Here is a 72089-nt window from a genome sequence, read left to right on the forward strand (position 1 = left end):
TCTTTCAGCCGACGCCATGAGTAAAATAACAGCATCTAAGACTGCGGCGGCCATGCTGCGGGTCTCGCTAATGAAGCAGTCGTATGCCGACTCCCCCAACAAGGAGGCACCCTTGGTAAGCTTTGAAAACACTTCTCCTTTTAGTTGTCTTATGCATATACTAACTCTTTTTGTTTTCAGTCTGGCACTCCAAGGGCTTCTTCCTCGCAACAGCCGGACCCCAAGGCCCGGAGGACGACTGTTGCAAGCTCTCCTGGATCTTCCAGGAAAACAGTGGCGGCTGAGAAGCAGCCGGCCACTTCTTTAAAAACCCAGGCGGGGCCGCCTAGATGTATGGACACTTGCTTGTTAAAACTCACCCTTGCTTCCTTCTTGATTAGGTCTAACTTGTTTTTTCCTTTCGCTTAATGCAGCCGGCCCCCAGGGACTAGACTTGGTTGAGGTAGCCAAGTCTATGGTTAAAGTAGTTCCTCCATCTGACAGGGAGGCGGTCAAGGGTGCCGGCACCCTTGACCTTGATGGAATTTCAGGGGTCCTAGCTGAGGTATACTTAGCACCTTTTTGAGCTTTTGAGTTCCAGGACGCCTGTTAACTCTTTTGATTGGAAACTGACGCCTGTTTTTCTTTGTACTTAGGCCCTGCTCCGAGTCAACAGCCTTCGCAAGCCGATTGATCGGAAAAACAAAGAGGTAAAGGCCGCAAAGGCTATGGCCGCCTCCAGCTGTGATAAGGCAATGTTTCAAATTGCCCAAAATGAAGTACTGACCATTGATCTTCTTTATTATCAGGCGCAGGCGACCGCCGCTGTTCGGGCTCAGCTAGAGGCGGCCCAAAAGAAGGTTGACGAGCTGGAGGGGACCGTCACCAACCTTAAAGCCGAGCTAAAACCCCTTCGCCAAAAAATGCACTCTTACGAAGCCATGGAGAAATCTTTGGCTAACGTAAAAGAACGCCTGGTGAACCAGGAGAAGAGTCTTACCCAAGAGCTCTTGGATAAGGCCGAGCAAGAGAAACAAGAGCTCGTCCGGGAGATGGTGGAAGACTCCGCTCAAATCCAACGCATGACCTGGGAACGACTGTTCCCTAGTGCTGACTTTGCCTCGTGGGAAAGAACGTACCGCCAGTGTTCGGAAATATATAATCAACAGATCCTGGCGGCTGCTGAAGAAGAGGCGTTGGACGGTGCGTTGGAGGAGGAAGAGCCGGTTGTGGCGCTTGTGCCACTTGGGGGTAAGGCATCAAAAGATGGTGCAGCTAAGGCCGAGTCCAGCAAGAAGAGTGCTGACCAGGCGGCTGCTGCTGATACTGAACTGCCCCCTTCTTAAGCTTTAAGTATTTTTTCTTTTCACGGCCTGCGTGCGGTTTGCTTTGTAATTACCCGGCCAGGGGGCCGGGGTTTTGAATATTCTGCTGGTCTTTTGTGGCCGGCTCATTTTTAATCAAATTTTTTATTTTGGTTCAAATTTGTCTAAGTATTTGAAATTTGCTCACTAGACCGACTGTTGTGTATGGCCGAACGTTAAGACAGGTACAAATAGTAAGTATGCCGCCTATGCCCCTGGACGACTGGTTGTCTGTTTCCAGGATAGATGATCAGTCGGCCATTTAATCAATCGGTATTCGAACTCTTTATTCAATCGGTATTCCCTTTATTGCCAATGTTGGCTTTTAATTCGTTATTTGTTAACCTAGCAAGAGTATTGGTTGAGGGCCTTTGTTTATTAAAAACAAGTGAACGACTCATACCTTTTAGGCTCCATACTAAGTTTGAGTGACTATTAAGTTAACATAGGAGTTACTTAGTCTTTGTCACAATCTTGATTGAGTAGTAGAGGTATCAGGCGGCGTAGGCCGGCTAGACCCCTTGATTCACCAATGTTTGTTGGCTATTAACTCAATAGGTTATCCAGTAGGAATAGGGGTTCGAGTGCCCTTGTTTGTTTAAAACAGGCGGACGACTCAAACTTTTTAGATTCCATACCAAATTTGAAGGAGTGACTATGAGTTAACTTTGGAGTTACTCAGTCGCCATCACTTTTGTTTGAGAAGTAGAGGTATCAGGCGGCGTAGGCCGGCTAGACCCCTTGATTCGCCAATGTTTGTTGGCTATTAACTCAATAGGTACCCCCTGCATTTATCCCAAGTAATACAGGCGGTCATCTGACTCAGATGTCAACTGCTACCACTGGTTTGGTTAGTGATAGAGTTATCCTTGTCTCAAAAACGGCTACGTGGTTGCCCTTGGGGACAGTCGTATAGGTGCCGTGTAATTAGTTTATAGAACAATGTTCCACCCAAAAGGGAGCTGCTCTCTGCGACGAATTTCATCCGGAGGGATGCCGTCGGACGCCTGCTATGATGTTGGGACAGGTCGAATTAGTTTTGTAGTTTTGATCAGGTGGCTTGGCGCCTGGTCTGATCATTCGGCCGGTGGCCTTGGTAAGTTCTTGGTGAACGTAGGTGCTAAGTAAAAGAAGGGTAGCCGCCTGTTAGTTACAGGATCGGCTAGGCCCTAATCTTTTTAGCTAAGTATTGTGAGTAAAATACTCGATGGAGAGTAGCCGACTGTAAAGGAACAGACGGCATGCCCCTCTAAAGATAAAGAGTGAAACTCAATGGAGAGTAGCCGACTGTAAAGGTACAGACGGCATGCCCCTCTGGAGATAGAGTAAAATACTCAATGGAGAGTAGCCGACTGTAAAGGTACAGACGGCATGCCCCTCGTAATACAAAATTGAATAGTAAGTGCAAACTTTATTAAGTAGCTCTTTACTTTACATCATTCAGAAAAAATATTTTTTAAGGTTATCTACATTCCAGGTTCGAGGCAACGGTTGTCCATCTGGTGTTTCCAGACGGTAGGTACCGTCCCTGACTTCCGCATAGATTCGGTAGGGTCCTTCCCAGTTGGGAGTTAGTTTGCCAGACTCATTAGCCCTACCAACTGCTTCCATTTTTCTAAGTACAAAGTCCCCTACTTTGAGTGGACGCCTGTGTACTTTTTTATTGTATGATCTAGTCATTCTCAGGCGATAGATCTCATGGCGCAAAACAGCATTGCCCCTCTTTTCAGGAAGTGAGTCTAATGCCAGGCGCATAGCTTCCCAGTTTGCCCCTTCGTCATATAGCATTACTCGAAGAGTCGGCTCGTAGTGTTCTATTGGAAGAACAGCTTCTGCACCATAAGTTAGGAGGAAGGGAGTTTCTCCAGTCGCCCCTTTTTCAGTCGTCCTAATGGCCCAAAGAACATGTGGTAGTTCATCTGCCCATAGGCCGCCTGCTCGTTCAATCTTTTTCTTGAGACCGTCTGAGATGATTTTATTAAAGGCTTCTACCTGGCCGTTTGCTTGTGGACGGCCGACAGATGCAAAGTAATGTGAAATTCCTTGGTCTCCCAACCAGCTTTTGAGAACAGGCGTCTCAAATTGGGGACCATTATCAAAAACCATAGACATGGGAACCCCGAACCGAGTGATGACGTTTTTCCAAATGAATGAAATTACATCTTTCGTCTTGATTCCCTTTACAGCCTCCGCCTCTACCCATTTAGTGAAGTAGTCAACGGCAACAAGTATATACCTTCTGCCGCCTGTAGCAGGCGTATATGGACCCAGAATGTCCATGCCCCACTTAGCAAACGGTAGTGGGCTGTGAATGGTAGTGAGGTCAGTAGCCGGACAGTGAATTAATTTGCCAAACCTTTGGCACTTGTCACATTTTTTCACCATCTCCATTGCATCTGCTTCCAAAGTAGGCCAAAAGTAGCCCTGCCGCCTTGCCCTTTGAGCAAGCATCCTACCACCTATATGGGAAGCACAGTAACCAGAGTGAAGATCATCTAGTATCTCTCGTCCCTTTTCAGGAGTAACACACTTTAAGAAGGGTTGAAGGTGCCCCCTCTTGTGAAGTTCTCCCTGTATCATTTCAAAACAGGAGGCTCGTTTTTTCAGTGCTGCCGCCTGTTGAGGATCATCCGGCAGTGTACCGTTTGTCAGATATGCCCTGATTGAATCCATCCAGGTTGAGCTTCTGTCTAGAATTCCAATAGGATTTTCCTCGATGCTTCTCTTCTCCATTACTTCCCAAAACACAGTTCGAGGAGTATCGGAGGAGGCGGATGATGCTAATTTTGAAAGTGCATCTGCCTGGTTGTTTTCTGATCTCGGCACTTGGATCAGATGGAAATCCTCAAGGGAGCCGACTGCTTGTCGGACCGCCTGTAAATACTTGATCATGGCCGGATGTGTTGCTTCGTATTCGCCATTGTACTGACTCACTATCAGTTGTGAATCAGAACAGACGTCTATTTTCCTTGCCCCTGCCGCCTTACACATGCGGATCCCGGCTAGTAAAGCTTCATATTCTGCCTCATTGTTTGAAGCCTGGAAACTGAAGCGTAGAGCATACTCGAATCTGTCGCCCTCTGGAGATTGACATACGACGCCTGCTCCACAACCGTTTGAAGTAGAGCTTCCGTCCACATATACCTTCCAGACTTGGTCTGGAACTTGAGAGTCAGGAGGACGAGTCATCTCTACAATAAAGTCAGCAAAGGCTTGCCCCTTCACTGCTTTTCTAGGCTCGAAAGTAACTTCGAGACTGCATTTCTATGGCCCATTTGATCATTCGTCCGGAGGACTCCATGGTGGTAAGGGGCCGCTTGATCGGTTGGTCGGTATACACGACGACTGCATGTGCCAGAAAGTAGGGCTTCAATTTTTTAACAGCCATGAAGAGTGCAAGACCAAATTTCTCCACTAGGGGATACCTCAACTCGGCATTTTTCAGTACGTGACTGACAAAGTAGACCGGAAGTTGACAGCCGTCCCTTTCAGCAAGGAGCACCGCGCTTAACGCATGATCAGAGACGGCCAGGTACATGTAGAGATTTTCTTTGGGCAAAGGGCTGACCAGCCTCGGCAAGGAATGCAAGTGAACCTTTAATTTCTGGAAGGCGGCCTCAGCATCCGGCCCCCATTCAAACCTTGCCTTTTTCTTAATTGCCTGGAAAAAGTATAGGCATTTGTCGCCTGATCGGCTTAGGAATCTTCCCAAGGCCGCCAGACAACCTGTTAACTTCTGAACCTCTCGGACGGTACGAGGCGACTGCATGTCAATGACCGCCTGTACCTTCTCAGGGTTCGCCTCTATTCCTCTCTGGTTGATAAGGAATCCGAGAAATTTCCCAGACTCAACTCCAAATACACATTTCTTGGGATTGAGCATGACATGGTGCCGCCTGAGTGTGGCGAAAGTTTCTCGGAGGTCCGTCAGATGATCTTCCTGAAGTTTAGTCTTGACAATCATATCATCAATGTATGCCTCGACGTTTCTCCCAATCTGATCAAAGAACACTGTGTTTATCATTCGTTGGAAGGTAGCCGGGGCATTCTTAAGACCAAACGGCATGACCGTGTAACAGTATAATCCCTGATCAGTGACGAAGGCCGTCTTCTCCTGATCTTTCTTCCATAAAGGAATTTGATGAAAACCAGAATAGGCGTCCATAAAACTCATCAAGGCATGGCCGACTGTTGAGTCGACCAGGTTATCAATTTTAGGCAGAGGGTAACTGTCTTTGGGGCACGCCTTGTTCAAGTCTGTGTAGTCTACACACATTCGCCAGGTGCCATTCGGCTTTTTAACAAGCACCACATTTGCAACCCAATCTGGGAAGTAACATTGCCGAATGAACCCTGCATCAAGTAATTTTTTGACTTCGGCGGCTGCCGCCTGACCCCTTTCTTCACCATGGTTCCGCTTCTTTTGTCGTACCGGCTTCTTTTTCGGATCCACAGCGAGTTTGTGTACTGCCAGATCAGGACTAATGCCTGGCATTTCATGGACTTCAAATGCAAAGATGTCCTTGTATTCTTTCAACAGGTTGTGAAAGTCGTCACCAAGGTTTCTCAGAGCAGTCGTCCCTACTTTGACTGTTCGGTCAGGGTGGGAGTCGTCTAATATCAGGTCCGCATGCTCACCAGCCGGCTGAGGGCGGAACTCATCCGGCCGGTCCTCTGCCAATGATTGCTATTTTCTTGCCTTTCTTGCGGACTCTGTCTGGGACGCCTTTCTTTTTCTGTCGCCTGTTTCTTGAACAGGCGCACTTTCCTTGACATTGTCAAGGTCTGTTTTTACTCCACTTGACCCAGTGGCCATAACAGTGGGCTTGACATCCGAGAGATAGCACTCTCGGGCCATCCTCTGATCTCCCCTTAGGGAGCCGACTGTTCCATTATCCCTTTCAAACTTAAGCAGCATAAGTGACGGGATTATAACAGCTTTGGAATTATTCAGGGTTGGTCGACCCAGAATCATGTTGTAGGCCGAGAGTTCCTCTACCACTAGGAACCGGACTACCATGTGTCGTCCTTCCCCTTTTTCGCCCAGGCGAATGGGTAGATCCACTCGTCCCAGTGGGTGGACGACTCCTCCTCCAAAACCAATTAAAGGGTGGGAGGCCGGATGTATGCAGTCCGTCTGATATTTCAGTTTTGACAGACATTTGCTGCTGATGAGATCTGAAGAGCTCCCGGTATCTATGAGGATTCGGCCAACTCTCTGGTTGGCCACTTTACATTCAATAACGAGAGGGTCGTCATGCGGTCCCCTTATTCCTCCTAGATCCTCTTCAGTGATGACAATCTCAGGAAATGTATATTTGGACGGTCGTTCTTGGTGAACGGAATTTACATCTAACTGCCTTATATTATCTTTGTTGCCCCTAATAGTGGGGCCGCCTCCTGAGAAGCCGCCTGCAATGGTGTAGACGACTACATCATCTGTATCGGAACTGTCGGCCTGTTGATTCTTTTTGGCCGACTGCCTTTTTGAGGAAGTATTCCCCGTAGATTTCTTGACATAAGTGTCAAGATCACCTTGATCAGCCAAGCGGTCTAGGTACCGCATGAGACTGATGCAGTCATTGGTGTGATGACCAATGTCATCATGATAAGCACAGATTTTGTCTTGGTTCCGGTTGCTCGCAGAACCCTTCATGGGGAGCGGCTTCTCAATGGAGAGCCGTCCCTTTATTTCTTTTAGGATAAACTGGTTATCCTTGTTAAACACATACTTTGGGGAGTATGGTTTGAATTCTTTTTTCTTTTTCTGGGCCGGCTGTTTAGAGGAATCAGCCGCCCAGACCTCTTTTCTTTTTTCAGCTTTGTTGGACGACTGCTTCTGTTGTCCCTCTCTTTTGTCGAACCTCTTCCCGTCCGACTGTTTCATCGTACACAGATCAGTCGCCTGTATATAGGCTTCTGCTTCAATCAAGGCCTCTTGAAGAGTCGCCACCCTTTTTCGAACTAAATCAAATTTGAAGGTAGACCCGTCTTTGAGACCTCTAAAAAAGTCAGTATAAGCTACCTCATCCGGTAACCCCTGAATCTGTATTCTCATCAGGTTGAACCGCCTGATGTAGGAACGAAGCCCCTCTTTCTCGCCCTGCTGAATTGTTCCCAAATCAAGTGTCGTTTTCTTCGCAGGGATGTTCATTGCGAAGTTGGAGGCAAATAAGTAAGCAAGCGTCCTGAAGCTGTTTACACAACCAGTCGGCAGGTTGTCGAACCATTGCTGTGCAATTCCCTTGAGAGTCGCTGGGAAACACTTGCACCAAGTGGGATCATCCAACCCTTGAAGGTACATCAGATTGGTGAATGCCATCAGATGGTCTTCTGGGTTAGTAGTGCCGTCATAGGCGCCTACTAGAACATTTTTTACTTTGGCCGGCTGAGCGGCTTCAGTAATTTCCTTGGAGAAGGCCGACGGCTGTTCACCAAGTCTAAGCAGCCGTAGCTGCCAGTCCATAGGTTGGACGTTTTTTGCTGCAGGTCCACCAAATGGAGGCGGCTGCATAAAATACTGTTGTTGCGGCACAAATGGTAAGTTCGGTACCGCCTGGGCACTATGAAAGCCGGACTGACGGGAGGTGCCGCCTGACTGACTCTCATGGTACGACTGAGTATGCCTCATCGAGGCATTTCGCAAACTGTCCTGAAAATTTGAAGTAGAAGCCGACTCTGATAATCGATCACTCTTCTTCTGCTCTAGCAGGTGCCGAGCATCTGTGAACGTTTGCTTTGACCCGTCCGCCTGAATATGACGAACCGGTTTCCTATTTCCCGTAGGATAACGGAGTTTTGTGAAATCAAGAGCAGACGGCTCCCGCTTCTTGAATTTAGGATGGGGAGTCGCCTCTCGCCCTTGAACTGGCTTCCCCTTCAGTGAAGTGGAAGGTTTCTTGGCCGACTGCTCTTTGACTGAAGCAGGCGGTTTTTTGTTGATCAACTCTTGGATCTCTCCCTTGAAGTCCCTCATGAAGGTCATGAGTTCGTTCCTTGTGATGGGAGCAGACCCATCAGTCGGCTGTTGCCGAGCAAGCGATGCGCCTGCTGGCTCGCTTCCTGTTTGAGGACACTCCCGTTCCCTCATTTCGGTATGACGGGTACGTCGGGCCCTTAGGGTCCCGTCTGGAGCTGTATGAGTTTCAACTTCAAATTCACTTTCGGTATCATGGTCCGACTGAACTTGAGGGTCGTCTAGGGGACGCCTCTCTTCTGGAGTCGGTACAGACTTGGATGCCATCTCTGAAGTACTCTCCCCACAGACGGCGCCAAATGTTTCGGGGTTTTCTGATGTCCTGCGGGAGAGTTACAATTCCGAGACTGGAACCGGACGCCTGTACCTGCAAAATAACGGAGACTCCTGAGAGCTCCGCCTCCAACGGTCAAGTTAGTACCTGATTAAGGAGTAATCAATACAGAAATTAAAGTAATTAGATCTCTCTAGGTGAGAGTGCTTAGTGTTGGTAATCTGCGTTGTTAGCGAGATTAGCCGGTTGTTAATAACTCTGTTCTTCTCTACTTGATCTCTTAATTATTTGATGCCCTGATTAATGAGGATTAATCAAGTATTTATAGCCTTGGGAAGCGTGCAACTCTCTAGGTTTAAGGTAAACCTAGGGCTGACCGGGCCTCTAGACTGGACTGGGCCTTGATGGCCGGTTTTCCCATTTGGCATGGGCGGACACGTGGCGTGTCTTAAGTGGTCCGTGGAGGACGTATCTGTGATTGACACGTGGCAGGTTCCTGTTGGCCTTCGTGAAGAACACGTGGCGGAACCTGGTTGGTCCACTTGTCAGACGGTGATTGGTGGATAAAAATCCCCTAATCAGTACCTGGCGAATGTGTGTGGACTACACGGACTTAAACAAGGCGTGCCCCAAGGACAGTTACCCTCTGCCCAAAATTGATAATCTGGTCGACTCAACAGCCGGCCATGCTTTGATGAGCTTTATGGACGCCTACTCTGGCTTTCATCAAATCCCTTTGTGGAAGAAAGATCAGGAGAAGACGACCTTCGACACTGATCAAGGGTTATACTGCTACATGGTCATGTCGTTTGGTCTGAAGAATGCCCTGGCCACCTTCCAAAGAATGATAAATACTGTATTCTAAGCTTCAGATTGGGAGGAACGTCGAGGCATACATTAATGATATGATTGTTAAGTCTAAGCTTCAGATAGATCATCTGTCGGACCTCCGAGAAACTTTCTCCACACTCAGGCGGCACCATGTCATGCTCAATCCCAAGAAATGTGTATTTGGGGTTGAGTCTGGGAAATTTCTCGGATTCCTCATCAATCAGAGAGGAATAGAGGCGAACCCAGAGAAAGTGCAGGCGGTCATCGACATGCAGTCGCCTCGGACCGTCCGAGAGGTTCAGAAGCTAATAGGTTGTTTGGCGGCTTTGGGAAGATTTCTAAGTCGATCAGGCGACAAGTGTCTTTACTTTTTCCAGGCCATAAAGAAGAAGGCAAGGTTTGAATGGGGGCCGGATGCTGAGGTAGCCTTCCAAACATTGAAAGTTCACTTACATTCCTTTCCGAGGCTGGTCAGTCCTTTGCCCAAAGAAGTGCTTTACATGTACCTGGCCGTCTCTGATCATGCTTTAAGCGCTGTCCTTCTTGCCGAAAGAGACGGCTGCCAGCTCCCGGTCTACTTTGTCAGTCATGTACTGAAAAATGTCGAGTTGAGGTATCCCTTAGTGGAAAAGTTCGGCCTCGCTCTCTTCATGGCCGTCAAAAAATTGAAGCCCTATTTCTTGGCACATGCAGTCGTCGTGTATACAGATCAACCGATTAAACGGCCACTGACAACTATGGAGTCGTCAGGCCGGATGATCAAATGGGCAATAGAAATTCAGAGCCTTGAAGTCACATTCGAGCCCAGAAAAGCAGTGAAGGGGCAAGCCTTTGCTGATTTTATTATAGAGATGACTCGTCCCCCTGATTCTCAAGTTCCAGACCAAGTCTGGAAGGTATATGTAGACGGGAGCTCCACCTCAAATGGTTGCGGAGCAGGCGTCATATGTTAGTCGCCAGAGGGTGACAGGTACGAGTATGCTCTACGCTTCAATTTTCAGGCCTCGAACAACGAGGCATAATACGAAGCTTTACTAGCCGGAATCCGCATGTGCAAGGCGGCTGGGGCCAGAAAGATAGACGCCTGTTCTGATTCACAATTGATAGTGAGTCAGTACAATGGTGAATACGAAGCGACCCATCCGGCAATGATCAAGTATTTACAAGCGGTACGACAAGCAGTCGGATCCCTTGAAGACTTTCATCTGACTCAAGTACCAAGATCTGAAAACAACCAGGCGGATGCTCTTTCAAAGTTAGCATCCTCGGCCTCCTTTGATACTCCACGAACCGTTTTCTGGGAGGTGATGGAGAAAAGAAGCATCGAGGAAGACCCTATTGGAATCTTAGATAGAAGTTCAACCTGGATGGATTCAATCATGGCATATTTGACAGACGACACCTTGCCGGATGACCATCACCAGGCGGCCACACTGAAAAAACGAGCGTCCAACTTTGAAATGATAAGGGGAGAACTTCACAAAAGAGGGTACCTCCAACCCTTCTTGAAGTGTGTTACTCCAGAAAAAGGGCGAGAGATCCTAGAAAACCTTCACTCTGGTTACTGCGCTTCCCACGTAGGCGGCAGGTCGCTTGCTCAACGGGCAAGGCGGCAGGGTTACTTTTAGCCTACTTTAGAAGAAGATGCAATGGAGATGGTGAAAAAATATGACAAGTTTCAAAAGTTTGGCAAGCTAATTCACCGTCCGGCTACTGACCTCACTACCATCCATAGCCCACTACCGTTTGCTAAGTGGGGGATGGATATTCTTGGTCCCTATACGCCTGCTACAGGCGGTAGGAAGTACATACTTGTTGCTGCCGACTACTTTACTAAATGGGTAGAGGCAGAGGCTGTCAAGGGAATCAAGACGAAGGATGTGATTTCATTCATCTGGAAAAATATCATCACTCGGTTTAGGGTTCCCATGTCTATGGTTTTTGACAATGGTCCCCAATTTGAGACGCCTGTTCTCAAAAACTGGTTAGGAGACCAAGGTATCTCACATTACTTTGCATCAGTCGGCCGTCCACAAGCAAACGGCCAAGTAGAAGCCTTTAATAAGATCATCTCAGACGGTCTCAAGAAAAAGATTGAACGAGCAGGCGGCCTATGAGCAGATGAACTACCACATGTTCTCTAGGCCATTAGGACGACTGAAAAAGGGTCAACGGGAGAGACTCCATTTCTCCTAACCTATGGTGCGGAAGCTGTTCTCCCAATTGAACACTACGAGCCGACTCTTCGAGTAATGTTATATGACGAAGAGGCGAACTAGGAGTCCATGCGCCTGGCCCTGGACTCACTCCCGGAAAGGAGGGGCAATGCAGTCTTGCGCCATGAAATTTACCGCCTGAGATTGACTAGATCATAAAACAAGAAAGTACACAGGCGTCCACTCAAAGTGGGGGACTTTGTACTAAGAAAGATGGAAGCAGTCGGTAGGGCTAATGAGTCCGGCAAATTAACACCCAACTGGGAAGGACCCTACCGAATCTTTGAAGAAGTCCGGGATGGCACCTACCGCCTGGAAACACCAGACGACCAATCCTTGCCTCGAACCTGGAATGTAGATAATCTCAAAAAATATTATTTTTGAATGATGTAAATAGCCGAGAGCTACCTAATAAAAATTTGCTATTTCACTCCATTTAGTTTGTACTAAGAGGGGCATGCCTATTGGTAAACAGTCGGCTACTCTCCATGCTTTTTATTTACACGTTTAATTAAGAGGGGCATGCCGCTTGTTCTACACAACCGACTACTCTCCGATAACTAGTTCACCAAGAACTATCTAAGGCCTATGGCCGAAATAATCAGACCAGGCGCCATGCCAACTGATTCAACTTTTTAATTAATTCGCCCTGTCCCAACATCATAGCAGGCGTCCGGCGGCATCCATCCGGATGAAATTCGTCGCAGAGAGCAGCTCCCTTTTGGGTGGAACATTATTCTATAAATTAATTACACGGCACCTATACGACTGTCTAACTAAGACAACCACGTAGCCGTTTATAAGACAGGGATAACTCTCACTGGTCCAACAAGTGTGTGCAGTTAGCATCCCTGTCAGATAACCGACTGAACTACTTGGGATAAGTACAGCCGGTACCTTCTGAGTTAATAGCCAACAAACATTGGCAAATAAAGGGGAACAATCGGCTCCCGCCGCTTGATACCTCTACTACTCAAACAATAGTGGCGGCGACGAAGTAACGATCATGTTTATTTATAGTCACTCCTTAAAACTTGGTTTGAAACTAAAAAAGGTGTTCATATATCGCCTGTTCTTACTAAGTTATCACATCAGGGACTAGCCGGCCTATGCCGCTTAGTGCCTCTACTACTTAAAACCATGGCAAGTGGGTAATCACTTTCCTACTTGGCAAATTTCAAAAAATATGACAGAACCGCCTGCCTAAAGGGGAACCAGTCATCAAGATATGTTAGAGACCGGTTGGATAAATGGCCGACTGATCGCCTAGCCTGGAAACAGACAATCAGTCGTCCAGGGGCATAGGCAGTCCCTACATTATACCTGTCTGCAGCTATCGGCCAAACAAACCAGTCGGTATGGCATGCAAGTGGATATCAGAGTTTCGACACTTAGCAAAAATAAGAGCACAATTCGAAATTTGACAGATAAGGCGACCTAAAAAGATGAGGCCTAAATTCTATTAACAGCCGGCCATAAAGACCGGCACAAATATTCAAGACCCCGGCCCCTTGGCCGGGTAAAGATACAAAAATAAGCCAGCCATAAAGACCGGCAAAATATTCAGACCCCGACCCCTTGGCCGGGTAAAGCAGAAACAGACGGCAGGCAGGCCGAAGAAAAAAGAAGACAAAAGCTTAAGATGGGGGCAGATCTTCAACAATAGCAGCCGCCTGATTAGCATTCTTTTTGCTTGATTCGGCCTCAGCTGCACCCTTTTTGGACTCATCTCCCCAATCGGCACCAAGGCCACTATCGGATCCTCCGCCTCCTCCTCTAGCGCCTCATCCTCAGCAGCCTCTAGGACTTCTTGGTTATACCTTTTAGAGCATTGGCAAAATTGTTTTTCCCAAGAAGTAAAGTCGGCATTTGGAAAGAGGCGGCCCCAGGTCATGCGCTGGATTTGGGCCGAGTCCTCCATCATCTCTTGAACCAAATCCTTCTTCTCTTGCTCAGCCTTTGCCGAGAGCTCTTCAGTGAGACTCTTCTCCTGGGTTGCCAGGCAATCCTTGACATGCGCCAAGGATTTCTCCAAGGTGTCGTATGAGGACATCTTTTGACGAAGAGGCCTCAGCTCGGCTTTGAGGTTCTGGATGGTCGCCTCCAACTCATTATTTCTCTTCTGGTCCGCCTCCAACTGAGTCCTGATAGCAGAAGTGGCCTGCGCCTGATAATAAAGAATATCAGTTGTCAAAATTTCATTTTGGGTAATTTGAAACATTGCCTTATCACAGTCAGAGGCGGCCATAGCTTTAGCAGCCTTTACCTCTTTGTTCTTCGCATTAAGGGGCTTGCGAAGGCCGTTCACTCAGAGCAGAGACTGAGTAAAAGAAAACAGGCGTCAGATTTCAAATAAAAAACAGGCGTCCTGGAATTCAACAACAAAAATACGCTAAGTATACCTCAGCAAGGAGCCCTACAATTCCATCTAGGTCAAGGGTACCGACACCCCTGATCGCGTCTATCTCTGCTGGAGGGACGACTTTTATCATACACTTGGCCACTTCGACCAGGTCCGGTTCTTGAGAGCCGGCTGCATGAAGAGTGAACAAGAATGTTAGATAAAGCGAAAGAAAAGTAAGTCCAAATCTAGAAGGGCAGTTTCATACTTTTAGGCGGCCTGCTGGGAGTTTGAGACGGAGTGGCCGGCTGCTTCTTAGCAGCCGCGTGTTTCCTGGCAGAGCCAGGTGAACTCGCAACAGTCGTCTTCCGGGCTTTGGAGTCCGGCTGTTGGGAGGAGGAAGTTCTTGGTGTGCCCGTCTACAAAAAAAAAAAAAAAATCACAACTGGTTAGTATATGTATAAACCCAACCTTTTAACATAAAAAGGGGAAAGGCGAAAGCTGGGAACTCACTAAGGGCGTCTCCTTGTTGGGAGAGTCAGCCGAAGATTGTTGCTGCATGATGGATGCACGCAACATAGCAGCCGCCGTCTTGGAGGCGGTAATCTTGCTCATAGCTTCCACTACATAAATAAAAGCGAAAGTTAGGGAAGTTCATAAAATAATTTCCACAAAAGCACGTATTCGACAGGCCGGCTACCTCTTGAGCACCGACTGCTGAGGCCACAAGCGGCCAGGAAGTACTCGTCATAGAGCCATTTGTAGTTCGGGACGCAGTGCAGGGGTACTTGCTCTCGTACCCCTGTAGTAGAGTCGACCCTGGTCTCTACTTTAAAGAGCCCTCAGTCTAGGATCTCTTTTTTAGATTTTGGGGGAACAAGCGGCATGCTGCGACCGCCTGCAAGAAGAGGTGGGTCTCGGTTCCACCTGTTAAAGCGTTGGTTCAGCTCCTTGTTTGAACTCTCAATGACGAGGAAGGTGCTTCTACAATCCTTCCATTTGTTTTCTTTACCTCTTGTCATGAGGTAGCCTCTATGGCTCGTCAATTGGTACCAGCCGGTACCTTTTGCCTTAGGGGTCCGGCTGAGATAGTTCATATGGGCGAAAGCCTTGAAATTTGGCTCCACCCCATACATTTCGCACCCGGCTACATAGCCGAGAACGTTGAACCAGGAATTTGGGGCTAACTGCCATAACCCCAACTCGTATCCATCCAGGATCCGCTGAACAGCCGGATGTAAGGGGAAGCGCAACCCAGCTCTGATGGCCGCCTCATAGCAGCCAAAGCAGGCGCTATCATAACTAGTCCCAGCCGGCCAGACGACTGTGTCTTTCGGATCCGGCACAAAAACTAAAAAGCCAGGGCCCATTACATGGTTCGAAATAAAGCTCCCCACTTTCTCTTGCATGGCCTTGAACCGGCCTTTTGGAACCGTGCAGTAGTAGGGGGTGTTTTGCTCTCTATAGGTGGCGGATGGCTCCGCCCAATTGTCCCCTTTCTCTAATGCATGAGAAAGCCTCACCTCTTGAAGGCGGTTGTGTCTCTCCTCTGTGTCTAGAGAAGGGTGACCAGACGAACTAGAGTCGGACTCGTCCTCTGAAGAGTCCGAAGAGGACGACTCCTCCCCTCTCCTAGAGGGACCCGCCTCCTCTCCTTCAACAGGAGCGGGAGAATATGTAGACATGTCTACGGTAAAATGGGAAGTAACCACCTTGATCCCTCCCTCAGAGCTGTCGGCGGCCAAGCCGCCTTGGTTCACTTCAACATCTGACGCCTGGTTAGATGTCTCACTAATCGGCACCTAGTAGGAGGAGCCGTCCGAATTTGTGATCCTAGCAGTTCTTTTTGTTCTGGCCATTATGTTCTGCATAGACACAGAGACAGTCGAACTTTGTATAAAGGGCAAAGATTGGTTCAAAAAAGGGCAGGCGGCACTCCTAGTCCTAGACTCAGCCGTCCCCGGTGACCGGCTGATCACTAACCTAGGTCGTGTCGTGTGCTTCCGTGGTGCCATTTCAAAAAGAAAAAATAAAGAAAAAGAATGAGAGAACAGACGGTTACCTGAAAGAGAGAGAAGTTGACGAAGATCTGAAAAGTAATTTGAGTGTCAGCCGACTTGTCAAAGCAGGCGGTAGGCTGGAAATGTCCGAAATGTTAGAGCAGGTTCAGGGGTCCGAGTGTTCTCTTATAAAAGTTCTCAAGTGTGAAAATATCTGAAGTCAACATGCCCTTATATAGGCAAAATGAGAAGACGAAGGGTCACTTCCAAATTCAAAATTTGAGCGGGAAAAACTCTCGGCCTTTCATCAAGTGACACCTGTAGCAGGCCATCGCCTGTTACGATCCGACACCTGTCACAGGTGACATGTGACCAGTCACGTGCCACCTGTGAGGGGCAAATGATTAGGGGACTTTTCCCACCAATCACTATCTGACAGGTGGTCCAACCAGGTTCCGCCATGTGTCCTTCACATGGGCCAATAGGAGCCTGCCACGTGTCAATCAGTGATCCTTCCACCATGGACCAATTGCGACACGACACATGTCCACCCCATGACACATGGGATAACCGGCCAACAAGGCCCAATCCTTGTGGGAGGCCCAGTCAGCCCTAGGTTTAAATGGCAGCAAGGCTGTGGGAGATTGGAGGGATGGACTCCATGAGAGTAGTGGCCAAGCAAGCATTCTTCCTCAAAGCTAGTAGGCGGCAGGGGCAACTATACCCAGCCAAACGCATGTGTTACGTCAACATAGATGGTTGTGGATGGCTGCAAATTAAACGTCGCGGACACTAGCATACAGCCGACCTTCACCACGGTTGTGTTACTTGCAAATTCTACCTAGCTTGCATTAAGAAGACTAGGAAAGCCTAGAGGGCCGAGCAACTTACATGGCCATCACAAAAACATCCGGCACTCAGTAGTGCGGATGGTCGGAGCACTTTAAACAGGCGAGCCGTTGGAAATATTTGCGAATTACTAGAGAAACGAACAACACCTTGCTTTGTTCCTCCACAATAGCAGCCGGCCTAGAACCAGCCTTACAGGCGGCCATAATGGACAAACAGCCTAGGTCCTTGGCTATACCAGCTAGACAGCTGCCCGCATGCATATCTGTTGCCATAAAAGCAAACAATCATTATTATGATAAAAATATTGCCTAAGGTTATTAAACCTGGCAGCATAGTCGGCACCCTATTGAAGAGTAGCCGGCCCCCTATGCGAGGAAGTCTCGTAGCTATGAAAGCAGCCGACTCTCATTAATGACATCAGCCAGCAATTTTACCAAGGGGCCAAAGACCGGCGACAAATGTGTGGGTCGAGCCCTGAGATGTTTGGATACGTAGCGTATGTGCTACTCAACTTGGAAACCAAATAAATAGCAAGCGCCATAGAAAAGCATCACCTGGTTAGCTTGGCCTAGGTAGCTTGAGCATCAATTAAGATCTTCAATCATCATCATCATTGTTAGGGTTCAAGCGGCACCCTGATCTGGTTGGCCGAGTGTTAGTAGCATGAGTAAAAACAAAGTGGGGCTGGATGGAATTAGACAGCAAGGTCATAAACCGCATAAAAACAAGTTTAGCATGACCACCTGTCCCCATTCGAAGAAGTTAGAGCCATCAATCAAAGAAGGAGGCGCACCAACGTCATCCACCGTCCATGGAAGGAAGCTAAATTACCCATCTGCTCTAACACTTACAATTATTTCAATACTTGGTACTAATTCAGAGGGGCATGCCGCCTGTACCTTTACAGTCGGCTACTCTCAATTGAGTATTTCTCTATCATTAGAGGGGCATGCCGGCTGGGCCTACAGTTGGCTACTCTCCATAGAAAATGGCCGACTAAAATCAAAACAGACGCCCACCCTCCTATACTTTGTTAAAAAAAAAAAAAACCAAACAAATATGATCAGAGGGCCTGGCTGTCCCTGTGCCTAAACAGGCGGCCACCCTCCTCTTACTCAAGTTTAGGGCAACCTAGCACCTATGTTCACCAAGAACTAAGCAAAGCCAAGGGTCGGATGATCAGCCCAGGCACCAGGGCGACTGATCCCACCTAAAAATTAATTTAATACGACCTGTCCCAATATCATAGCAGGCGTTCGGCGACATCCTTCCGGATGAGATTCGTCGCAAAGAGCAGCTTCCTTTTGGGTGGAATAATGCTCTATAAACCAAACACACGGCCCCAAACGACTGTCCCCAAGGACAACCACGTAGCCGTTTACAACTGAGACAAGGATAACTCTACCACTAACCAAACCAGTGGTAGCCAATTGACATCTGAGTTAGAAGACCGCCTGTCATTACTTGGGATAAATGCAGGAGGTACCTCTTGAGTTAATAGCCAACAAACATTGGCAAATCAAGGGGACCAGCCGGCCTCCGCCGTTCGGTACCCCTACTACTCAAGCTGGAGTGACGGCGACTGAGTAACTCCAATGTTAACTCATAGTCACTCTCTAAAATCTAGCATGGATCCTAAACGGTATGAGTAGTCCGCCTGTTTTTTAGCAAACAGGGGCTCTCGACCACTATTCCTACTAGGTTGCCACTCCTTGAGTTGATAGCCAAGCAAAACTTGGCAAATCAAGGGGACCAGCCGGCCTTCGCCGTTTGGTACCCCTACTACTCAAGCTGGAGTGATGGCGATTGAGTAACTCCAATGTTAACTCATAGTCACTCTCTCAAATCTAGCATGGAACCTAAATGGTACGAGAAGTCTGCTTGTTTTTTGACAAACAGAGGCTCTCGACCACTATTCCTACTAGATTTGACAGAAGTTACCGCTTGCAACCAATACAGGCGTTGCTACTCCGGCCAGGCATCCTGTTCACTGAAACTGACGGCCTGTCCCCATCAAACTTGGTAAAATTTATCAATTCTTGTAAAACCATGCCGAAACAATTTGGCACACACTTGAGTTAATAGCCAAGCAAAACTTGGCAAATGAAGGGGGTCAGCCGGCCTAAGCTGCCTGATTCTTCTACTACTCAAACTCGAGTGACGGTGACAGGGGAACCCCAAGGTTACCTCAATAGTCACTCAACCAACCTAGTGCGGAACCTAAAAGGTATGAGGAGTCCGCCTGTTTTTTGGCAAACAGAGGTACTGGACCACTATTCTTACTAGGTTGACTATACTTAAAGCTGCCGCCTGTAACCCAACAGGCGTAGCTACTTTGGTTGGACGTCCCGTCTGACGCCTGCTTCTATGCAGCCACCATAGCAGACGACCAGCCATCACCCAACAAAATAAAAAGTACCAAACTTAGAATATGGCATTTCATATTAAGAACGAACCAAAAGAGGCTAACGACCAGATAATATTGAATGCTCACCCCCTATTCAATTGTTGATAGTCCACCTGATCGGGGGCTATCTGCATAGTGGGGCTAAGAATCGACATCTGTCTAGTTCAGCGGCAATCATTATTATGATTGATTAACTTTGAAAATGTCATACCGCCCAAGGTATCAAAATTTTCTAAGTTAATCAAGTTCATCTCCCATTAGAACTAGACAAGATGCCGACCTAGCAGGCTTCGAGGGTCTAACTTTCGAAAGGAACAATCCCTCCTAGAAAGAGAAATTACTCCTTCCAAGGGGCTAATGATTAGGGTAAAATTACCGATGACAAATGGACCTATCCGGACCTGCCACATGTCCGCCACGAGGACCAATCAGCGTCCGCCACTTGTCACTCTGAGGTCCAACATGGACAAATCAGGTCACGCCATGTGGCCCAAAACCAGCCAACCTGGAAAACGGCCAACAAGGCCGGAATCCCGAGGCAAGCCCAATAAGCCCTAGATTTTGCCAGAAAACCTAGTATTGGGCACATACTTCGAGGCTATAAATACAGGTAATTAGCCTTCATTAAACACATTCAGAATTAATTAATCACCTCATCAAGAGAAGCCTAAACACACGTGCATTCTGACTGCTAGACCAGACTTAGCAATTAATTGCACACCTTGATCACTCCTCCTCATAGAGGAACCAGATCACCTTTACTTTTCCGTACTTTTTACTCCACATACAAGTACTAACTTGATCGTCGGAGGCGGAGCTCCCACCACCCGGAGTCTCCTTTGCTTTGCAGGTATAGGCGCAAGGATCCCAGTCCCGAAATTGTAACTCTCCCGCAGGACATTAAAAAATCCCGAAACAATTTTCAAAATGCCATTTTGAGAAACAAAAGTGTTTCTTGTAATGAGGAAATGGAACTCCCTCTTTAAAAACGGAGTGAGTAAAAGCGAGGGGACTAGGGCCCGGGGGGAGTATTAAACTAAGCGAGGGGTACTGTGTACTGTGCACACGTCCAAACATTGACGAGAAATCAGCACCAACACCAACCCCGTGAACCTCGAGGGTCATTCATGAATCATTATAATATGATTTGATTATTTTATTCCCATTAACAAACCAGTGAGTAACAAATCTAAAAATGTAAGCATGTTTTCATCACTTTTCCAGTTTTCCCTCCTCTTTTGCCTTCCTTCCTTTCTTTCTTGTATTACAAAAATACCAAAAATTTATGATATGCTCAATGTAATATTGACATACAGTACATATAAATAAACTTAAAGTTCTAATTCCTTTAATTTCACTGTTTTTTGCTGCTGATTTTGTAGGGAAAACTTGGGAAATATGATGGGAAAATTTTGGAGTGATTTCCTCACTCTTTTATACAACCCAGTAATCATGTCTTCAGATTCTTGGCTCACAACTCTCAAATGTTCAGTTTCAAACAACAACATAATTCAACCTTCAGATACTTTCATGCAAGTTTTTCAATGGTTTAGATTCATTTTCTTCTCTCCATGTTCTCAAAGACTTGTTTTTTCATCCATTGATTTCTTCTTTTTATTAATCTTGATCTTGTTTGTTATTTATAGACTCATTTCAAAGTTTATTTCTATGAATAATAATAGTAATAATGCTACTTCTAGTTCTTCAATCAATAAACCCCTCTTAGAAAACAACCAAAATAGATTTAATGTTAAGATTAATTTATGGTTCAGATTTTCCTTGATTTCATCCGCTTCGCTTGCTGTTTTATATGTTGTTTTGAGCATATTGACATTTGTGGGGAGTGATAATGAAGGAATTACTAGGCCAATATCATGGAAACAGACTGAAATTCTGTTTAGGGTAGTTCAAGCCTTAACACAAGTAGCAATTTTTGTTCTTGTTGTTCATGAACAGAGATTTCATGCTACTTTTCATCCTATTTCGCTTAGGATTTATTGGGTTGTTCAGTTTGTGCTTGTATTAGTGTTTAGTATTTCGGGTTTGACTCGAATCGTGTCGGTTTTTGAGGAGTTGGATTCATATATAAAAATGGATGACGTGTTTTCTTTGATAAGCCTTCCATTTTCTTTTTATCTGCTAATAGCTGCCTCTCGAACATCTTCTGGGATTATAGTTATTAAAGAGGCCGAAAATGGTTTGGATGGAAGAGCAGAATTATATGAGCCTATTAAGGATGATACGAATGTAAGTGATTATTGGAAGGCAAATTTGTTTTCTAAGACTACTTGGCTTTGGATGAACCCTTTGATGGATAAAGGGTATAAGAACCCTTTAAAGGTTGAAGATGTTCCTTCACTTCCTCCTGATCATCTAGCTGAGAGGATGTCGGAGCTCTTTGAATCACAATGGCCTAACCCGAGTGAGCATACAAAGCACCCAGTAGCAATTACTTTGCTCAAGTGCTTTTGGAAGAGTGTTTTGTACACTGGTTTTCTTGCACTGATAAAGCTTTGTGTGATGTATATTGGTCCTGTACTTATCCAAAGCTTTGTCGATTTTACTTCTGGAGTCGAAAGCTCTCCTTATGAAGGATATTACCTAGTGATAACCCTTTTAGTTGCTAAAACAGTCGAAGTCTTGAGTTCCCATCACTTCAATTTCCATACTCAGAGAGTTGGGTTACTTATAAGGTCCACCCTTATAACTGCATTATATAAAAAGGGGTTGAAGCTATCTTGCTCTTCGAGGCAGGCTCACGGGGTTGGTCAAATAGTGAATTACATGGCGGTTGATGCTCAACAGCTAGGTGATCTGATGAATCAGTTGCATTCCATTTGGCTTATGCCCCTGCAACTTTTTGCTGCCTTGGCTTTGCTATATTTTAACATGGGTGTTTCAGCTATAGCAACATTAATCGGGGTTATTGTGATTCTAGCATACGTGATGGTACGTACAAAGAAGTGCAATGTCTTTCAGTACCAAGTCATGAAAAACCGAGACTCTAGGCTTAAAGCAACAAATGAAATGATAAACAATATGAGGGTCATAAAGTTTCAAGCATGGGAAGACTACTTTCAGAAAAGAATCCAATCCTACCGGGAGCTTGAATTTGGATGGTTGTCCAAGTTTTCATATACTATTTCTGGAAATATGAGTGTACTTTGGAGCACCCCTACTGCACTTTCTGTTCTTGCATTCGCAGTTGCAGTTTGGATGGGTGAGAATCTCAATGCTGGCACTGTATTTACAGTAACTACGATCATGAAGATCGTGCAGGAGCCAGTCAGGAACTTCCCTCAGTCTTTGATACAGATTTCTCAGGCAATGATTTCACTTGGAAGATTGGATGGTTACTTGATGAGCTTAGAACTAAATGAAGGGTCAGTGGAGAGAGACGAAGGGTTTCAAGGTGACATTGCTGTGGAGGTGAATCAAGGGAGTTTCTCTTGGAATGATGAAGCAACTGAAGAAACCTTGAAAGGATTGAATCTTCAGGTCAAGAAAGGTGAATTGGCCGCCATTGTTGGCACTGTAGGGTCTGGAAAATCTTCTGTATTAGCTGCAATTTTAGGTGAAATGCACAAAATCTCTGGAAAGGTATGTCCAATATAATGCTTTCATTGATATGCTTTTATACTCTACTGGAATTTCCTTTATCTGTGGTTATCTTATTTCTTAATTGTGTATAAGTGTCAAGCAACTGTACCCTCTAAGAAAGAGTCAGTAGCATTGTTAACAGGATATTTTTTTTAAGTTAATTCCGCTGTTTTATAAGCTAGTGATTTGCTCATATGCAGCTTCTTGTAGCTATCGGTTGTCTTACTGTATGCAAGCGATTCTTTAGATAACAGAGCATCAAGCAGTTTTAGCATTAATAAAAGCGTACCTTAATTGTCGTATCTTAATATTCATCTGTCACTGTGTCATTTCCCTCCCCTGCAGTGTCTGATTTACATAGTTATCCCTGTTCAATTCAAAATAAGCATCAAGCAATGTTGGCCTTGAGGATATAATCAAGTTACAATAACATCCTTTTAGTCTCTTAGACGATAATGAATCTTTTAAAAGGTTACATTCCAGGTGTTAAAGTATGATTTTCTTTCCTTTTTTCAATTTTCAGGTTAAAGTGTGTGGTACCACTGCATACGTAGCCCAAACATCATGGATACAGAATGCAACAATTCAAGAAAACATTCTATTTGGTCTACCAATGAACAAAGAGAAATATATGGAAGTTATTAGAGTATGTAGCTTGGAAAAAGACTTGGAAATTATGGAATTCGGTGACAAGACTGAGATTGGAGAGCGTGGTATCAACCTGAGTGGTGGCCAGAAGCAAAGGATCCAACTTGCCAGAGCAATCTATCAGGATGATGATGTATATCTTCTGGATGATATTTTCAGTGCTGTAGATGCACATACTGGTTCAGATATTTTCAAGGTCTGTCAAATAATTATATGAATGTACGTTATATCAAATGCAAGTCAAACACATTCAAACAAAGCTAATTGAATTTATTAATGCTCGCAGGAATGCGTTAGGGGAGCTCTCAAAGACAAAACTGTTCTGCTAGTAACCCATCAAGTTGACTTCTTGCACAATGCGGATCATATATTTGTAAGCTTTGTGTACGGTTGTATTGCTTTCAAATAAGTTCTTAAGAATTGTTGTGTTGTATTTATAAGATGTATGCAATGCAATATCTAGGTGATGCGAGATGGAACAATTGTACAATCTGGAAAATACAATGAGCTTCTTGAAGCAGGCTTGGATTTTGGTGCTCTCGTGGCTTCCTATCAAACCTCCATGGATCTTGTAGAGACAAGCTCACATACGCCTAAGGACAAGCAAGAAGAAGCACCGAAATCACCAATCAACGAAAACAAGTCACTAGAAAGAGTCAAGTCTGAGAAGAAAGCTCTAAGTAAAACAAATTCTCAAAAAGGAACTTCCAAGCTCATTGAAGATGAGGAACGAGAAGTTGGGCAGGTTAGCCTAGATGTGTACAAGCAGTACTCTACAGAAGCTTTCGGATGGTGGGGAGTGGCTGCAGTGGTACTCGTATCTCTCTTCTGGATTGTATCATTGTTTGGTAGTGATTACTGGCTAGCTTATGAGACTTCAGAAGATCACACTTTTACTCCTCGCTTGTTCATTATAGTCTATTTCATTGTTGGGATTATATCATGTCTCTTAGTGACTGCTAGAGCCTTTGTTATAACATTTTTGGGACTTAAAACTGCTCAGGGCTTCTTCGACCAGATCCTTGGCAGCATCCTACATGCTCCAATGTCGTTTTTTGATACTACTCCTTCCGGAAGAATTCTAAATCGGGTAAGCTCATCCTACATCCCATCATCAATCTATATTACTACTTTATATGATAAGTGATTTCCTATAGATTGCTGTTCATGATGTAGTGGTACCAATTATCTTACTCTTTTCATGTTTGGTCTTATTAATACTTCTATTTCAGGCATCAACGGATCAAACCAATCTTGATCTAACAATTCCCTTATTTTTGGGCATGACAATTGTAATGTATTTCAATTTGGTGAGCATCTTAGTGGTCACATGCGTATATGCCTGGCCGACAGTTATCCTCCTAGTCCCCTCAATATGGTTGAATCTTTGGTACCGGGTATGTCTTGCTAAGAAGTTTCTGCATTCAAAACAGCTTTTCCTTTTTTTTTTTTTTTTTTGTCCTTTTATAAACATCATATTTATTCAAGATCTATGGGAATGTACATATGCAGGGTTACTACCTAGCCAACTCACGTGAACTGACTCGATTAGGTTCAATCACAAAATCACCTGTCATCCATCATTTCTCCGAAACAGTTTCAGGTGTAATGACAATCCGATGCTTTAGGAGGCAAGCCTTGTTCTGTAAGCATAATATTGACAAGGTTAACACAAACCTGAAGATGGATTTCCACACTACTGGAGCAAATGAGTGGCTAGGTTTCCGCTTAGAGTTCATTGGATGTGTAATCCTATGTCTTTCCACTTTGTTCATGATTCTTTTGCCCAGTAGTATTATCAAACCAGGTAATACAAGCACTAATTAAGAAAATCCCATCAAGTGTTCTAAGTAAAAGTAACTCAAAATCGATCTTAGCCTTATTTAGTGAAGATTGAACTCTTAAGTATGAATTTTTGTCTTATGAAACTTACATTGTAAACTTTCATATGCTGCAGAGTTCGTGGGTCTTTCTCTTTCGTATGGGCTTACTCTCAATGTTGTTCTGTTTTGGACGATATATATGACATGCTTTGTTGAGAATAAAATGGTCTCGGTTGAGAGGATGAAGCAGTTGATCAAAGTCCCATCTGAAGCAGCATGGGAGATCAAAGAGTGCAAGCCTTTACCAAACTGGCCAACTCATGGCAACATTGAACTAAAGGACTTACAAGTAAGCTCCAACTTCTTACCACATGTCACCCTTAATATTTGATCTCAATCCTTCCGAAGTCAAATTTCTCATTTGTATTTTGGAATGTCCTGAAGAAGTTCCTCTTTCGATTTCAATGTATAGATTTGTGTTATTTGAGTCCTATTTTTTTTGTTTATGGGACAAAGTGTGCTAATTGCATAGCCAGCCTTACCTTAATAATCCATACCAGAGCAAAAAAGATGTAAATACTAGGAATAAAGGAGTTTATATATGGTATTTACATTTCAGGCTCTTGTATTTTCTTGTTCTTTATGTTGATTTTACCTCATGAATGGATGTCCTGCAATCATGAACAGGTAAGGTATAGGTCAAACACCCCATTAGTTCTAAAAGGTATCACACTTGGCATAAGAGGAGGCGAGAAAATTGGGGTTGTTGGTCGCACAGGGAGTGGGAAGTCCACCCTTATACAAGTATTCTTCAGGCTAGTTGAACCTTATGGAGGGAAGATAATAATTGATGGCATCGATATCTGCAAGATTGGCCTGCATGATCTAAGGTCTCGCTTTGGGATCATTCCACAAGAGCCGGTACTATTTCAAGGAACGGTGAGAACCAATGTGGATCCACTTGGTCTTTATTCCGAGGAAGAGATATGGAAGGTATATATTTATCCCTCTCTAATATTCCTTTGCTAAGTAGTAATCACATCAAAATGATATAGAATATAAGTATACTTCAAGCATATAATCTAATCTTCAGCATGTTTGAAATTTGTAGTTACATATACTAATGTACCACAACTTAAACTAGATGATGGGGTGAATATAGATATGTAAACTACTACAAAATCATGTCATCACAAATACGAGAAGTGACATGCATGCGAGAATTAAATATGTCCAGAAGGGGTATTTTTACTAGAGAGCCAGATTAACAAAACTCCGCTAGTGGGTTTCCCGCTGCCAGTTCCGAGCCTGGATAAAGGAGGATGGTTACATTAGGCCAATGACAGCCAGTGTAAAACTTTGTCACATGACATGAGCCAGATTAACAAAAACAAACCGTTCCAAACCTGATTATAGAAACTAAAATTGTTCTGATCAAAGTTTTCAAATTACACTATTTAGTGATTGTGTTGTAGTATTAACCAAAGTAGCTGACCTACTAATATGTCGGTATGTTTTCAATCAAACTAACAGACCATTTGTGTTTTTAGAGCCTGGAACGTTGCCAACTTAAGGATATTGTTGCAGCAAAGCCAGAAAAGCTTGATGCTCCAGGTTTTTCTTTCTCTATCTTTTTCTGAGAAATACTCTATTGCGTATACCTGCCAGTTAAAGAAAAATGTGCATAGGATGATTGGACGAACCTGAGTTACTCTTTATTTGTTTGTAGTGACGGAAGAAGGAGAAAATTGGAGTGTTGGTCAAAGACAGCTGATGTGCTTAGGGAGAGTCATGCTCAAGAAAAGCCGTATTTTGTTCATGGATGAAGCTACAGCTTCCGTTGATTCCCAAACAGATGCTACGATTCAAAAGATCATTAGAGAGGACTTCAGAAAACATACTGTAATTACCATTGCTCACAGAATACCCACTGTAATGGACTGTGACAGAGTATTAGTCATCGATGCAGGTAACTCTCTTCATTTCTTTGTCAATAGTTCTATCACTTCTATGGAATCCGCTCTAATTCATTACTATATACGTAGTATGACATAATGCTAGCATTTTCTTCTAGAAATCGATTGACTAATGAGTTATGATCATATTGATGGTTTGGCTATCTGTTTTTTTTTCTTCAAAGATTGTTTTATTTGATTCCAATTTTAACTAGCTTATAAGAAGTATGTTTCTGTTGCTGAGTTTGCCATGCGAAGCTGAGTCTCCATTGAAGTGACTAAGATTGGTTTTTAAGCACATCTGTGTTTGACATAAAGAGGCATTCTGACCTGTTTTTACTGGACAGGATTGGCAAAGGAATTCGATGCACCATCTCGTCTCCTCGAGAGGACGTCACTATTTGGGGCATTGGTTCAGGAGTACTCGAATAGATCGTCTGAAGTGTAAATGATTAGCATCCACTTTTAATTTCATGGTTCAGTTTCATTGATCATACTAGTTACAACTCCGAGAATTTATAAGAAATTTGTATAACACTATAACATGTTGATTTTTGTTAGATCCTTCATTGGTCTATCTACTTTTCCTTTAGAAGAATAAAGAGTAATGCTATCCTTGTTTTGTTCGATTTATTGAGCACTTGGAAATGGGTGATTGTAGGAACGTAGGAACTATATTGTTCGATTTATTGAGCACTTGGAAATGGGTGATTGTAGGAACGTAGGAACTATAACGCATAATCAGAGGGTGTAGCTATAGGGTGCTGGGAGGGGCTCGGTCCCTGTCACCCAACTTTGGCCCATATTTTTGTTTTTGGCTCCTGTAGATATTTAGGATATATTGTAATAATCTCCTTGAGTTATTATTGAAATTTTATTGGCTATTGATACACAAGGTTAGAAGTTTGATTTTCTTAGCATAGAGTTTGGTTTCTATTATTGTTTTTTTTGGGGGGAAATATTAACAAATTACCCATAGTTGGCTCTTTAACTCTTTAATTCTAAATTTCATAAGCTTCTTTATAACTCCAATCATATTAGATCTTTCATCTTATTTTTTCCTCTAATTTTATTATTTTTGCCCAAATTCTTTACTAACTTGCTCAACTCTTCTATAAGTGTGCTTTTGTTGTTAACTGTGAAGGTGAGGGTAGAAGAAGAAAGGGTGGTCTAGCTTTAATGTGGAAAAATTTGATCGATGTGAATGTGAAGTCTTATTCCATAATCATATTAATGTGGGGGTAAAGTCTATTGGCAGGGAGAGTGGAGGTTCTCCGGTCTGTACGGCCATCCAGAAGAAGAACTGATTTAAAATCGGTGTGTTGTTGAAGAGCTTATGGGTTGATGGTGGTATGACTTGGTTGTGTGTGTGGGGGGGGGGGGATTTAAATTAAATTTAATGCTACAATCTAATGAGAAGGCAGAAGGTAGGTCTTTTAATAGTGATGAATCTGACATACTTCGGGAAGCTATTTCTCATTGCAAGCTAGAGGACCTAGGCTACATTGGGCATGACTTTACATGGTCGAACAATAGGGGGGGGGGGGGGGTGTGGAAAATATCCAAGAACGCTTGGATAGGTTACCGTGAATTGAGGGAATGTTTCCTTGGTTCGTTTGTCTCACACCTCTCAAAAAGAAAGTTAGATCATCTTCCCTTACTCTTATGTATAAAGGAAGCTTTGCATACTCCAAAAAAGAAGAAGAAAAAAAAAACAATACTACTTTGAAGAGATGTGGCTTTGAGATGAAAATTGTGCTGAAATAGTTTCAAAGGCGTGGGAAAGGGGTGGTGACTTGTGTTCTTAAATTGCCTTCACCTCCTCGAGATTGAGTGCGTGGAGTAGAGAGAAATTTGGTGATTTTGTGAAGGAATTACAGGCTTGTAGATTAAAGATGGAGAGACACATGAAGGAAGATCAATCGGAGGAAGTTATTGCTCAAATGAGGGCAATTGATGATAGAATGGATGAGTTGGAGAGGAGAGAAGAAATGTACTGGAAACAAAGTAGGCAAGAATGGCTAAAACATGGTGATAAAAGTATTTCTTTTTTTCATACAAAGGCAAAGCAAAGACTCGAAAGAAATAGCATCAAAAAAATAAAAGATGAAGCAGGGAACATTTTTGAAGAGGAGGAGCAAATTTCAGAAAATTTTGTGCAATATTTTTCGGAGCTCTTTGCAAGTAGCAACCACATTGAAACCAACCCCGTGATCGAGAAAGTGTCTCCAATTGTTAGCGACAGTCAATACAGTACTCTGAATGCCGCCTTCAATGCCGAGGAAGTGCGGTTTGCTTTATTCCAAATGCATCCGATGAAGGCCCCCGGGGCCCGATGGTATTTTGTCGTATTTTTTCAAAAATTTTGGGACATTGTGGGAGTGGATGTAGTTGATAAAGTGCTGAATATTTTGAATAATAATGGTGATATAGGTTCTATTAATCAAACTCATATTGTGCTAATTCCGAAAAAAAAGAGTATGAGTCTCCTGTTGATTATAGACCTATTAGTTTGTGAATGTAATACATAAAATTGTCACTAAGGTACTTGCTAACCGATTAAAGTTCGTACTACCTTTTATTATTCATGAGTCGCAGAGTGGATTTGTTCCGGGGAGATTGATCACGGATGAGCGGCTTCAATAATTTCCTTGGAGAAAGCCGACGGCTGTTCTCCAAGTCTAAGCAACCGTAGCTTCCAGTCCATAGGTTGGACATTTTTTGCCGCCTGTCCTCCAAACAGAGGTGGCTGTAGAAAATATTGTTGCGGTACAAATGGTAAGTTTTGGTACCGCCTGATCGTTATGAAATCCAGACCGACGAGAGGTACCATCTGTCTGACTCTCATGATTTGACTCGGTATACCTCATAGAGGTATTGCGCAGACTATCTTGAAAATCTGAAGTGGAGGCCGACTCTGACAGTCGGTCATTCTTCTTTTGCTCTAGCAATAGCCGAGCGTCTGTGTATGTTTTCTTTGTGAACGGGCTTCCTTTTCCCAAGTGTGGGAAAACGGTACTTTGTGAAATCAAGCACAGGCGGCTCCCACTTCCTAGAGTTAGGATGAGGGGTCGCCTCTCGTCCTTGAACAGGCTTCCTCTTTCCTGAAGAGGAAGGTTTCTTAGCCGACTGCTCCTTGGTCAGAGCAGGCGTCTTTTTGTTGATCAGTTCCTGGATCTCCCCCTTGAAGCCCCTCATGAAGGTCATTAGTTCATTTCTTGTAATGGGAGCAGATCCTTCAGCCGCCTGCTGCTGATCAGGCGGTGCGCCGACTGGATCACTGAGTCCAGTTTGATGATCTTCCCGTTCTCTCCTTTCGATGTGACGGGTACGTCGGGCCCTTAGGGTCCCGTCTGAGGCTGTGTGTGCTTCAACTTTAACCTCATCTTCGGTATCATGATCCGACTGAACTTGAGGGTCGTCAAGGGGACGCCTCTCTTCTGGAGTCGGTACAGACGTAGATGCCATTTCAAAAGTACTCTCCCCACAGACGGCACCAAAATGTTTCGGGGTTTTTTGATGTCCTGCGGGAGAGTTACAATTCTGAGATTGGAACCGGACGCCTGGACCTACAAAACAAACGGATACTCCGAGTGATTGGAGATCCGCCTCCAACGGTCAAGTTAGTACTTGTTTAAGGAGTAATTAATGCGGAATAATGTAATTGAGTCTCTCTAGGTGAGAGTGTTTAATGTGTGTTCGCCCCTCTAATGAGGATTAATGAGCATATTTATATGCCTTGGGATGCGTGCCAATTCCTAGGTTTAGGTTAAACCTAGGGCTGACTGGGCCTCCCACGACGATTGGGCCTTGTTGGCCGATTTTCCCATTTGGCATGGGGGGACACGTGTCGTGTCGTAATTGGTCCATGGTGGACGTATCTCTGATTGACACGTGGCAGGCTCCTATTTGCCCATGTGAAGGACATGTGGCGGAACCTAATTGGTCCACTTATCAGATAGTGATTGGTGGGAAAAATCCTCTAATCATTTTCCCCTCACAAGTGGCACATGACTGGTCACGTGTTACCTGTGACAGGTGTCGGATTGTAACAGGCGACAGCCTGCTACAGGTGTCACTTGGTGAAAGGCCGAGAGTTTTTCCCGCTCAAATTTTGAATTTGGGAGTGACCCTTCGTCTTCTCATTTTGCCTGTATAAGGGCGACTTGAATTTAGATATTTTCACACTTGAGAACTTTTTTAAGAGAACACTCGGACCCCTGAACTTGCTCTGAAATTTCGGACATTTCCTGCCTACCGCCTGCTCTGACAAGTCGGCTGATACTCAGATTTTCCAGAACTTCGTCAACTCATCACTCGTTCAGGTAACCGTCTGTTCTCTCATTCGTTTTCTTTTCTTTATTTTTTCTTTTTGAAATGGCACCACGGAAGCATACGACACGACCTAGGTTAGTGATCAGCCGGTCACCGGGGACGGCTGAGTCTAGGACTAGGAGTACCGCCTGCCCTTTTTCGAACCAATCTTTGCCCTTTATACAAAGTCCGACTGTCTCTGTGTCTATGTAGAACATAATGGCAAGAACAAACAAAAAGAACTGCTAGGATCACAAATTCGGACGGCTCCTCCTACCAGTGCCGATTAGTGAGACATCTGACCAGGCGCCAGATGTTGAAGTGAACCAAGGCTGCTTGACCGCTGACAGCTCTGAGGGAGGGATCAAGGTGGTCCCTTCCCATTTTACCGTAGACATGTCTACATTTTCTCCTGCTCCTGTTGAAGGAGAGGAGGCGGGCCCCTCTGGGAGAGGGGAGGAGTCGTCCTCTTCGGACTCTTCAGAGACGGAGTCCGACTCTAGTTCATCTGGCCATCCTTCTCTAGACACAGAGGAGAGGCACAACCGCCTGCAAGAGGCGAGGCTTTCTCATGTAGTAGAGAAAGGGGACAATTGGGCGGAGCCATCCGCCACCTATAGAGAGCAAAACACCCCTTACTACTGCATAGTTCCAAAAGGCCGGATCAAGGCCATGCAAGAAAAAGTGGGGAGCTTTATTGCGAACCATGTAATGGGCCCTGGCTTCTTAGTTTTTGTGCCGGATCCGGAAGACACAGTCGTCTGGCCGGCTGGTACTAGTTATGATAGCGCCTGCTTTGGCTGCTATGAGGCAGCCATCAGAGCTGGGCTGCGCTTCCCCTTACATCCGACCGTTCAGCGGATCCTGGACGGATATGAGTTGGGGTTGTGGCAGCTAGCCCCAAATTCCTGGTTTAACGTTCTCGGCTATGTAGCCGGGTGCGAAATGTACGGGGTGGAGCCAAACTTCGAGGCTTTCGCCCATATGAACTATCTCAGCCGGACCCCTAAGGCAGGCGGTACCGGCTGGTACCAGTTGACGAGCCACCGAGGCTAACTCATGACAAGAGGTAAAGAAAACAAATGGAAGGATTACAGAAGCACCATCCTCATCATTGAGAGTTCAGACAAGGAGTTGAACCAACACTTTAACAGGTGGAACCGAGACCCACCTCTTCTTGCAGGCGGTCGCAACATGCCGCCTGTTCCCCCAAAAGCTAAAAAAGAGATCCTAGACAAAGGACTCTTTAAAGTAGAGACGAGGGTCGACTCTACTACAGGGGTACGAGAGCAAGTACCCCTGCACTGCGTCCCGAGCTACAAATGGCTCTATGACGAGTACTTCCTGGCCGCCTGCGGCCTCAGCATTCGGTGCTCAAGAGGTAGCCGGCCTGACGAATACTTGCTTTTGTAGAAATTATTTCTATGAACCTTCGCTAACTTAAGCATTTATTCCTGCAGTGGAAGCTATGAGCAAAATTACCGCCTCTAAGACTGCGGCTGCCATGTTGCGTGCCTCCATCATGCAATAATCTTCAGCTGACTCTCCTAACAAGGAGACGCCCTTAGTAAGCTCCCAGCTTTCACCTTTTCCCCTTTTATGTTTGAGAGGTTGGGTTTATACATATACTGACAGTGTTTTTTTTTTTTTTTTTTTTTTTTTTTTTTTTTTTTTTTTTTTTTTTTTAGACGGGCACACCAAGAACTTCCTCCTCCCAACAGCCGGACTCCAAAGCCCGGAACTGTTGTGAGTTCTCCTGGTACTGCCAGGAAACATGCGGCTGCTGAGAAACAGCCAGCCACTCCTTCTCAAACTCCTAGCCGGCCGCCTAGAAGTATGAAATTCCCCTTCTAGATTTGGACCTACTTTCCTTTTGCCTTATCTAACATTCTTGTTTACGCTTGATGCAGCCGGCCCCCAAGAACCGGACCTAGCCGAAGTGGCCAAGTCCATGATCAAAGCCATCCATCCTGCGGAGAGAGAGGCGGTCAGGGGTGTCGGTACCCTGGACCTGGATGGAATTGCAGGGCTTCTTGCTGAGGTATACTTAGCATATTTTTATTGTTTAATTCTAGGACGCCTGTTTTTCATTTGAAAACTGACGCCTATTTTCTTTGATTCAGCCCCTGCTCCGAGTAAACGGCCTTCGCAAGCCCCTCAATGTGAAGAACAAAGAGGTAAAGGCTGCTAAAGCTATGGCCGCCTCTGACTGTGATAAGGCAATGTTTCAAATTGCCTAAAATGAAATTTTGACAACTGATATTCTTTATTATCAGGCGCAGGTCACTTCTGCTATCAGGGCTTAGTTGGAGGCGGCCTAGAAGAAAAATACTGAGTTGGAGGCGACCATCCAGAATCTCAAAGCCGAGCTGAGGCCTCTTCGCCAAAAGATGTCCTCATACCACACCTTGGAGAAATCCTTGGCGCATGTCAAGGAACGCCTGGCGACCCAGGAGAAGAGTCTCACTGTAGAGCTCTCGGCAAAGGCTGAGCAAGAGAAGAAGGATTTGGTCCGAGAGATGATGGAGGACTCGGCCCATATCTAGCGCATGACCTGGGGCCGCCTCTTTCCTAATGTCGACTTTGCCTCTTGGGAAAAACAATTTCGCCAATGCTCTGAAAGGTATAACCAAGAGGTCCTGGCGGCTGCTGAAGATGAGGCACTAGAGGAGGCGGAGGATTCGATTGTTGCCTTGGTGCCGATTGGGGTGGATGCGTCCAAAAAGGATGCAGCTGAGGCCGAGTCCAGCAAGAAGAATGCTGATTAGGCGGCGGCTGCTATTGTTGAAGATCTGCCCCCATCTTAAGCTTTTTGTTTTCTTTTTCTTCGGCCTGCGTGCTGTCTGTTTTCGCTTTACCCGGCCAGGGGGTCGGGGTCTGAATATTTTGCCGGTCTTTATGGCCGGCCCTTTTTTGTATCTTTACCTGGCCAAGGGGCCGGGGTCTTGAATATTTGTGCCGATCTTTGTGGCCGGCTGTTAATAGAATTTAGGCGACCACCTTTTTAGGTCGCCTTATCTGCCAAAATTTCGAATTGTGCTTTTATTTTTGCTAAGTGTTGAAACTCTAATATCCGCTTGCATGCCATACCGACTGTTTTGTATGGCCGATAGTAGAGACAGGTGTAATGTAGAGACACTGCCTATGCCCCTGGACGACTGATTGTCTTTTTCCAGGCTAGGCAATCAGTCGACCATTTATCCAACCGGTCTCTAACATATCTTGATGACTGGTTCCCCTTTAGGCAGGCGGTTCCGTCATATTTTTTGAAATTTGCCAAGTAGGAAAGTGATTACCCACTTGCCATGGTTTTAAGTAGTAGAGGTACTAAGCGGCATAGGCCAGCTAGTCCCTGATGTGATAACTTAGTAAGAACAGGCGATATATGAACACCTTTTTTAATTTCAAACCAAGTTTTAAGGAGTGACTATAAAGTGAACAAGATCGTTACATAGTCACCGATTGTTTGAGTAGTAGAGGTTTCAAGCGGCGGGTGCCGATTGTTCCCCTTTATTCGCCAATGTTTGTTGGCTATTAACTTAGAAGGTACCGGCTGTACTTATCCCAAGTAGTCTAGTCGGTTAATTGACACGGATGCTAACTGCAAACACTTGTCGGACTAGTGAGAGTTATCCTTGTCTTAGAAACGGCTACGTGGTTGTCTTAGTTAGACAGTCGTATAGGTGTCGTGTAATTAATTTATAGAACAATGTTCCACCCAAAAGGGAGCTGCTCTCTGCGACGAATTTCATCCAGATGGATGCCGCCGGACGCCTGCTATGATGTTGGGATAGGTCGGATTAATTTAAAAATTTGGATCAGTTGGCCTGGCACCTGGTCTGATCATTTCGGCCATAGGCCTTAAATGGTTCTTGGTGAACTATATATGGGAGAGTAGTCGGTTGTATGGAACAAACGGCATGCCCCTCTTAATTGAACGCATAAATAAAAACATGGAGAGTAGCCGACTGTTTTACCAGTAGGCATGCCCCTCTTAGTACAAAAATAAATGAAGTGAAATAGCAAACTTTTATTAGGTAGCTCTTGGCTATTTACATCATTCAGAAATAATATTGTTTGAGATTATCTACATTCCAGGTTCGAGGCACGGTTTGGCCGTCTGGTGTTTCCAGGCGGTAGGTGCCATCCCGGATTTTTTCACAGATTCGGTAGGGTCCTTCCCAGTTGGGTGTCAATTTTCCGGACTCATTAGCCCTACCGAATGCTTCCATCTTTCTTAGTACAAAGTCCCCCACTTTGAGTGGACGCCTGTGTACTTTCTTGTTATATGATCTGGTCATTCTCAGGCGGTAAATTTCATGGCGCTAGACTGCATTGCCCCTCCTTTCCGGGATTGAGTCCAGGGCCAGGCGCATGGACTCCCAGTTTGCCTCTTCGTCATATAACATTACTCGAAGAGTCGGCTCGTAGTGTTCAATTGGGAGAACAGCTTCCGCCCCATAGGTTAGGAGAAATGGAGTCTCTCCTGTTGACCCTTTTTCAGTCGTCCTAATGGCCCAGAGAACATGTGGTAGTTCATCTGCCCATAGGCCGCCTGTTCGTTCAATCTTTTTCTTGAGACCGTTTGAGATGATCTTATTAAAAGCTTCTACTTGGCCGTTTGCTTGTGGACGGCCGAATGATGCAAAGTAATGCGAGATACCTTAGTCTCCCAACCAGTTTTTGAGAACAGGCGTCTCAAATTGGGGACCATTATCAAAAACCATAGACATGGGAACCCCGAACCGAGTGATGATATTTCTCCAGATGAATGAAATCACATCCTTCGTCTTGATTCCCTTGACAGCCTCCGCCTCTACCCATTTAGTGAAGTAGTCGACTGCCACTCCTACCGCCTGTAGCAGGCGTATAGGGACCCAGAATATCCATGCCCCATTTAGCAAACGGTAGTGGGCTATGGATAGTAGTGAGGTCAGTAGCCGGACGGTGAATTAGCTTGCCAAACTTTTGACATTTGTCACATTTTTTCACCATCTCCATTGCATCTGCTTCTAAAGTAGGCTAAAAATAACCCTTCCGCCTTTCCCGTTGAGCAAGCGACCTACCGCCTACGTGGGAAGCGCAGGAACCAGAGTGAAGATCTTCTAGTATCTCTCGCCCCTTTTCTGAAGTAACACACTTCAAGAAGGGTTGATGGTAACCCTCTTTAGTGAAGTTCTCCCCTTATCATTTCAAAGCTGGACGCTAGTTTTTTCAGTGCGGCGGCCTGGTGAGGGTCATCCAGCAAGGTGCCGTCTGTCAGATATGCCCTGATTGGATCCATCCAGGTTGAACTTCTATCTAAGATTCCAATAGGGTCTTCCTCGATGCTTCTTTTCTCCATCACCTCCCAGAAAACAGTTCGTGGAGTATCACAGGAGGCCGAGGATGCTAAATTTGAAAGAGCATCCGCCTGGTTGTTTTCAGATCTTGGTACTTGAGTCAGATGAAAATCTTCAAGGGATCTGACTGCTTTTCGTACCGCCTGTAAATACTTGATCATTACCGGATGGGTCGCTTCGTATTCACCATTGTACTGACTCACTATGAATTGTGAATCAGAATAGGCGTCTATCTTTCTTGCCCCAGCCGCCTTGCACATGCGGATTCCGGCTAGTAAAGCTTCGTATTCTTCCTCGTTGTTTGAGGCCTGAAAATTGAAACGTAGAGCATACTCGTACCTGTCGCCCTCTGGCGACTGATATATGACGCCTGCTCCGCAACCATTTGAGGTGGAGCTCCCGTTCACATATACGTTCCAGACTTGGTCTGGAACTTGAGAGTCAGGGGGACGAGTCATCTCAACAATAAAATCAGCAAAGGCTTGCCCCTTCAGCTTTTCTGGGCTCGAATGTGACTTCGAGGCTCTGAATTTCTATTGCCCATTTGATCATCCGACCCGACGACTCCATAGATGTCAGTGGCCGCTTGATCGGTTGATCTGTATACACGATGACTGTATGTGCCAAGAAATAAGGCTTCAATTTTTTGACGGCCATGAAAAGAGCGAGGCCGAAATTTTCCACTAAGGGATACCTCAACTCGGCATTTTTCAGTACATGACTGACAAAGTAGACCGGGAGCTGACAGCCGTCTCTTTCAGCAAGGAGGACAGCGCTTAAAGCATGATCAGAGACGGCTAGGTACATGTAAAGCACTTCTTTGGGCAAAGGACTGACCAGCCTTGACAAGAAATGTAAGTGAACTTTCAATTTATGGAAAGCCGCCTCGGCATCTAGCCCCATTCAAACCTTGCCTTCTTCTTTATGGCCTGGAAAAAGTAAAGACACTTGTCGCCTGATCGACTTAGAAATCTTCCCAAAGCCGCCAGATAACCTGTTAGCTTCTGAACCTCTCGGACGGTATGAGGCGAATGCATGTCGATGACCGCCTGCACTTTCTCTGGGTTCGCCTCTATTCCTCTCTGATTGATGAGGAATCCGAGAAATTTCCTAGACTCAACCCCAGATACACATTTCTTGGGATTGTGCATGACATGGTGCAGCCTGAGTGTGGCGAAAGTTTCTCGGAGATCCGACAGATGATCTGTCTGAAGCTTAGACTTAACAATCATATCATCAATATATGCCTCGATGTTCCTCCCTATCTGGTCAAAGAATACAGTATTTATCATTCTTTGGAAGGTTGGCGGGGCATTCTTCAGACCAAACGGCATGACCGTGTAGCAGTATAACCCTTGATCAGTGACGAAGGCCGTCTTCTCCTGATCTTTCTTACACAAAGGGATTTGATGAAAACCAGAGTAGGCGTCCATAAAGCTCATCAAAGCATGGCCGGCTGTTGAGTCGACAAGATTATCAATTTTGGGTAGAGGGTAACTGTCCTTGGGGCACGCCTTGTTTAGATCCGTGTAGTCTACACACATTCGCCAGGTACCAATTGGTTTTTTGACAAGCACAACATTTGCAACCCAGTCTGGGAAGTAACATTGTCGAATGAACCCTGCACCAAGTAGTTTCTTAACTTCGCCGGCTGCTGCCTAACTTCTCTCTTCGCCATGGTTCCGCTTCTTTTGCCTTACCGGCTTCTTTTTCGGATCCACGGCCAGTTTATGTACCGCCAGGTCAGGACTGATGCCTGGCATTTCATGGACTTCGAATGCAAAAATGTCTTTGTATTCTTTCAAAATTTGGTGGAAATCTTCACCCAGAACTCTCAGAGCAGTCGTCCCAACCTTGACTGTTCGGTCAGGGCGCGAGTCGTCCAGGACCAGGTCCGTATGCTCACCAGCCGGCTGAGGGCGGAATTCGTCTGACCGCTCCTCTGCCAATGATTGCTATCTTTTTTCTTTTCTTACGGCCCCCAACTGGGCAGCCTTTCTTTTCTTCCCGCTTGCTACCTGAGGAGGCGCATTCTCCTTAACAACGTCAAGGTCTGCTTTTTCACCACTTGACCCAGCGGCCATGACAGTGGGTTTGATATCCGAGAGGTAACATTCTCGGGCCATCTTCTGATCTCCCCTTAGGGAGCCGACTGTTCCATCATCCCTCTCAAATTTGAGTAACATAAGAGACGGGATTATGACAGCTTTTAAATTATTAAGGGTTGGTCGTCCCAGAATCATGTTGTAGGCTGAGAGTTCCTCAACTACCAGGAACCGCACCACCATGTGGCGACCTTCCCCCTTTTCACCCGGGCGAATGGGTAAATCCACCTGTCCTACAGGGTGGACGACTCCTCCTCCAAACCCTACTAGAGGGTGGGATACCGGGTGTATGCAATCAGTCTGGTATTTGAGCTTTCACAGACATTTGCTACTGATAAGGTCGGAAGAACTACCGGTATCTATGAGGATGCAGCCAACTCTTTGGTTGGCCACTTTACATTCAATAACAATGGGGTCGTCATGCGACCCCCTCACCCCTCCTAAATCTTCTTCTGTGATGACAATTTCATGAAATGAATTTTTGGAGGGCCGTTCTTAGTGAACAGAATTGATGTCTAGCCGCCTGATATTGTTTTTATTGCCCCTGATAGTGGGGCGCCTCCTGAGAAGCCACCTGCAATTGTGTAGACGACTGCATCATCTGTATAAGAACTGTCGGCCTGTTGGTTCTTTTTGACCGACTGCTTATTCTTTGAGGAAGTATTCCCCTTAGATTTCTTGACATAGGAGTGAAGATCGCCTTGTTCAGCCAGGCAGTCTAGGTACCGCATGAGACTGATACATTCGTTGGTTTCATGACCAACATCTTCATGATAATGGCAAAACTTATCCTGGTTCCGGTTGTTCGCAGAACCCTTCATGGGGGCCGGCTTCTCAATTGAGATCCGTCCCTTGATTTCTTTTAGGATAGCCTGGCTATCCTTGTTGAACGCATACTTAGGAGAGTATGGTTTGAACTCTTTCTTCTTCTTCTGGGCTGGCTGTTTAGAGGAATCATCCGCCCAGACCTCTTTTCTCTTCTTATCATCCTTGTTGGCCGACGGCTTTGGCCGACCTTCCTTCTTGTCGGACCTCCTTCCGTCCGACTGCTTTCCAGTATTACAGAGATCAGTCGCCTGTATATAGGCTTCTGCTTCGATCAAGGCTTCTTGAAGAGTCGCCACCCTCTTTCGAACCAAGTTAAATTTGAAGATCGACCCGTCCTTGAGACCTCTGAAAATCAGTATAGGCCACCTCATCCGGTAGCCCTTGAATCTGTATCCTCATCAGGTTGAACCGCCTGATATAAGAACGAAGTCCCTCCTTCTCGCCTTTCTAAATCGTCCCTAAATCAAGGTTCGTCTTCTTTGCAGGTATGTTCATAGAAAAATTGGAGGTAAATAAGTAAGCAAGCGTCCTGAAGTTGTTCACACAACCAGTCGACAGGTTGGTGAACCATTGTTGTGCGATTCCTTTAAGAGTCGCTGGGAAACACTTGCACCAAGTGGGATCATCCAACCCTTGGAGGTACATTAGGTTGGTGAACGCCATCAAATGGTCTTCAGGGTTAGTAGTGCCATCATAGGCGCCTATTAACACATTTTTAACTTTGGCCGGCTGAGCGGCTTCAATAATTTCCTTGGAGAAAGCCGACGGCTGTTCTCCAAGTCTAAGCAACCGTAGCTGCCAGTCCATAGGTTGGACATTTTTTGCTGCCTGTCCTCCAAACAGAGGTGGCTGCAGCAAATATTTTTTCGGTACAAATGGTAAGTTTGGTACCGCCTGATCGTTATGAAATCCAGACCGACGGGAGGTACCATCTGTCTGACTCTCATGATTTGACTGGGTATACCTCATAGAGGTATTGCGCAGACTATCTTGAAAATCTGAAGTGGAGGCCGACTCTGATAGTCGGTCATTCTTCTTCTTCTCTAGCAATAGCCGAGTGTCTGTGTATATGACGAACGGGCTTCCTTTTCCCAGGTGTGGGAAAACTGTACTTTGTGAAATCAAGCACAGACGGCTCCCACTTACTAGAGTTAGGATGAGGGGTCGCCTCTCGTCCTTGAACATGCTTCCTCTTTCCTGAAGAGGAAGGTTTCTTAGCCGACTGCTCCTTGGTCAGAGCAGGCGTCTTTTTGTTGATCAGTTCCTGGATCTCCCCCTTGAAGCCCCTCATGAAGGTCATTAGTTCATTTCTTGTAATGGGAGCAGATCCTTCAACCGCCTGCTGCTGATCAGGCGGTGCGCCGACTGGATCACTGAGTCCAGTTTGATAATCTTCCCGTTCTCTCCTTTCGGTGTGACGGGTACGTCGGGCCCTTAGGGTCCTGTCTGAGGCTGTGTGTGCTTCAACTTCAACCTCATCTTCGGTATCATTATCCGACTGAACTTGAGGGTCGTCAAGGGGACGCCTCTCTTCTGAAGTCGGTACAGACGTAGATGCCATCTCAAAAGTACTCTTCCCACAGACGGCGCCAAAATGTTTCGGGGTTTTTTAATGTCCTGCGGGAGAGTTACAATTCTGAGACTGGAACCGGACGCCTGGACCTGCAAAACAAACGGATACTCCGAGTGATTGGAGATCCGCCTCCAACGGTCAAGTTAGTACTTGTTTAAGGAGTAATTAATGCGGAATAGTGTAATTGAGTCTCTCTAGGTGAGAGTGTTTAATGTGTGTTCGCCCCTTTAATGAGGATTAATGAGCATATTTATATGCCTTGGGATGCGTGCCAATTCCTAGGTTTAGGTTAAACCTAGGGCTGACTGGGCCTCCCACGAGGATTAGGCCTTGCTGGCCGGTTTTCCCAATTGGCATGGTGGGACACGTGTCGTGTCGTAATTGGTCCATGGTGGACGTATCTCTGATTGACACGTGGCAGGATCCTATTTGCCCATGTGAAGGACACGTGGCGGAACCTGATTGGTCCACTTGTCAGATAGTGATTGGTGGGAAAAATCCCCTAATCAAGTCTCCTGTTGATTATAGACCTACTAGTTTGTGAATGTAATACATAAAATTGTCACTAAGGTACTTGCTAACCGATTAAAGTTAGTACTACCTTTTCTTATTCATGAGTCGCAGAGTGGATTTGTTCCGGGGAGATTGATCACGGATAATGTTTTGGTTGCTTATGAGTGCTTCCATTATCTCAGAAAAAAGAAAACAGGGAATAAAGGTTTTTTGGGGCTAAAACTCGATATGGGTAAGGCCTACAATAGTGTGGAATGGGATTTTCTAGAGAATAATGCTAAAATTGGCCTTGCTAGATAACGTTGTGAGTTTGATCATGGATTGTGTTAGTCTGCTGACGGGCGTTAGAACGGCCGCACATTCCACACTCAATCAAATAAATTTATAAATCCTAAAACTAACCCCTAAACAAGTCTAGTGGTAAGTTCGGAGTCGAACCACAAGGAACGGTAATGCTAGATTGTTCTTAATCTAATGCCTAAGCTATGCCGAAGTCGATTTACGGATAAAGGACACTACAACTACACTAAAACACATATAAAGAACAAGGTATGATAAAGTCTACTAGGGGAAAAGATCCACTTAGAACAATTAATAAGCTAATGAGAATCCATTTGATAATCAATCATGCAAAGAAAGAATTATAATCAGAATTAACTACACTCAAAAGTAATCTCTCAAATTCCTAGCCTAGATCCCTCATTGACTAGGTGCATAGAAGAAAATTACCCAAAATGCAATCAAATATATCACTTCTAATTCACAATCCCTTGTCAAACTAAAACCAATATGCAATTAAGTGTGCTATCATGGGAGATCAATCCAATCTAAAACAAACAACATGCTAACATCAATTCAATCAATTTAATCACACAATTATCATCAAATTTATCTCAAATAACTCAAATAATCATTACAAAGCCTCACTCAACACCTAGTAGAAGGGAAACTACTCAAGCATAATGAAAGCAACTAAATAAAGCAATAAGAGAAGAGAAAGTAAGAAATGCTCATTGATATAAGATGGAGATTTTCAAATTCCTCATTTGATTATCCAAAATCCATGAAAACCATTGTGCTCCTCACTTCCTCTCTCTAAAATTTTGAGAGTTTCTCTCTCTAAAACCTAAAACTAACCTAAAATCTCTTCTAAACTGAAAAAATCCTTTTCTTTAATGAGCAAAAAAATCTTTTTATACCCCTTACAAAATTGCTTAGGAAGCTCCGCAAAAAGTCAGCTGAAACGGGAAAAGGTCCGACCGAACTCTGGGTAGGTTCGGTCGGACTCAGGGTAGGTTCGGCCGAACTCAGGGTAGGTTCGGTCGAACCTCCCTGATCCTTGTTTGGTCGAACTTTCCTGGTTCGACCCCTCCTGTAAACATGCTGAAAACTTGGTTGAAACTGCCTTGGAGGTTCGGTCGAACTTTTCAAAAGTTTGACCACACCTTGGTTTGACCGAACCTCTTAGAGGTTTGGCCACACCTCCTCTTGAACTTCCTCTTCTTGCTTCCTCTCCTTCCCTTTTGCTCCTCTTGTCTTTGTCCATGCCTCCATACTTGGCCAAGGGGCCTCCTACCGTGCTTAGGACCGCCATGGAACCTGCAAAAGATAGCAAAGATCACGAGAGCATGGGGATGATAAAATTATGCATAAAGATTATCAAAACAAGCGCAAATAAGCATACTTTTCATCCATAAAAAAAAGGAAGCCATAAGAGGAGAAAAGAGGTAGAAAAACCTAAGAAAAACAGGAGAAAAGAGACCAATACACTACCCCTAAGGGTAACATAAATGTCACTCATCAAACACCCCCAAGCTTAACTTTTGCTCATCCTCGAGCAAAACAAAACAAACACAACGGAAAACGATGTTTTTTTTTTTTTTAAAAAAATAAAAAAATTAAAAAAATAAAACTAGAAGAGAAAGAATATACACTAACTCACTTTCGTAGGAATCACGAATGCATTTAGCGCATGCATCAAGCACTTTAAACCCATAGATCGCTCTAGAGGACGAGTATGCTCTCGTAAGGGTATCCTAAGAGTTTAACCCATAACTCTTGACAAAAATCAAGGCAAAGCAATAAACAAATAGATAAAATAAATTGAAGTAAAAGAGAGGTTACAAGCGTTCTTAAGTGGATTTTTACAATGGAACAAGCACTAAAGAATGTCAATCTTTCTAAAAAAAAATAAAGGTATGCACGTTCTAAGATGTCCAAGGTTGATTGAAACATAGCATATGCTAAGCATAGAGAACTAACGGAAACATATTCCACCTTTTGTTCCAACTAATCAAACCACAACCTCTCTACAAGTTTCAAATCCACTTTCAAGTTAGCTTCTCATGATTCCACGAAGGAACCGAAAAATAAGTAAGAAATTCAAAACATGAGAAGGTTACCCAACATCTTGGCTATGCAAACTCGCTCTATAGGCTTGATTCCTATTTCCTGCCACCACTAAATGACTTAACCCTCTAGGATCAAAAGGACTTTCAAGGTTGTAATACACAGGCTAGGAGAGTAAAGGTGTGGAAAACTTTTGAAATTGGTGGTAAACCTACATGTGAAGCTCGGGTGGAACTTTTTCCACAAGATCCAAACGAATCCAAAACAAAAGTACCAACTATGCTCATAAAATAAATTTCCCCCAAGATTATTTAAAACAAACTAACAAAAATAGGAAAAAAAAAAACAACTATAACAAAATCATTTTGTGCTTTTCATTCTTCTTTTACCTTTTTTTTTTCGACATCTTTTTTTTTTCATTTAAAAGTCCTTGCCTCTTTAACTTTGGACGACTTTTTCTCAAAATGCATTTGCTTTTATGCACAAACTTATATACAACACATACTTGCTTTGCAAATAAACTCATAATTCTAAACTTGCACCATAAACAATAAAACAAGCTCGAAAACTAAATTGCTTCACAAAACTAAAGGTAGAAAGTGAAACCAAGGCTTCAAGGCTTGTATTGTGGCTAGAGAAAAGAAGGTATAGGGCTAGCAAGAGGGGCAAATATAAACTAAACTCAAAAATAGAAAATCTATCCTATAAAAAGAGAAATTGCTTTGTCATCCCCTAAAGTGGCACGGTCGCGATCTTGGGAGCTAAAAGTCAAGTTCTAGATACGAGAATGCAATAGCCAAGGATCCAAATATGCCGCTCAACAAAGTATGATGAAGGATTGAACAATTTACCTCACTAGGGATAGCAATAACTAACTCTTGATTTCATATCCACCATAGAGAGCAACTCCATCTTACCACAAGCAAGTGAACTAGGGCTTCATGGTCTCAAAGTTCTTAACAACTACCTTAGCATATCATATCCTAGAGTCAACCTAACACATTCTCAAACCGTGCATACCTTTATAATTTAGGAATAAAGACATTCAAGAATACAAGTCCAAGCGTATTATGTCAAAAGTAAGAACAAAACAAAACACATTGCAAATTTGCCTTGATAGAAACAAAATCTTTTTGGAATTTTCAAAATAAAGAAAATGGAAATGCATATACAAATGTGCATGGCATATATGAATCAAAATTCCACCAAACATGATAGAATACCCTCCCCCAAGCTTGAATGAGGCAACATGCTCAAACTTTAAACCAAAGAATCCATGGGAGGAGAAAAGAAAGAAAGTCATCCAACCAACCAACATATGTCCAACAAGTCACAAATCATTATAGGAAGAGAAAGGAAGGATATTACCGGATATTAGGTGGGTATACTACCCGCAAATGATCCAATTAAACCTTCTTGAAGCCGACTACCTCTAAAATTGAATCTTGTTTTCCATGTGCTAGCAAAAGTGGAGTCAAACTTCCTTGATTCTTGATCCAAACCAATGCATAAGAGTATATTAAGTTATGTACCTAGCACCAAGCACACAAACATTTCCATGAGGCCAAAAACTATTCTAAAAATAAAAAAAAATGAAAGCAATAAACACGGGTTACTTCCCGAGAAAGGCTTGCTTAAGGTCCAAGCTTGACCGCTCTAGTAAATAATATTGCAAGGATCGTAAGAGCTTATCAAATGCACTACTAAACATTTCATAAGAAAGAAGGTAGGAAAATGACGGGAAGATAACGTGCAACAAGGATAGCGCACACAAATGAGGAGAGAGATGCCAAGAAAAAGAAGAAGAAGAATCAAAAGAAAATTCAACAAAAGAAGAAGAAGAAGAAGAAAAAGAAAAGGAAGGCAAACTCTCCTTAAAATGTTTTTTGGTGGCAAAATCACCCTTTTCCTCAATAATCGATGAGTGGGGAGCTTGAAGATCACAAATAGAAAGAGGGTCCCCAATAGGTTCTTTGAGAAAAGAAGGGAGTGACATGGGATAGGAGGGAACATGATCAAATTTTCTTGAAAATGGAATATGATGACGTGGGGGGATAGGAGAAATGGTCTCACAAATGATCTCATTTTCACCACCTTGCCTCTCATCACTTATAAGGGAATGAAAATTAATCATTGAATTCTCAAAAGAAGAACACTCGTGATCTACATCTCCCTCAAACAACCAATCTCCAAGAGAAACAACCTCATCTTCCAATTCCCTATCACGACGATAAAAAACATTTCCCTTAGAAATCTGAAAGCCTAAGATCTCAAAACCATGCATGAATGGATGCAAATTCATCTCAAATTCATCTCTTTCCCATGAAGCATTCTCAATGAACTCACTCAAAATGTCATTATTTTTCATTTGAACCTCACAAAATAAATGGGACATAATCTGAAATGAGTCAAAATACTCATGAATAGAGGAATCACAAACATGCACTTGGTCAAAATAAGAAAGAGGGTTTTGATTCATAAAATCATCATTTAATTCACTCTCAACTCTCTTTCCTTCACTCAAAAGCTCATTGTTGTCTTCCTCACAATCTTTTGATTGCACAAAAACATCATCATCATCATCTTCAATACACACATGGGATTTGAAAGATTCAAGATCATGCAACAAAGATGACAATTGGCTTTCTAGCTCTTCCTTTCTCCTTATTACCTCCTCAATACGCTCTTCACTCCTATTCATCATCTCCAATTGACTTCTCATAGAATTTAAAAACAACTCCTTACTTGGCCCAAAAGTAGAATCAAGCTCAACACACCTAATAAGGGATTCTAAATAATCAATCGGACACTCACAGGATGAAGAAAATTGAGGGTTAACAAGGGGAGAAGGAGCACAACCAAGATTGTAAGCATCAACTTTAGAAGGATGAGTATAATCATCATCACGGGGAGAGGGGGCACAATCAAGCATATAAGATTCATTATTGGGAGAAAAAGGTACATCACAAGAAGGCATGCTAAATAATGAAGAATAATGAAACACACCATGCTCATCAACATTGGAATGCACCTCATCATCACGAACAATAGGGGAAATAGAGTTGAAATCATTTGTTCTAGGTTCACTAATGAGATCATGTGACAAATCATGGGAATGCATGCTAACATTAGAAGAATCGACACATTGCACATCAATATTAGAAACAAGATTACCCTTATTGTAAACATCCGTAGCAAACCATACATAAAAATCCCAAGCATCATTAGTTGATAATGCTTTAAATTCACCATTATACATGCTTTCAACAATATCCCTAGTTTGCTTATTCAAACCAAAATAACAAATCTCAGAAGCCTCCCAAAGACTATAACAATTACGATCTACAAGTCCCTCAAGTCTATTGAAATAATCACAAAAAGGCTCATTATCATATTGAGGAAATGAGAAACATGCCATTTTTTAATTTTTTTTTAACAAAAACAATCAAACAAACAAAAAAATAAATAAACAAATAAAAAAAAAGTATACACAAAGACCTAGACTCAAGCAATCAAAAACAATCAAGCATTGAAATCGTTCCCCGGCAACGACGCCATTTTGATGGGCGTTAGAACGGCCGCACATTCCACACTCAGTCAAATAAATTTATAAATCCTAAAACTAACCCCTAAATAAGTCTAGTGGTAAGTTCGGAGTCGAACCACAAGAAACGGTAATGCTAGATTGTTCTTAATCTAATGCCTAAGCTATGCCGAAGTCGATTTACGGATAAAGGACACTACAACTACACTAAAACACATATAAAGAACAAGGTATGATAAAGTCTACTAGGGGAAAAGATCCACTTAGAACAATTAATAAGATAATGAGAATCCATTTGATAATCAATCATGCAAAGAAAGAATTATAATGAGAATTAACTACACTCAAAAGTAATCTCTCAAATTCCTAGCCTAGATCCCTCATTGACTAGGTGCATAGAAGAAAATTACCCAAAATGCAATCAAATATATCAATTCTAATTCACAATCCCTTGTCAAACTAAAACCAATATGCAATTAAGTGTGCTATCATGGGAGATCAATAAAATCTAAAACAAACAACATGCCAACATCAATTCAATCAATTTAATCACACAATTATCATCAAATTTATTTCAAATAACTCAAATAATCATTACAAAGCCTCACTCAACACCTAGTAGAAGGGAAACTACTCAAGCATAATGAAAGCAACTAAATAAAGCAATAAGAGAAGAGAAAGTAAGAAATGCTCATTGATATAAGATAGAGATCTTCAAATTCCTCATTTGATTATCCAAAATCCATGAAAACCATTGTGCTCCTCACTTTCTCTCTCTAAAATTTTGAGAGTTTCTCTCTCTAAAACCTAAAACTAACCTAAAATCTCTTCTAAACTGAAAAAAAATCCTTTTCTTTAATGAGCAAAAAAATCTATTTATACCCCTTACAAAATTGCTTAGGAAGCTCCGCAAAAAGTCATCTGAAACGGGAAAAGGTCCGACCGAACTCTGGGTAGGTTCGGTCGGACTCAGGGTAGGTTCGGCCGAACGCAGGGTAGGTTCGGTCGAACCTCCCTGATCCTTGTTTGGTCGAACTTTCCTGGTTCGACCCCTCCTGTAAACATGCTGAAAACTTGGTTGAAACTGCCTTGGTGGTTCGGTCGAACTTTTCAAAAGTTTGACCACACCTTGGTTCGACCGAACCTCTTAGAGGTTCGACCACACCTCCTCTTGAACTTCCTTTTCTTGCTTCCTCTCCTTCCCTTTTGCTCCTCTTGTCTTTGTCCATGCCTCCATACTTGGCCAAGGGGCCTCCTACCGTGCTTAGGACCGCCATGGAACCTGCAAAAGATAGCAAAGATCACGAGAGCATGGGGATGATAAAATTATGCATAAAGATTATCAAAACAAGCGCAAATAAGCATACTTTTCATCCATTAAAAAAAGGAAGCCATAAGAGGAGAAAAGAGGTAGAAAAACCTAAGAAAAACAGGAGAAAAGAGACCAATACACTACCCCTAAGGGTAACATAAATGTCACTCATCATCTGCAAAGTTCGATATTTTAATGAATGGGCATTCGTCGAGATGTTTCAAGCCTAGCAGGGGTCTTAGGCAAGGTGACCCTATCTCGCCTTTCCTGTTTATTATGTGTGAGGAGGGTTTGTCGGCTCTTCTTCGTGATGCGAAGAGAAAAAAGCTCATCCATGATGTTAAAATTGGGAGGCAGGTGGAGCCTATTTCCCATCAATTTTTTTGCAGATGATAGCCTTCTATTTGTGAGAGTGACGGAGGAGGAGATTGAAAATGTGCTTCACATTCTTTCTAGTTATGAGTTGGCATCGGGGCAGAAACTGAATATGGACAAATCGAAGGTGTCTTTTAGCCAAAATATTGAGCAAGAACGGTAAAATATGCTTCAAATGAAGTTATCTTTTAAGGCTGTCGAAGGACATGATAAGTATCTTGGGTTGCCGACTTATATTGGTGGCTCGAAGGATCGTGTTTGGAAAAAAACTCAAAGGGTGGAAAGAAATTTTTTTGTCTCAAGCGGGTAAAGAGGTGTTGATTAAATCAATTGCACAAGCTATTCCGACATATGTAATGCAATGCTTTGCTCTACCGGCTAGCATTTTGAATGAAATTGAGAGGTTATATCGGCATTTCTTTTGGGGGCAAAAAGGTGAAGAGAGGAAATTGTGTTGGATTTCTTGGGAAAAATTGTACACCTCAAAGAAAGATGGAAGGTTTGGCTTTAGAAATATGAGAAAATTTAATAGTGCACTTTTAGCAAAACAAGCTTGGCGCATCATTTAGAATCCAGATTCTCTTGTGGCAAGAGTTCTCAAAGGCAAATATTTCCCTCACTCGAATTTGTTTGATGCAAAAGTGAGTCCCAATGCGAGTTACCCATGGAGGTCGATTTTGGGTGCTAGAGATGTACTATTGAAGGGCGCCAGAAAGTCAGTGGGGGAATGGTGCTTCAATTAATATTTGGAAAGACCCTTGGATCTCAAACCTTCCTGGGTTCAAGGTTTCTTCGAGTCGAGATGTGAATGATGATGGACTTGTTTATGTGTGTGACTTGTGGGTGGAGAGATCGTGGAATATGGTGGCTCTAAATGCGGCTTTCTCTTCAGTGGAAGTTGCTGAAATTTGCAGCATTCCTATCCCTCTATATGATAGGTTTTGATGCGTGGGTGTGGCATTTTACAAAGGACGGGCAATACTCGGTGAGAAGCGCTTACAATTTGATCACGATGGAGCAAAAGCATAACATGGCTTCTACATCTAGTTCGAACTGTAATTTTGAATGGAACATAATATGGCACGTGAGGTCCCCCCAAAGATGAAACTTTTTGCTTAGAGAGCCATTAAAGGGGTTATGGCAGCTCGTCAGAGTTTGATTCAAAGAGGTATGGCCATCGATCCCATTCGCCCTTTGTGTGGTGTTGAGAATGAAAGTGTCTTACATATGCTTGTGCGGTGTGACGATTCAAAACATCTCTGGTATATCTCCCCTCTTTGTCTGGAGATTGAGAAGTATGAGGGGGCTTCTTTTGGGGAGTGGTGTGTTTCTTTTCGGAGGAGGCATAAGGATAGGCAGTGGTGGAGTTTGTTCTTAAATTTAGTGTGGGGAATTTGGCTTCGAAGGAATGCGTGGGTGTTTGAGGGATGGAAAGAGGATGTGGCTAAGGTTATCTATAAAGCGGTGGTCATGGAGGGGGAGTATGCTTTGGCTCAGCAGGTACCTGACTCAATTTAAAGCCGAGTTCTAAGCTGGAATGCAAATGACAATTACCTCCTCATGGGGTGATTAAAGTTAATTCGGATACAGCCATTTTCAGAACAACTGGTGTGGGTTTGGGGGGTGTTATGAAGGATGATGTGGGTGATGTAGTTGCCTCGACTTGCTTGCCTATTCATGGTAAGTTTGATGCTGATATCGCAGAGGCAATTGCCATGAGACACGCTTTGAGCATTGCCATTGACTCGGGTTTCAGGAATGTTTGTGTGGAAACGAATTGCTTCAAGCTTCATAGCCATTTGATTAAGTGGTGTGCTCGTGCTACTGCATTTGGGTCAACCATTAACGATATCATTCAGCTTTCTCGTAGCTGCCATTCTTATTGTTTTTCTTTTGTTAAAAGGAACGACAACCGGGTTGCCCATGCTTTAGCTAAACTTTACTCTTCTTTTGACTCCCTTAGGGTGTGGATGGAAGAGGTTCCTTCGAATATTGCTGAGATTGTATTGGCTGACTTAAGACTTTTGATTGATTAATAAATTTCCTTGATCGTTTCCCGTCAAAAAAATCTTCTACTTGTATTGAATCGCATTATTTTTTTTCTTCTATAAATTACTACCTTTATTCTACTAATTTTTATTTTTGTCTAATTGTTTAGTAATAATTTGTCTTTAGATCACCTTTTTTTTATTTTTTATTTTTTATAAGTCAAGAGGGGAGGTTGTGGTGTCTCCATGAAAAAACCTTAATGCCCCTATTGCCTTATACTACAATAGTTAAATAAGGATAAGAAAAATAATTATTCTATGTTTTAATTACATTTAACTAGTTTTTAGCCAGGGCAATGTCCCGGGTCATTATATATATTTAAAATGGAGATTTTATAATTAAAATTATGTGATGAAATATAAATATAGATTAAATTAGTTACATTTATTTCAGTACTCATACTATTTAAAATATATTTTCCTAATCATTATTGAACATCAAAATACATTATTTGATGTCTAGTATCCTAAAATTATTAGTTTACTTCATTATTGATTAGGGGATTTTTCCCTACCAATCACCATCTGACAAGTGGACCATTCAGGCTTTGCCAAGTGTCCGCCAAATGGGCCAATAGAGGCCTGCCATGTGTCAGGCGTTGATCTGTCCACCATGGACCAGTTGTGTCATGCCACGTGGCCTCCATATGCCAAACAGGCTAAACGGCCACCTAGGCCCAATTTCCAAGGAAAGCCCAGTCAGCCCTAGGTTAACCTAAACCTAGTATTTGACACGTTTTCCAAGGTTATAAATACTCTAATTAATCCTCATTAAGGGGGATTCAGCAATTAATTACTCTCACCTAGAGAATCTAAACACACTGATCATTCCTCCCCTAGAGGAACCAGATCTCCCAACCTTTACTTTTCTGCACTATTCACTCCTCATACAAGTTCTAACTTGATTGTCGGAGGCGAAACTCCCATCACAAGGAGTCTCCGTTGTTTTGCAGGTACAGGCGCCCGGATACCAGTCCTGGAATTGTAACTCTCTCACAGGAAATCAAAAGAAGAGAATGCATGTTCCTACAAAGGAACAGTCGGCTAAAAAATCCTCCCACTCTGGTAGGATGAAGTCAGTCACTGATCGTGCGGCAACCCCTCACCCAAAACTTGGGGCTAGTCGGCCACCGGTGATTGATTGGACAAAGTTTCACTTCTCGTCAACTGGGAGGAGAAAGCCCATTCGTCATGTTCAAGCGGATGGGACGAAGAAAATGTACACCGATGCTCGGTTGATGCTAGAGCAGAAGAAGAGTGACCGACTGTCAAAGTCGGCCTCTACTTCAGATTTTCAAGATAGTTTGCATAATACCTCCATGAGGTATACTCAATCAATTTATGAGAGTTAGACAGGCGGTACCTCCCTTCGGTCCGGATCTCATAAAGATCAGTCGGCACCGAATGTACCATACGTACCGCAACAACAATACTTCTTGCAGCCTTCTTTGTTTGGAGGGCAGGCGGCAAGAAACGTCCAACCATTGGACTGGCAACTACGGTTGCTCAAACTTGGAGAACAGCCGTCCGCCTTCTCCAAGGAAATTATAGAGGCCGCCCAGCCGGCCAAAGTGAAGAATGTGTTAGTAGGCGCCTATGATGAGGTAGCCTACACCGACTTTTTCAGAGGTCTTAAGGATGGGTCGACCTTCAAGTTCGACTTGGTCGTAAGAGGGTTGCGACTATCCAAGAAGCATTGATTGAAGCTGAAGCCTATATACTGGCGACTGATCTCTGTAACACTGGGAAACAGTTGGACGGAAGGAGGTCTGACAAAAAAGAAAGCCGACCAAAACAGTCGGCAAATAAAGATGAGGAAAAAAGAAAAGAAGTCTGGGAGGCCGACTCCTCTGAATAGTTGTCCTAGAAAAAGAAGAAAGAATTCAAACCATACTCTCCCAAGTATGCGTTCAACAAGGATAGCCAAGCTATCCTCAAAGAAATCAAGAGCCGGATCTCAATCGAGAAGCCGGCCCCCATGAAGGGTTCTGCAAGCAATCGAAACCAAGATAAGTTCTGTCATTTTCATGAGGATATTGGTCATGAAACCAATAAATGTATTAGCCTCATGCGCTACTTGGACCGCCTGGCTGAAAAAGGCAACCTTGACTCCTATGTCAAGAAGTCCAAGGGGAATGCTCCCCCCAAGCACAAGCAGTCAGCCAAGAAGAATCACAGGTCGGCTGACAGTTCTGATACTGATGACGTAGTCGTCTACACTATAGCAGGCGGCCCCACTATCAGGGGCAACAAAGACAATATCAAGCGGTTAGATGTTAATTACGTTCACCAAGGACGGACCGCCAAGAGTTCATTCCCAGAAATTGTCATCACAGAAGAGGATCTGGGAGGTGTAAGGGGGCCGCATGATGACCCCATTGTCATTGAATGTAAGGTGGCTAACCAAAGAGTTGGTCGGATCCTCATAGATACCGGCAGTTCCTCTGATCTCATCAGCAACAAGTGCTTGGCAAAGCTCAAGTACAAAACTGACTGCATACATCCGGTATCTCACCCTTTAGTAGGGTTTGGAGGAAGTGTTGTACATCCAATAGGATGAGTGGATCTACCCATCCGTCTAGGTGAGAAAGGGGAGTGTCGTCACATGGTGGTTCGGTTCTTAGTGGTTGAAGAACTGTCGGCCTACAACATGATCTTGGGACGACCCACCCTGAACAACTCTAAAGTTGTCGTTATCCCCTCTCTTATGTTGCTCAAATTTGAGAGGGATGATGGAACAGTCGGCTCCCTAAGGGGAGATCAAAAGATGGCACGAGAGTGTTACCTCTCGGATATCAAACCCACTGTGGCGGCTGCTGGCCTAAGTGGTGAAAAAACTGACCTTGAACAAATCAAGGAGGATGCGCCTGTCCAAGTGGCAGGCGGCAAGAAAAGAAAGGCTACTCAACTGGGGGCCGAGAGAAAAGAAAAAAGATAGCAATCACTGACAGAGGAGCGGTCGGACGAATTCCGCCCTTAGCCGGCTGGCGAGCACACGGATGTTGTCCTGGATGACTCTCGTCCTGACCGAACAGTCAAAGTAGGGACGACTGCTCTTGAAGTATTGGGTGAAGATTTGCACCAACTTTTGTTTATCCAGCCTGATGGGTCAAAAAAGACCTTCACGGATGCCCGGTTGTTTATTCAGGATAAGAGAGGTCAGAGTATGTCCCAGACGACTTCTACATCGACATTTCCAGACAGTTTTTGTAATTCTTCGATCAAGCATTCGGAAACTTACCCTAGGAGCCAAACGCACGGCACGTCCGTCCGTACTGCTCCTCATGTGATCCACCAGGCTCCATTTGTGCCTCAGCAACCATATGGAGCCGGATCACCAAACATGCAGCATTCTCCTTTTGGGGGAATGGCGGCAAACACAGTCCAGCCCATGGACTGGCAGCTTAGGCTACTAAACCTAGGGGAACAGGCTTCGGCTTTCTCCCGCAAAATAACCGAGGCGACACAGTCGGCTAAGGTCAAGAATGTGTTGGTAGGTACCTACGACGGTACCACCAACCCAGAAGACCATTTGATGGCCTACACCAACCTCATGTACCTACAGGGGTTGGACGACGCCGCCTGGTGTCGATGCTTCCCGACAACACTAAAGGGCATAGCCCAACGGTGGTTCGGAAACCTGCCGGCTGGGTGCATCAATAACTTTAAGACTCTTGCATATTTGTTCGTGTCCAACTTCTTCAGGAACATCCCGGCCAAGAAAACCAGTCTCGACCAAGGGGCGATCAGGCAGGGTGACAAGGAGGGACTTCGGTCCTATGTCAGGCGGTTCAATATGATGAGAATTCAGATACAAGGTCTGTCTGACGAAGTTGCGTACACAGACTTCTTCAAGGGTCTGAAAGATGGGTCGACTTTCAAGTTCGACTTAGTTCGCAAGAGGGTTGCTACCCTCCAGGAGGCACTAATGGAGGCTGAAGCCTATATACAGGCGACGGAGCTCTGTGCCGTCAAGCACCCGTTAGAACCTAGGCGGTCTGACGTAAAGGAAAGCCGCTTCCATCAGCCGGCCAGAAAAGAAGAAAAGAAAAGAAGTCTGGGCAGCTGACCGCCCAGGTCAGTCATCCCAAAAGAAGCAAAAGAAGTTGGAACCGTACGTCCCCAAGTACGAGTTCAACAAGGACTGCTCCTCCATCCTCATGGAGATAAAAAACCGCTTGACCATTGAAAAGCCGGCTCCTCTAAAGAGCGCTGTCAAGAATCGGGATAAGAGCAAGTATTGTCAATTCCATGAGGACATTGGCCATGACACCAATGGTTGCTACAGCCTCAGGCGGCTATTGGACTGATTGGTCGATGAGGGGGCTTTGAAGTCCTATCTGACAAAGTCCAAGGGTAACCCTACAAATGGAGGGCAATCTTCTAAGAAGCCGGTGGTAAGCTCTGACACAGATGAAGAGCATATCTACACCATTGCAGGCGGCTTCGCTAGTGGTGGCCCCACCATTCGGGGTGCCAAGGACAACATCAGGAAGTTGTCTGCCTCAGAGGACGAAGGCCAGGCGTCAAAAGACGTCTTCCCAGAAGTCTTCATCTCTGAGAAAGACAGGGGTACGGTCAGGTGGCCCCACGATGACCCCATTGTCATCGAATGTAAAGTTGCCAATCAACGAGTTGGCCGGATCCTAATCGATATCGGGAGCTCGTCTGACCTGATAAGCTATCGCTGCTTGGCGAAGCTGAAATACAAGCCCAGCAGTATGCACAAGGCCCCCCACCCCCTAGTCGGCTTTGGAGGTGGGGTAGTGCATCCGGTGGGTAGGATAGACCTACCTATCCGGCTGGGAGGCAAGGGGGAAGGGCGACACATGGTCGTCAAGTTTTTGGTAGTCGAAGAGCTGACTGCCTATAACCTCATATTGGGACGTCCAACCCTCAATGAGTCCAAGGCGGTAATCATCCCCTCCCTCATGCTGATAAAATTCGAGAGGGATGATGGGTCAGTAGGCTCCCTAAGCGGGGACCAAAAGGCTGCTAGAGAGTGCTATCTCTCAGACGTTAGGCCGACTGCCCATGCAGCCGGCCCCAGCGAGGAACCTACTAACCTCGATGACAAAGAAGTCGGGCCTGTCCCTAGGAGAGGCGGCACAAAGAGAAGGCGGACCAATTGGCCCCCGCCAAGAAAATGAAATAGCAACCACTAGCCGGGGAAAGGCCGGATGACTCCCGGCCCCAGCCGGCTGGTGAAAGCATTGATGTCGTCCTGGACGACAGCCGTCCTGACAGAACAATTAAAGTTGGCACGGTTGCTTTTGAAAAGTTGGGGGCAGACTTGCTCCACCTATTGAGAGATTTCAAAAACCTCTTTGCCTTTGAAGTGGAGGAGATGCCAGGCGTCAGCCCGGATCTAGCCGTCCACAAGCTAGCTGTTGATCCCAAAATAAAGCCAGTTAGGCAAAAGAAGAGGGATCATGGTGAGGAGAGGTCACAGAAGGCAGCCGCTGAGGTCATAAAGCTCCTCGATGCTGGGTTCATTCGGCAATGCTACTACCCGGATTGGGTAGCTAATGTGGTCCTTGTCAAAAAACCGAATGGTACCTGGCAGATGTGTGTAGACTACACTGACCTAAACAGGGCATGTCCAAAGGATAGCTACCCGCTTCCTAAGATAGACAGTCTGGTTGACTCTAAAGCCGGCTATGCCCTGATGAGCTTCATGGACACCTACTCAGGCTTCCATCAAATTCCCCTATGGAAGAAGGATCAGGAAAAGACGGCCTTCGTCACTGATCAGGGGTTGTATTGCTACACGGTGATGCCGTTTGGGTTGAAGAATGCGACTGCTACCTTCCAGCGAATGATCAACACGACTTTCATCCACCAAATCGCAAGGAATGTAGAGGCGTATATAAACGACATGATAGTCAAATCCAAGCTCCAGGCGGATCACCTAGCTGACCTCCGGGAAACCTTCATAACACTTAGGCGGCACAAGGTCATGGTTAACCCCAAGAAGTGTGTTTTTGGTGTTGAGTCTGGGAATTTTCTCGGATTCTTGATTGATCAAAGAGGCATAGAGGCCAATCCGAAGAAGGTTCAGGCGGTGATTGACATGCAATCACCCCGAACCGTCAAGGAGGCCCAAAAGTTAACTGGTTGCCTGGCGGAATTAGGAAGATTCCTCAGCTGGTCAGGCGACAAGTGCCTTTACTTCTTCCAAGCAATCAAGAAGAGGTCCAGATTTGAATGGGGAGAAGAGGCTGAGGCGGCATTCCAAAGGTTAAAGCAACACCTGCACTCGTTGCCCAAACTAGTGAGCCCCTTGCCCAAGGAGGTTTTCTACATGTACCTAGCCATCTCAGATCACTCCCTTAGTGCCATGCTCCTTGCTGAGAGAGACGGCAAATAGGTTCCAGTGTATTTCATCAGCCATATTCTCAGAAATGCTGAACTCCGGTACCCAATGATTGAAAAATTTGGGCTGGCTCTCTACAAAGCAGTCAAGCGGCTGAAGCCATACTTCTTGGCCCATTCGGTAACTGTCTATACTGATCAGCCACTCAAACAACCAATGACCACCATGGAGTCATCCGGCTGAATGATCAAATGGGCTGTTGAAATTTAGAGCCTGGAAATAACTTTTGAGCCTAGACGGGCAGTGAAGGGTTAGGCGTTTGCTGACTTCATTGTCGAAATGACTAGGCCGGCTCAGTCGGAAGATGCTGGGCAGGTTTGGAAGTTATTTGTAGACGAAAACTTTACGGTAAACGACCGTGGTGCAGGCATAATTTGCAAATCTCCAGAAGGAGATACATACGAATATGCACTACAGTTTAAATTTCAAGCTTCAAACAATGAAGCTGAGTATGAGGCTCTGTTAGCCGGTATGCGCATGTGTGAGGCGGCAGGGGCAAGAAAAGTTGATGCCTGCTCAGACTCTCAATTGATCGTCAGCTAATTCAATGGTGACTACGAGGCCACCTGATTAGGGGATTTTTATCCACCAATCACCGTCTGACAAGTGGACCAACCAGGTTCCGCCACGTGTCCTTCACGAAGGCCAACAGGAGCCTGCCACGTGTCAATCACAGATACGTCCTCCACGGACCAATTTAGACACGCCACGTGTCCACCCATGCCAAATGGGAAAACCGGCCATCAAGGCCCAATTCAGTCTAGAGGCCCGATCAGCCCTAGGTTTACCTTAAACCTAGAGAGTGACACGCTTCTCAAGGCTATAAATACTCAATTAATCCTCATTAGTTGGGTAATCGAATAATCAAGAAATCAAGCAGAGAAGAACAGAGTTATTAACAACCGGCTAATCTCGCTAACAACGCAGATTACCAACACTAAGCACTCTCACCTAGAGAGGTCTCATTACTTTAATTTCTGTATTGATTACTCCTTAATCAGGGACTAACTTGACCGTTGGAGGCGGAGCTCTCAGGAGTCTCCGTTATTTTGCAGGTACAGGCGTCCGGTTCCAGTCTCGGAATTGTAACTCTCCCGCAGGACATCAGAAAACCCCGAAACATTTGGCGCCGTCTGTGGGGAGAGTACTTCAGAGATGGCATCCAAGTCTGTACCGACTCCAGAAGAGAGGCGTCCCCTAGACGACCCTCAAGTTCAGTCGGACCATGATACCGAAAGTGAATTTGAAGTTGAAACTCATACAGCTCCAGACGGGACCCTAAGGGCCCGACGTACCCGTCATACCGAAATGAGGGAACGGGAGTATCTTCAAACAGGAAGCGAGCCAGCAGGCGCACCGCTTGCTCGGCAACAGCCGACTGATGGGTCTGCTCCCATCACAAGGAACGAACTCATGACCTTCATGAGGGACTTCAAGGGAGAGATCCAAGAGTTGATCAACAAAAAACCGCCTGCTTTAGTCAAAGAGCAGTCGGCCAAGAAACCTTCCACTTCACTGAAGAGGAAGCCAGTTCAAGGGCAAGAGGCGACTCCCCATCCTAAATCCAAGAAGCGGGAGCCACCTGCTCTTGATTTCACAAAACTCCGTTATCCTACGGGAAATAGGAAACCGGTTCGCCATATTCAGGCGGACGGGTCAAAGCAAACGTTCACAGATGCTCGGCACCTGCTAGAGCAGAAGAAGAGTGACCGATTATCAGAGTCGGCTTCTACTTCAAATTTTCAGGACATTTTGCGAAATGCCTCGATGAGGCATACTCAGTCGTACCATGAGAGTCAGTCAGGCGGCACCTCCCGTCAGTCCGGCTTTCATAGTGCCCAGGCGGTACCAAACTTACCATTTGTGCCGCAACAACAGTATTTTATGCAGCCACCTCCATTTGGTGGACCTGCAGCAAAAAACGTCCAACCTATGGACTGGCAGCTACGGCTGCTTAGACTTGGTGAACAGCCGTCGGCCTTCTCCAAGGAAATTACTGAAGCCGCTCAGCCGGCCAAAGTAAAAAATGTTCTAGTAGGCACCTATGATGGCACTACTAACCCAGAAGACCATCTGATGGCATTCACCAACCTGATGTACCTTCAAGGGTTAGATGATCCCACTTGGTGCAAGTGTTTCCCAGCGACTCTCAAGGGAATTGCACAGCAATGGTTCGGCAACCTGCCGACTGGTTGTGTAAACAACTTCAGGACGCTTGCTTACTTATTTGCCTCCAACTTCGCTATGAACATCCCTGCGAAGAAAACGACCCTTGATTTGGGAACAATTCAGCAGGGCGAGAAGGAGGGGCTTCGTTCTTACATCAGGCGGTTCAACCTGATGAGAATACAGATTCAAGGGTTACCGGATGAGGTAGCTTATACTGACTTTTTTAGAGGTCTCAAAGACGGGTCTCAAAGGGTGGCGACTCTTCAAGAGGCCTTGATTGAAGCAGAAGCCTATATACAGGCGACTGATCTATGTACGATAAAACAGTCGGACGGGAAGAGGTTCGACAAAAGAGAGGGACGACAGAAACAGTCGTCCAACAAAGATGAGAAAAGAAAAGAGGTCTGGGCGGCTGATTCCTCTAAACAGCCGGCCCAGAAAAAGAAAAAAGAATTCAAACCATACTCCCCAAAGTATGTGTTTAACAAGGATAACCAGTTTATCCTAAAAGAAATAAAGGGACGGCTCTCAATTGAGAAGCCGTTCCCCATGAAGGGTTCTGCGAGCAACCGGAACCAAGACAAAATCTGTGCTTATCATGATGACATTGGTCATCACACCAATGACTGCATCAGTCTCATGCGGTACCTAGACCGCTTGGCTGATCAAGGTGATCTTGACACTTATGTCAAGAAATCTACGGGGAATACTTCCTCAAAAAAGCAGTCGGCCAAAACGAATCAACAGGCCGACAGTTCCGATACAGATGATGCAGTCGTCTACACCATTGCAGGCGGCTTCTCAGGAGGCGGCCCCACTATTAGGGGCAACAAAGATAATATAAGGCGGTTAGATGTAAATTCTGTTCACCAAGAACAGCCGTCCAAATATACATTTCCTGAGATTGTCATCACTGAAGAGGATCTAGGAGGAATAAGGGGGCCGCATGACGACCCTCTCGTTATTGAATGTAAAGTGGCCAACCAGAGAGTTGGCCGAATCCTCATAGATACCGGGAGTTCCTCAGATCTCATCAGCAGCAAATGTCTGTCAAAACTGAAATATCAGACGGACTGCATACATCCGGCCTCCCACCCTTTAATAGGGTTTGGAGGAGGAGTCGTCCACCCACTGGGACGAGTAGATCTACCCATTCTCCTGGGCGAAAAAGGGGAAGGACGACACATGGTAGTCCGGTTCCTAGTAGTAGAGGAACTCTCGGCCTACAACATGATTCTGGGTCGACCAACCCTGAATAATTCCAAGGCTGTTATAATCCCGTCACTTATGCTGCTTAAGTTTGAAAGGGATAATGGAACAGTCGGCTCCCTAAGGGGAGATCAGAGGATGGCCCGAGAGTGCTATCTCTCGGATGTCAAGCCCACTGTTATGGCCACTGGGTCAAGTGGAGAAAAAACAGACCTTGACAACGTCAAGGAGAGTGCGCCTGTTCAAGAAACAGGCGACAAAAAGAGAAAGGCGCCCCAGACAGAGTCTGCAAGAAAAGCAAGAAAATAGCAATCATTGGCAGAGGATCGGCCGGATGAGTTCCGCCCTCAGCCGGCTGGTGAGCATGCGGACCTGATATTAGACGACTCCCGTCCTGACCGAACAGTCAAAGTTGGGACGACTGCTCTGAGAAACCTTGGTGATGACTTTCACAACCTGTTGAAAGAATACAAGGACATCTTTGCATTTGAAGTCCATGAAATGCCAGGCATTAGTCCTGATCTGGCAGTACATAAACTCGCTGTGGATCCGAAAAAGAAGCCGGTACGACAAAAGAAGCGGAACCATGGTGAAGAAAGAGGTCAGGCGGCAGCCGCCGAAGTCAAAAAATTACTTGATGCAGGGTTCATTCGGCAATGTTACTTCCCAGACTGGGTTGCAAATGTGGTGCTTGTTAAAAAGCCGAATGGCACCTGGCGAATGTGTGTAGACTACACAGACTTGAACAAGGCGTGCCCCAAAGACAGTTACCCTCTGCCTAAAATTGATAACCTGGTCGACTCAACAGCCGGCCATGCCTTGATGAGTTTTATGGACGCTTATTCTGGTTTCCATCAAATTCCTTTATGGAAGAAAGATCAGGAGAAGACGGCCTTCGTCACTGATCAGGGGTTATACTGTTACACGGTCATGCCGTTTGGTCTTAAGAATGCCCCGGGTACCTTCCAACGAATGATAAACACAGTGTTCTTTGCTCAGATTGGGAGAAACGTCGAGGCATATATTGATGATATGATTGTCAAGACTAAACTTCAAGAAGATCATCTGACGGACCTCCGAGAAACTTTCGCCACACTCAGGCGGCACCATGTCATGCTCAATCCCAAGAAATGTGTATTTGGAGTTGAGTCTGGGAAATTTCTCGGATTCCTTATCAATCAGAGAGGAATAGAGGCAACCCCTGAGAAGGTACAGGCGGTCATTGACATGCAGTCGCCTCGTACCGTCCGAGAGGTTCAGAAGTTAACAGGTTGTCTGGCGGCCTTGGGGAGATTCCTAAGCCGATCAGGCGACAAATGCCTATACTTTTTCCAGGCAATTAAGAAAAAGGCAAGGTTTGAATGGGGGCCGGATGCTGAGGCCGCCTTCCAGAAATTAAAGGTTCACTTGCATTCCTTGCCGAGGCTGGTCAGCCCTTTGCCCAAAGAAAATCTCTACATGTACCTGGCCGTCTCTGATCATGCGTTAAGCGCTGTGCTCCTTGCTGAAAGGGACGGCTGTCAACTCCCGGTCTACTTTGTCAGTCACGTACTGAAAAATGCCGAGTTGAGGTACCCCCTAGTGGAGAAATTTGGTCTTGCACTCTTCATGGCTGTTAAAAAATTGAAGCCCTACTTTTTGGCACATGCAGTCGTCGTGTATACCGACCAACCAATCAAGCGGCCCCTTACCATCATGGAGTCGTCAGGACGAATGATCAAATGGGCCATAGAAATACAGAGCCTCAAAATTACTTTCGAGCCTAGAAAAGCAGTGAAGGGGCAAGCCTTTGCTGATTTTATTGTAGACATGACTCGTCCTCCTGACTCTCAAGTTCCAGACCAAGTCTGGAAGGTATATGTGGACGGAAGCTCTACTTCAAATGGTTGTGGAGCAGGCGTCGTATGTCAATCTCCAGAGGGCGACAGGTTCGAGTATGCCCTACGCTTCAGTTTTCAGGCTTCAAACAATGAGGCAGAATATGAAGCTTTACTAGCCGGGATCCGCATGTGCAAGGCGGCAGGGGCAAGAAAAATAGACGCCTGTTCTGATTCACAATTGATAGTAAGTCAGTACAATGGCGAATACGAAGCAACACATCCGGCCATGATCAAGTATTTACAGGCGGTCCGACAAGCAGTCGGCTCCCTTGAGGATTTCCATCTGATCCAAGTGCCGAGATCAGAAAACAACCAGGCGGATGCACTGTCAAAATTAGCATCATCCGCCTCCTCCGATACTCCTCGAACTGTTTTTTGGGAAGTAATGGAGAAGAGAAGCATCGAGGAAAACCCTATTGGAATCCTAGACAGAAGCTCAACCTGGATGGATTCAATCAGGGCATATCTGACAAACGGTACACTGCCGGATGATCCTCAACAGGCGGCAGCACTGAAAAAACGAGCCTCCTGTTTTGAAATGATACAGGGAGAACTTCACAAGAGGGGGCACCTTCAACCCTTCTTAAAGTGTGTTACTCCTGAAAAGGGACGAGAGATACTAGATGATCTTCACTCTGGTTTCTGTGCTTCCCATATAGGTGGTAGGATGCTTGCTCAAAGGGCAAGGCGGCAGGGCTACTTTTGGCCTACTTTGGAAGCGGATGCAATGGAGATGGTGAAAAAATGTGACAAGTGCCAAAGGTTTGGCAAATTAATTCACCGTCCGGCTACTGACCTCACTACCATTCACAGCCCACTACCATTTGCTAAGTGGGGCATGGACATTTTGGGTCCATATACGCCTGCTACAGGCGGCAGAAGGTATATACTTGTTGCCGTTGACTACTTCACTAAATGGGTAGAGGCGGAGGCTGTAAAGGGAATCAAGACGAAAGAGGTAATTTCATTCATTTGGAAAAACGTCATCACTCGGTTCGGGGTTCCCATGTCTATGGTTTTTGATAATGGTCCCCAATTTGAGACGCCTGTTCTCAAAAGCTGGTTGGGAGACCAAGGAATTGCACATTACTTTGCATCCGTCGGCCGTCCACAAGCAAACGGCCAGGTAGAAGCCTTCAATAAAATCATCTCAGACGGTCTCAAGAAAAAGATTGAACGATCAGGCGGCCTATGGGCGGATGAACTACCACATGTTCTCTGGGCCATTAGGACGACTGAAAAAGGGGCGACTGGAGAAACTCCATGCCTCCTAACTTATGGTGCGGAAGCTGTTCTTCCAATAGAACACTACGAGCCGACTCTTCGAGTAATGCTATATGACGAAGAGGCAAACTGGGAAGCTATGCGCCTGGCACTAGACTCACTTCCTAAAAAGAGGGGCAATGCTGTTTTGCGCCACGAGATCTATCGTCTGAGAATGACTAGATCATACAACAAAAAAGTACACAGGCGTCCACTCAAAGTAGGGGACTTTGTACTTAGAAAAATGGAAGCAGTTGGTAGGGCTAATGAGTCTGGCAAACTAACTCCCAACTGGGAAGGACCCTACCGAATCTATGAGGAAGTCAGGGACGGAACCTACCGTCTGGAAACACCAGACGGACAACCGTTGCCTCGAACCTGGAATGTAGATAACCTTAAAAAGTATTTCTTCTGAAAGATGTAAAGTAAAGAGCTACTTAATAAAGTTTGCACTTACTATTCAATTTTTGTATTACGAGGGGCATGCCGTCTGTACCTTTACAGTCGGCTACTCTCCATTGAGTTTTTTGATCTCAATCTTCAGAGGGGCATGCCGTCTGTTCCTCTACAGTCGGCTACTCTCCATTGAGTATTTTACTCACAATACTTAGCTAAAAAGATTAGGGCCTGGCCGATCCTGTGCCTAACAGGCGGCTACCCTTCTTTTACTTAGCACCTACGTTCACCAAGAACTTACCAAGGCCACCGGCCGAATGATCAGACCAGGCGCCAAGCCAACTGATCAAATCTACAAAACTAATTCGACCTGTCCCAACATCATAGCAGGCGTCCGACGGCATCCATCCGGATGAAATTCGTCGCAGAGAGCAGCTCCCTTTTGGGTGGAACATTGTTCTATAAACTAATTACACGGCACCTATACGACTGTCCCCAAGGACAACCACGTAGCCGTTTTTGAGACAAGGATAACTCTATTACTAACCAAATCAGTGGTAGCAGTTGACATCTGAGTCAGATGACCGCCTGTATTACTTGGGATAGATGCAGGGGGTACCTATTGAGATAATAGCCAACAAACATTGGTGAATCAAGGGGTCTAGCCGGCCTACGCCGCCTGGTACCTCTACTTCTCAAACAAAAGTGACGGCGACTGAGTAACTCCAAAGTTAACTCATAGTCACTCCTTCAAATTTGGTATGGAATCTAAAAAGTTTGAGTCGTCCGCCTGTTTTAAACAAACAAGGGCACTCGAACCCCTATTCCTACTGGATAACCTATTGGGTTAATAGCCAACAAACATTGGCGAATCAAGGGGTCTAGCCGGCCTCCGCCGCCTGGTACCTCTACTACTCAATCAAGATTGTGACGAAGACTAAGTAACTCCTATGTTAACTTAATAGTCACCCAAACTTAGTATGGAGCCTAAAAGGTATGAGTCGTCCACTTGTTTTTAATAAACAAAGGCTCTCAACCAATACTCTTGCTAGGTTAACAAATTACGAGTTAAAAGCCAACATTGGCAATAAAGGGAAACAACCGGTACCCGCCGCTTGTTTTCCTACTTAATTCCTTGGCGACTAGGTAATTCTATTTACTTGGTCAGACAAATTGAAAAGAGTTCGAATACCGATTGAATAAATGGCCGACTGATCATCTATCCTGGAAACAGACAACCAGTCGTCCAGGGGCATAGGCGGCATACTTACTATTTGTACCTGTCTTAACGTTCGGCCATACACAACAGTCGGTCTAGTGAACAAATTAAAAATACTTAAACAAATTTGAACCAAAACAAAATTTGATTATAAATGAGCCGGCCATTAAAGACCAGCAGAATATTCAAAACCCCGGCCCCCTGGCCGGGTAATTACAAAGCAAACGGCACGCAGGCCGTGAAAAGAAAAAATACTTAAAGCTTAAGAAGGGGGCAGTTCAGTATCAGCAGCTGCCGCCTGGTCAGCACTCTTCTTGCTGGACTCGGCCTTAGCTGCACCCTCTTTTGATGCCTTACCCCCAAGTGGCACAAGCGCCACAACCGGCTCTTCCTCCTCCAACGCACCGTCCAACGCCTCTTCTTCAGCAGCCGCCAGGATCTGTTGATTATATATTTCCGAACACTGGCGGTACGTTCTTTCCCATGAGGCAAAGTCGGCACTGGGGAACAGTCGTTCCCAGGTCATGCGCTGGATTTGAGCGGAGTCTTCCACCATCTCCCGGACGAGCTCTTGTTTCTCTTGCTCGGCCTTATCCGAGAGCTCTTGGGTAAGACTCTTCTCTTGGTTCACCAGGCGTTCTTTTACGTTGGCCAAAGATTTCTCCATGGCTTCGTAAGAGTGCATTTTTTGGCGAAGAGGTTTAAGCTCGGCCTTAAGGTTGGTGACGGTCCCCTCCAGCTCGTCAACCTTCTTTTGGGCCGCCTCTAACTGAGCCCGAACAGCGGCGGTAGCCTGCGCCTGATAATAAAGAAGATCAATGGTCAGTACTTCATTTTGGGCAATTTGAAACATTGCCTTATCACAGCTGGAGGCGGCCATAGCCTTTGCGGCCTTTACCTCTTTGTTTTTCCGATCAATCGGCTTGCGAAGGCTGTTGACTCGGAGCAGGGCCTAAGTACAAAGAAAAACAGGCGTCAGTTTCCAATCAAAAAAGTTAACAGGCGTCCTGGAACTCAAAAGCTCAAAAATATGCTAAGTGTACCTCAGCTAGGACCCCTGAAATCCCATCAAGGTCAAGGGTGCCGGCACCCCTGACCGCCTCCCTGTCAGATGGAGGAACTACTTTAACCATAGACTTGGCTACCTCAACCAAGTCAAGTCCCTGGGGGCCGGCTGCATTAAGCGAAAGGATAAAACAAGTTAGACCTAGTCAAGAAGGAAGCAAGGGTGAGTTTTTACAAGCAAGTGTCCATACATCTAGGCGGCCCCGCCTGGGTTTTTGAAGAAGTGGCCGGCTGCTTCTCAGCCGCCACTGTTTTCCTGGAAGACCCAGGAGAGCTTGCAACAGTCGTCCTCCGGGCCTTGGGGTCCGGCTGTTGCGAGGAAGAAGCCCTTGGAGTGCCAGACTGAAAAAAAAAAGAGTTAGTATATGCATAAGACAACTAAAAGAGGAAGAGTTTTCAAAGCTTACCAAGGGTGCCTCCTTGTTGGGGGAGTCGGCATACGACTGCTTCATTAGCGAGACCCGCAACATGGCCGCCGCAGTCTTAGATGCTGATATTTTACTCATGGCGTCAGCTGCAAGAAATAAGCAACAAAGTTAGTAAAAATCCCAAGTAAACAAGGCGTGAAAAAACAGAGTATTCGTCAGGCCGGCTACCTCTAGAGCACCGACTGCTGAGGCCACAGGCGGCCAAAAAGTACTCGTCATAGAGCCACTTGAAGCTCGGGACGCAGTTTAGGGGTACTTGCTCTCGTACCCCTGAAGTAGAGTTCACCCTAGTCTATACTTTGAAGATTCCTTTGTCTAGGATCTCTCTTTTAGCCTTTGGGGGAACAGGCGGCATGCTGCGGCCGCCTGCGAGAAGAGGCGGATCCCTATTCCACTTGTTAAAGCGTTTGTTCAGCTCCGTGTCTGAACCCTCGATAATAAGGAAGGTGTTCCGCCAATCCTTCCATTTGTTTGCCTTACCTCTCGTCATGAGGTAACCCCTATGGCTTGTTAATTGATACCAGCCGGTACCTCCCGACTTAGGGGTCCGGCTGAGATAGTTCATGTGGGCGAAAGCCTCAAAGCTTGGCTCCACCCCGTTCATTTCGCACCCGGCCACATAGCCGAGTACGTTTACCCAAGAGTTGGGGGCTAACTGCCATAACCCCAGATCATACCCATCTAAAATCCGCTGAACAGCCGGATGTAATGGGAAGCGCAGTCCAGCTTTGATGGCCGCCACATAGCAGCCAAAGCAGCCGTCACCATAGCTGGTACCAGCCGGCCAGACGACAGTGTCTTCTGGATCCGGCACGAACAGTAAAAATTCCGGGCCCATTTTGTGGTTAGCAATAAAGCTCGCCACGTTGTCTTGCATGGTTGCGATCCGGCCCCGGGGTACCCTGCAGTAGTAGGGGGCGTTTTCCTCTCTGTAAGAGGCGGACGGCTCCGCCCAATTGTCCCCCTTCTCAACTGCATGAGAACGTCTCGCCTCTTGTAGGCGGCTATGTTTTTCTTCTGAGCCAGGAGAACTGTGGCCAGAAGAGCTGGATTCGGACTCGTCCCCTGACGAGTCCGAAGAGGACGACTCCTCCCCTCTCCCAGAGGGGCCCGCCTCCTCTCCCTTAGAAGGAGCAGAAGGAAAATTAGACATGTCAACGGTAAGATGGGAAGGGAACACCTTGGCCCCTCTCTCAGAACTGTCGGCTTGACAGTCGCCTCGTTCTACATCTGGCGCCTGGTCAGATGTTTCACTAAGGAGCACCCTTTGGGAAGAGCCGTCTGAGTTTGATATCATAGCAGTCTTTTTTGTTCTGGCCATCACGTTCTGCATAGACACAGATACAGTCGGAATTTGTATAAAGGGCAAAGATGGGTCCAGAAAAGGGCAGGCGGCACTCTTAGTCCTAGATTCAGCCGTCCCCGGTGACCGGCTGATCACTAACTTAGGGCGTGTCGTGTGCTTCCATGGTGCCATTTCAAAAAATAAAAAGAAAATTAAGAGTAAGAGAGCTGAGTTACCTGAACGAGTGACGGTTGATGAAGTCCTGGAAGTTCGGGTCAGTCGGCTTGTCAGAACAGGCGGTAGGCAGAAAAGGTCCGAAATGTCAGAGCAAGTTCAGGGGTCCGAATGTTCTCGCAAAGTTCTCAAATGTGAAAATGACCGAAGTCAGCACTTCCTTTTATAGGCAAAGTGAGAAGGCGAAGGGTCGCTTCCAAATTCAAAATTTGGGCGGGAAAATCTCTCGGCCGTTTGCAAGGTGACACCTGTAGCGGGCCGTCGCCTGTCACCGTGCGACACCTGTCACAGGCGACACGTGACCAGTCGCGTGCCACCTGTGAGGGGCAAATGATTAGGGGATTTTTATCCACCAATCACCGTCTGACAAGTGGACCAACCAGGTTCCGCCACGTGTCCTTCACGAAGGCCAACAGGAGCCTGCCACGTGTCAATCACAGATACGTCCTCCACGAACCAATTTAGACACGCCACGTGTCCACCCATGCCAAATGGGAAAACCGGCCATCAAGGCCCAATTCAGTCTAGAGGCCCGATCAGCCCTAGGTTTACCTTAAACCTAGAGAGTGACACGCTTCTCAAGGCTATAAATACTCAATTAATCCTCATTAGTTGGGTAATCGAATAATCAAGAAATCAAGCAGAGAAGAACAGAGTTATTAACAACCGGCTAATCTCGCTAACAACGCAGATTACCAACACTAAGCACTCTCACCTAGAGAGATCTCATTACTTTAATTTCTGTATTGATTACTCCTTAATCAGGGACTAACTTGACCGTTGGAGGCGGAGCTCTCAGGAGTCTCCGTTATTTTGCAGGTACAGGCGTCCGGTTCCAGTCTCGGAATTGTAACTCTCCCGCAGGACATCAGAAAACCCCGAAACACCACCCATCCGGCAATGATCAAATACCTGCAGGCGGTCAAAGAGGAGGCGGGGGAATTTGATGATTTCCGTTTGTGTCAAGTGCCCTGGTCCGAGAACAACCAGGCAGATGCCTTGTCAAAACTGGCCTCATGCGCCACTTGTGACACGCCTAGGTCAGTCTTTTGGGAGGTCATGGAAAAAATAAGTATCGAGAATGATCCCAATAGAATCTTAGACCGAAGCTCCACCTGGATGGACCCCATCCGGGACTATTTGGTAGACGGCACTCTGCCGGATGCCTCTTCAGAGGCGGCAACACTTAAAAAGCGAGCTCTAAGCTTTGAAATTTTCAAGGGGGAACTCTTTAGAAAGGGGTACCTCCAACCGTTACTGAAGTGCGTAACCCTAGAGCGGGGAAGAGAGGTGTTAGATGATATGCATTCGGGCTTTTGCGCTTCACATATAGGCGGCAGGACTCTAGCAAAGAGAGCCAGACGGCAAGGTTATTTTTGGGCGACCCTTGAGGCGGATGCCATGGACTTGGTGAAAAAGTGTGACAAATGTTAGAAGTTTGCCCGACTCATACACCGTCCAGCAACCGACCTGACGGCAATCTACAGCCTGGTTCCCTTTGCAAAGTGGGGCATGGACATCTTAGGTCCTTACACGCCTGCCTCAGGCGGTAGAAGATACATTATGGTGGATTACTAAGTGGGTTGAGGCCGAGGCGGTCAAAGGCATCAAGACGAAGGACGTCATCTCCTTCATATGGAGAAACATCATCACCCGGTTAAGGGTGCCTATGTCTATGGTTTTTGACAACGGTCCTCAGTTTGAAACGCCTGCCCTCAAGGATTAGTTGGGAGATCAGGGGATCTCGCATTGTTTTGCATCTGTTGGTCGGCCCCAAGCAAACGGTCAGGTTGAAGCCTTCAACAAACTCATCTCAGACGACATAAAAAAGAAGGTCGAAAGAGCCGGTGGTCTGTGGGCGGATGAGTTACCTCACGTCCTTTGGGGTATCAGAACGACTAAGAAGGGGGCAACCGGTGAAACCCCGTTTCTAATGACGTACGGCACTGAAGCGGTTCTGCCAATAGAGCTCTATGAGCCAACACTCCGAGTCATGCTCTATGACGAGGAGGCTAACTGGGAAGCCATGCGCCTAGCATTGGATTCACTCCTAGAGCGCAGGGGCAATGTCGCCTTACGTCATGAAATATACCGTTTGAGAATGACGAGGGCTTACAACAAAAAAGTACGCAAGCGCCCTCTCAAAGTTGGGGACTTCGTACTACGAAAGATGGAGGCCATTGGCAGGGCAAATGAGCAAGGGAAGCTGACCCCAATTGGGAAGGCCCCAATCGAATATATGACGAAGTCAGAGGCGGCACCTACCGCCTGGAAACTCCAGACGGTAGGAAGCAACCTAGGACCTGGGATCTGGATAACTTGAAAAAGTACTACTTTTAGGAAGATGCAGTCATTTTTTGTAAATAGAGTAAATTAATGAGAAATACTTTATTTCAATTTCTTTGTGTACCAAAGTCCCGATGTGAGCAACACATCCGGGTGTTTTTTAAGATCGGGCAGCCGTTTTCCCCAAACATAAACAAAAAAAACGCTAAGTACCTAACTTAGTCGGTTAAACGGCATAAATCCTACAATAAACAGTCTGCTCAACCTCCGAACAGACATCCGGCAACGCCCATCCAGGTGAATTTGTCGAAGAGAACATCTCCCTTCCGGGTGGTATATTGTTCTGAGCGTCAAAACGTCGAACGGTCTTAACCGGCTAGGTTAAGCCCATGACCGTCCGAATGACCTATTGCAAACAAGATAAGAGTCGGTTATTGTCCCCAAGGCAACACAGGCGGCAAAATTAAATCTTGTTGGGCAGACGGCTATTGCCAAAAAGCAACTTAGCCGGCTTATGCGCCCATTAACCAACTCCTAACAGATCTTGACCGACTGTTACCCTATGGTACCCCAGACGGGGAAATTACAATTCAAGCCACAGCCTTCTTGCCTCAAGGAAACTAAGGCGGCGAAAATTCTATCTAATTTACTTCCCACCAATTTGGAAAAGATTCCATATGGCTGTTACCCTAAGGTAACCCAGCCGGTAA

At 45.2% G+C, this 72089-nt stretch overlaps 2 protein-coding genes across 2 annotated transcripts; both read left to right on the plus strand.

Moving 5' to 3' along the window:
- The first annotated feature begins 20332 nt into the window (after positions 1 to 20332).
- Positions 20333 to 27938, plus strand: LOC110697519 (ABC transporter C family member 4-like). Its single transcript, XM_021874887.1, has 12 exons — positions 20333 to 20437; positions 20623 to 22840; positions 23364 to 23684; positions 23775 to 23861; positions 23952 to 24578; positions 24721 to 24885; positions 25001 to 25295; positions 25446 to 25660; positions 25999 to 26304; positions 26862 to 26925; positions 27041 to 27280; positions 27614 to 27938. Coding segments are annotated over exons 1-12 (4641 nt in total). The 5' UTR covers positions 20333 to 20435; the 3' UTR covers positions 27715 to 27938.
- A 22720-nt stretch (positions 27939 to 50658) lies between these two features.
- On the plus strand, positions 50659 to 51557 carry LOC110697547. The gene is made up of 2 exons (XM_021874912.1): positions 50659 to 51021; positions 51156 to 51557. The coding sequence occupies exons 1-2, from the start codon at positions 50659 to 50661 to the stop codon at positions 51555 to 51557; spliced, it is 765 nt and encodes a 254-aa protein (XP_021730604.1).
- The last annotated feature ends 20532 nt before the right edge of the window (positions 51558 to 72089 follow it).

The sequence above is a fragment of the Chenopodium quinoa genome, unplaced genomic scaffold (assembly GCF_001683475.1).
Source record: "Chenopodium quinoa cultivar QQ74 unplaced genomic scaffold, ASM168347v1, whole genome shotgun sequence".
NCBI lineage: Eukaryota > Viridiplantae > Streptophyta > Magnoliopsida > Caryophyllales > Amaranthaceae > Chenopodium > Chenopodium quinoa.

Excerpts from the sequence above, each read along its gene's own strand:
- LOC110697547 (XM_021874912.1), top strand. The coding sequence starts at position 50,659 with ATGGCAGCTCGTCAGAGTTTGATTCAAAGAGGTATGGCCATCGATCCC. Across the intron at positions 51,022-51,155 it reads AGTATGCTTTGGCTCAGCAG|GATGATGTGGGTGATGTAGT; the intron begins GTACCTGACTCA and ends GGTGTTATGAAG.
- LOC110697519 (XM_021874887.1), top strand. Across the intron at positions 25,661-25,998 it reads TTGAACTAAAGGACTTACAA|GTAAGGTATAGGTCAAACAC; the intron begins GTAAGCTCCAAC and ends AATCATGAACAG. Across the intron at positions 27,281-27,613 it reads AGTATTAGTCATCGATGCAG|GATTGGCAAAGGAATTCGAT; the intron begins GTAACTCTCTTC and ends TTTACTGGACAG.